We start from the raw sequence: 71,354 nt of genomic DNA, 5'->3' as shown, positions 1-71,354 counted from the left end.
CATCATAACCATTAAACCTTAATGGAGCAAAGATATAATGTATGGTGTGCGTGCGTCCGGGGGAGGGGGGGGGGGGCGTCAAAATGCACCTTCGCCTTAGTTGGCAAAAATCCTTGCACCGGCCCTGGGTGTACAGTATCTCCTCCTCATTTGTTGGGAACATGACATTATATTGAGGAATGGAGATGGTCCTTTCATATGGTGTACAGTATCTCCTCCTCATTTGTTGGGAACATGACGTTATATTGAGGAATGGAGATGGACCTTTCATATGGTGTACAGTATCTCCTCCTCATTTGTTGGGAACATGACGTTATATTGAGGAATGGAGATGGACCTTTCATATGGTGTATAGTATATCCAGGGCATGTTGGGTCAGGTCTTTGGCCATCGTTCATCATGATTGACAATTGATCTACACAGAGGGACAATAGGTTTTTTAAATAAAAAACATGTCAAAAACTGTGTTTTTTTTTTTTTACTTTTGACACTTTTTGGGTGAATGGGTAGGGGTGTACCCCGTACTCATTTACATGGGTTACAAGTCACCCCCCCGCACCTTCACAACCACTGAGCCAGGGTTGTCGGGAAGAGGCCCTTGTCCTCATCAACATCGGGACAAGGTGCTTTGGGGGGGGGCCCCCATGTGGCCTAGTATGGTTAAAGAAGGGGGGGCTCGCTTGTTCCCCCTCCCCCCCCATTTCTGCCAGGTTGCATGCTCGAATTAGGGTCTGTATGAATTATGGGGGGCCCCACACCATTTTTTTTGTTTTAATTTTGGTGTGGAGTACCCCTTAATATCTGTACCAGACCTGGAAGAGCCTGATATGATTTGGGGGGGGAATCACACTGTTTTTTCCCCAAGTTTTTTTTACAATTGTGTTTACAATCAGCTGATGAGTCATCCGTTGTTAACCCCTTCCTTACCGGGCCATATTAATATGACGCCCGCAGGAACCCTCCCTCCGGGTGGGCGTCATATGAAGTCCTTTGTTCCCAGCCGTCTAGGGGGCGTGCGCCGTGGCATCCCTTGCGACCCGGTGTGCATGCCCGGTGGCCGCGATGTCCGCCGGGCACCTGCGATTGCCCCCGATCTAGGCAGGAGTGTGGATCTGTGTGTGTAAACATGCAGATCCACCTCCTGTCAGAAGTGAGGAACTACAGGGAGTTTCCGGGTGGGCCGATGGCTCAGTGGGCCGACTTCAGTGACAGCGGACCGCCGCCCCCCCCCTCCGCTCCTCTGTCTCTCCCTTCCTGCAGCGCTCACCTCCTCTCCCTCCCTGCAGCGCTCACCTGGGGGGGACAAAGAAGCAGGGGGAGGACCAGGGGGGGTGACAGAGGAGCATGGGGGAGGGGACAGACAGCTGACTCAACAGCTATGGCCTGGGAGTACCTCACTTCGGCCTAATCTTGTCCCATAATGGGGGGCACCGAACTGATTCTTTTCCCCGGGTGAAATAATGTCTAGCTTCCCCACTGGTACTGCCTATAAGAGTACCAATACCAGCCGTTCTACTCTAATAAAGTAGAATGGCTAGTGAAGGGGGAGAGGGGGCTTGGGCGGTGGGGGGGGGGGGGTTGCGGGAGTTGTCCGGCCACCATGAGAGAGACCTGTCAAAGTGGGCCAGTCTGGATGAAGTCCAGGGCCAATTTTTTTTCCCAGTCCAGCCCTGACCGATGGTGTGTTCTCAGTACAGAGGTACACACATCGGTCCCCTCCCCTTGTGAGTCCCCCTACAGTTAGAATCACTCACTAGGGAACATATTAACCCCTTCCCGCCAGTCACATTTACACAGTAATCAGGGCAGTTTTATAGCACTAATCGCTGTATTAAAGTGAATGGTCTCAAAAACGTGTCAAAAGTGTCGGATATGTCCGCCGCAATGTCACGGTCACAATAAAAAAAACGCAGATCGCCGCCATTACTAGTAAAAAAAAAAAATCTATCCCCTATTTTGTAGACGCTATAAATTTTGCGCAAACCAATCAATATACGCTTGCTTTTTTTTTACCAAATATATGTAGAAGAATACATATCGGCCTAAACTGAGGACATTTTTTAAAAATAAAATTATTATTTTTCATATTTATTACCGTATTTATCGGCGTATACCGCGCACTTTTTTGCCCTGAAAATCAGGGCAAAATCGTGGGTGCGCGATATACGCCGATACCCGCTTCTCCGCCGAGTTTGAACCACTGCGCCGGCATATACCTTGCGCAGTACACTCGGGTATAGTTGGGCAGGCTCGGCTCCTCTCGCGGTCACGTCCTGGACATACAGGACGTGACCGCGAGAGGAGCCGAGACTGCCCGACTATACCCGAGTGTACTGCGCTCGGTATATGCCAGAGCAGTGGTTCAAACTCAGCGCGGGGATCGAGCGGGGAGGACACTGCAGAAGGACGCCGGACCCGACGAGGAGGACACCACCGAAGCCGCAGACGGACGCCGGACCCGACGAGGCCGCCGATGGACGCCGCGCAAGACACCAAAATTGTAAAGTAGCCGAACTGCGAGTCGGCTCTTTACGACGCCTGCGCACCGACTAGGAGCCGTGTAGAGCCGACTCGCAGTTCAGCTACTTTCGGAAAGTCGTGACGCACCTTATCCGCCAGGGGGAGTTTTTCTCAGGCACGTCAATCTCTCCCGCGGTGACCACCCAGAAGCCTGGAGGAAAATACTGATAATACCGTATGTACACCCCCCCAAAAAAAAAAAACGGCATACTGTACATGTTTGAGGTATACTGAATGTAATGTTATATACTTGTTTTTAGGGTGAACCTACGCTTTAAGGACGTGGCAGTCGGCTTCTCAGCCCGCTCCTTAACAACCATTATACAACATACCAGCTATTAACTGGTTGTTAAGGACGCTGGCAGACTCCCGATCCATAACAAAAACACTACCGCTCCTATACACTGCAAAAATGCTGTAAAAAGACAAAAAAATTTACAATAAAGTCTCCTCTTACCCGGTGATGTGAGGGGCGGCTGATTCTTCATCATGACGTCCTTGTAGAGATCCTTGTGTCCTTCTAAATACTCCCACTCCTCCATGGAGAAATAGACAGTGACATCCTGACACCTTATAGGAACCTGACACACACAATGATACAGTCACCATCCAGACACACCCCTTGTCTGTTACTGGATAATGTCCCAGAATTCCCGGCACCGCTCACCTCTCCTGTCAGCAGCTCCACCATCTTGTTGGTGACTTCTAGAATCTTCTTCTTGCCTTTTCTCTCAAGATTCAGGAAGGTAGGTGGACACACAGTGATGGGCTTTTGTCTTGCTCTCGTTCTTTTCCTCTTTGTAATATTCTCAAGAGATGTCTTCATAACTACAGCACAGTCCTGTGATATACAGCAATAAATATTAGAATCGTCCTCACCTATCTGGACCAGTTTTGGTCTCCTTTACTATATACAGTAGCTCACAAAAGTAAGTACACCACTCCGATTTTTGTAAATATTTTCTTCTATTTTTTCATGTGACAACACTGAAGAAATTACACTTTACATTGTAGCAAAGTAGTGAGTGTACAGCTTGTATATCAGTGTAAATTTGCCGTCCCCTCAAAATAACTCAACACACAGCCAATAATGTATAAACCACTGGCAACAAAAGTGAGTACACCCCTAAGTGAAAATGTCCAAATTGGGCCCAAAGTGTCAATATTTTGTGTGGCCACCATTATTTTCCAGCACTGCCTTAACCCTCTTGGGCATGGAGTTCACCAGAGCTTCACAGGTTGCCACTGGAATCCTCTTCCACTCCTCCATGATGACATCACGGAGCTGGTGGATGTTGGAGACCTTGCGCTCCTCCACCTTCTGTTTGAGGATGCCCCACAGATGCTTAATAGGGTTTAGGTCTGGAGACATGCTTGGCCAGTCCATCACCTTTCCCCTTAGCACCTTAAGCAAGGCAGTGGTCATCTTGGAGGTGTGTTTGGTGTGTCATGTTGGCCCAGTCTCTAAAGGGAGGGGATCATGCTCTGCTTCAGTATGTCACAGTACATGTTGGCATTCATGGTTCCCTCAATGATCTGTAGCTCCCCAGTGTTGGCAGCACTCATACAGCACCAGACCATGACACTCCCACCACCATGCTTCACTGTAGGCAAGACACACTTGTCTTTTTACTCCTCACCTTGTTGATGCCACACATGCTTGACACCATCTGACACCAAATGAGTTTATCTTGGTCTCATCAGACCACAGGACATGGTTCCTTAGTCGGCTTGTCTTCAGCAAACTGCGGCCTTTGTTGTGCATCATCTTTAGAAAAGGCATCCTTCTGGGATGACAGCCATGCAGACCAATTTGATGCAGTGTGCAGCGTATGGTCTGAACACTGACAGGCTGACCCCCACCCCTTCGACCTCTGCAGCAATGCTGGCAGCACTCATACGTCTATTTCCCAAAGACAACCTCTGGATATGATGCTGAGCGCGTGACCTCAACTTCTTTGGTGGACCATGGCGGGGCCTGGTCTGAATGGAATCTGTCCTGTTGAACCGCTGTATGGTCTTGGCCACTGTGCTACGGCTCAGTTTCAGGGTCTTGGCAATCTTTTTATAGCCTAGGCCATCTTTATGTAGAGCAACAATTCTTTTTTTCAGATCCTCAGAGAGTTCTTTGCCAAGAGGTGCCATATTGAACTTCCAGTGACCAGTATGAGAGAGTGAGAGCGATAACACCAAATTTAACACACCTGCTCCCTATTTACACCTAACGAGTCACATGATTGACCTTGTAACACTAACGAGTCACATGATACCAGGGAGGGAAAAATTGCTAATTGGGCCCATATTGGCCATTTTCATTTAGAGGTGTACTCACTTTTGTTGCCAGCGATTCAGACATTAACCGCTTGCTGACCAGCCGTCGCAGTTTTATGGCGGCAGGTCGGCTCGGCTGCGCGAGATCACGTAATATTACGTCATCTCGCGAATCTGCCAATAGGGGCGCGTGCGCCCCTGCTCGCCCCTGGTCCCGATGCGCATGCCCGGCGGGCGCGATCACCGCCGGGCACCCGCGATCACTCGTTACAGAGTGAGAACCGAGAGCTGTGTGTGTAAACACACAGCTCCTGGTCCTGTCAGGGGGAGAAATGCCTGATCGTCTGTTCATACAATGTATGAACAGCGATCAGTCATTTCCCCAAGTCAGTCCCACCCTCCCTTCAGTTAGAACACACCCAGGGAACATACTTAACCCCTTCCTCGCCCCTAGTGTTAACCCCTTCCCTGCCAGTGGCATTTTTATAGTAATCCATGCATTTTTATGGCACTGATCGCTATAAAAATGCCAATGGTCCCAAAAAAGTGTCCGCCATAAGGTTGCAGTACCGATAAAAATCATTAATCGCCGCCATTACTAGTAAAAAAAGAATATTAATAAAAATGACAAACTATCCCCTATTTTGTAGACGCTATAACTTTTGCGCAAAGCAATCAATAAACGCTTATTGCGATATTTCTTTTACGAAAAATAGGTAGAAGAATACGTATCAGCCTAAACTGAGGAAAAAAATAGTTTTTTTATATATTTTTGGGGGAATATTTATTACAGCAAAAAGTAAAAAATATTATTTTTTTTTTTTCAAAACTGTTGCTTTATTTTTGTTTATAGCGCAAAAAATTAAAAACGCAGAGGTGATCAAATACCACCAAAAGAAAGCTCTATTTGTGGGAAAAAAAGGACGCCAATTTTGTTTGGGAGCCACGTCGCACGACCGCGCAATTGTCAGTTAAAGCGACGCCGTGCCGAATTGCAAAAATTGGCCCGGTTATTGACCAGCAATATGGTCCGGGGCTGAAGTGGTTAATGGCTGTGCGTTGAGTTATTTTGAGGGGACAGAAAATTTACACTGTTATAGAAGCTGTACACTCCCTACTTTACATTGTAGCAGAGTGTAATTTCTTCAGTGTTGTCACATGAAAAGATAGAAGAAAATATTTACAAAAATGTGAGGGGTGTACTCACTTTTGCGAGATACTGTAATTAATAGAGATAAGAGTGATGTCATGTGATCCTCCCAGAATCCTCCTTACCTCTCCAGTCAACAGGCTAATGATCTCCAGAGTGAGGTTCAATGTCATCTCATTCAAGGAAAGATTATTTTTTCCTAATTTTCCATCATTCAAGGTCTGCTGATCCTCCATCATGACGTCCTTGTAGAGATCCTTGTGTCCTTCTAAATACTCCCACTCCTCCATGGAGAAATAGACAGTGACATCCTGACACCTTATAGGAACCTGACACACACAATGATACAGTCACCATCCAGACACATCCCTTGTCTGTTACTGGATAATGTCCCAGAATTCCCGGCACCGCTCACCTCTCCTGTCAGCAGATCCATCATCTTCTGGGTGACTTCTAGAATCTTCTTCTTGTCACTCAGAGGAGTCAGAGACATAGGTGAAGGGGCAGTGATGTTTCTCGGGGTCCCTCTCTGTCCAGACTCATGGGGATGTCTACTGGAAGTCACATACTCACCGGATGTCTTCTTCACTACTGTGTAACTCTATTGAGATGCATCATAAAAAATGTGAATGACTAAATGCAAACAATCCCAGAACTTCCCCCACATCAATTCAGGATAAGTGTTGCCATGGAACCCTCCCAGAATCCTCCTCACCGTTCCAACAAGAAGGTAGATAATCTCCCGGGTGAGGTTTAATATCTTCTCATTCATGCGACTTTGATCTCTTGCCATTTTGATTGATGTGGTCATGTAATCGAAACAGGATAATCCTCTCTGTAGACGAATATTAAAATAGAGAATTATCTAAAATGTACTGTGATGATTCATGTCTGCACAGAGTTCCTCCATAGGTGAATGGTAAATGCAGGGGGCGCTACAATACAAATGATGAATAATAATAAATTAAACAAATAATCCCATAATTAAAATAATAATTTGATAATGTAGCCAACAATGTATAAATGTGTACAATCTCCAGAGGTACCACCCGACCTGGTGGATTTATACAGAGTGATATGCAAAAAGTCTGTATATAAATGAATGAATGAATAAATAAATAAATAAATAAATAAATAAAGTGCTTGTGCTCAAATATCTTCAAACTTCGCTGTGCAAGAAAGTTTCCACCTTCACCAATTTTAGGTCACCCAAAGTGTGTTCAAAGGATGGCATCTTACCAGATGATGTTGACCTGTTTAATTAAAAAGAGGTCAATAGTAGCTTTGTGTCACAATTAGGGTTGAGACCGAGTACAAGTACCGATACTTTTTTTCAAGTACTCACCGATACGATTACCGATACTTTTTTTTAATGTCATGTGACAGTGGCAGTATTTATTTATGTTTTTTACAATTTTTTTTTTTTTTTTTTACAGTGATTTTATTTTTTTAGGGGGGGGAATGTTTTATTCACATTTTATTTGTATTTATTTTTTTTTTTAAATATTTATTGCAATTTTTTTTTTTTTTTTAACCAGCCCTGTTGGGGGGGATCTTTGGAGAGATATCAGGGGTCTTAACAGACCTCTGACATCTCCCCTTTAAGACAGAGAAAGGGACTAACGGATGGGGGGAAAGACAACAGCACGGGGGGGAAAGACAACAGCACGGGGGGGGGGGGGAGACAACAGCACGGGGGGAAGACAACAGCACGGGGGGGAAGACAACAGCACGGGGGGGAAGACAGCACTGAGCATGGGGGGAAAGACAGCACTGAGCACGGGGGAGAGAAGACTTGCAACTCCCCTGCCTGCCCAGGTATCGGTTGAGGCATCGGAGCATTTCCACCGAGTACAAGTACTCAGGGAAATGCTCGGTATCGGTACCGATACCGATACTAGTTTCGTTATCGGGACATCCCTAGTCACAATGGACTATATATGCAGCTTGGTTCCTTTTGGTTCAGCCTGACTTCAACATCATATAGCGGGACAAAGGAAAGAAAAGACCGCCATAGTATAATTCCGTTTATTTTAAAAGTTTAAAAGAACACAGTGCCGAGTGGCTCCTTACTTTTGTTAATGCAAGTGACTGAGGCTGTTCGGCTTATAGTTTTAGAGAGATGGCTCTACGGCTCCACGCTGGGGAAGGTGGCGTGTGCGTTCCACCTCTTTGTGCAGAGAACCAGCGGGACCGGAAGCGAATAGCTTCCCAGGTACCGCCTCGACGTACGTTTTGTTTACCACGTCATCAGGAAGCGTACCTGGTGCACGCACTGGACCCGTAATATAGATCCCTCAATCAGCTGAATGGGAGGGATTTGACCTATGACAGCCTCTGTCCCGGTTACCGCAGCCAGAGCGAAAAACTCCTCTATAAAAAGTAATAAGCGGCAGTTACCATACCAAACTACTGGCGGATACGATAATATTTATTTTGTAAAAATGCATGCCATATCTATATATTCACTTCTATTTAAACAATGAATCAACATTAGCCAATATTAATTTTACAATAATCCAAATAGGGATAACAGTTGTGAAAATAACTATGGTCTTATAACATCATATATATAGTCTTATTAAAAAGTGATATTGCACATATTTAAAATTATTCACAGCCCTAAACCGAAAAGACCTATGTGACAAGAAGTGTGTACTTAATGTACACACTATTAATAGAATATTTCAAATGAAAGTTATTTTTAACTAGATGGCATAAAAAAGGAGAGTGTATATTGGGGAGCAGCTTATCACATAGTCATCTATGTATTAATATTCACAATTTTTTTTTATTCTATATACACGTTAAATCAAGTTTATACATTTAGTTGGCGCGAGATCCTTACGTTTCACAAGAGTTCCTCCATAGTTCATCCTGCTTGTTATACCAGATTAGAGGTCTTGTTTATCAATGTAACCGAAGGAAAACCAGAGATTCCATTTCGATCTTAACTCCAACCTATCCATTTAGCTCTGCACGCAGAGTTGGATAAATGGCTCTATATTTAGGATATATCTGGTCTATAAACCAGAGGCTCTGGATGGACAGTTGGATAAATGGCTCTATATTTAGGATCTATCTGGTCGGATCGTTAGATAAATGGTTCTATATTTAGGATGTTACTGGTCTATAAACCAGAGGCTCTGGATGGACAGCTGGATAAATACCAGTTAAGCCCCATACACACGGTGGGACTTTTTGCCAATAAACTTCAAAATGAGCACGTTTTCCAAAAAATCCGACCGTGTGTACACTCCATCGGACAAACTTTTTTTTTTCATCAGACAAAAGTTCGCTCTGTAAACGGACAAACTTTCCGGCAACAAAAGTCCGATGGTGCAAAGTCCGACCGTGTGTACAGGAATTCATTGGACTTTTGTCCGAAGTACAAATACACATGCCCAGAACCAATGTTAAAATCAACCAACAATAGCAGCAGTTGACCAAAAGGTGGCGGTAAAAAGCAGAAAAACCACGTGATGTTGGGAAAGTTCGCAGAAAAGTCAGAGCGTGTGTATGCTATGGGTGTGCCCGGACAAAAATCCACGGAAAAGTTTGTTTGAAGTCCGACCGTGTGTACGAGGCTTTACACTTACCGGTAACGGGTTTTCTAGGAAATCTTCCAGGATGGCACACCTGAGATGACTGGTCCACCTGACTGGAAACACAATCAACAACATAGTTTAAAAGGCCTCACCCTTCCCTCTGTCCCTCAGTTATGACAAAGTATAAGCCCACACTGGTGTCAGAGGGTACATTCTGTGAGAATTAAAACATCACCGACAATTAAGGGTAGGGAAGTAGGCCTGCCGTCCTGGAAGATTTCCTAGAAAACCTGCTACCGATAAGTGTAACTGGTAATTTTCTCCAGTCATCTTCCAGGACGGCACACCAGAGACAATGAGCAAGAAGTTCAGGCCTACTTTAGGGTGGGACCACCACCTGTAGGACCTTCCTGCCGAATGCCAAGTCCTGAGGGGACAACAGCTCCACTCTATAGTGCCTCAGGAAAGTATTATGGCTCGTCCATGTTGCTGCCCTGCAGATTTGGTCGATCGAAGCACCTGTCCTCTCTGCCCAGGAGGTTGCCAGTGAGCTTTAAGGTGGGATAGGTCTACCTGCGTGCTCATAAGCTATTGAGATAGTCTCTTTAATCCACTCCGGATAACACGACCCTTAGGAAGGAATCTTAATGGAAAGAATCGGGAGGGGGAACAGGACCGCGGACCCGCTCTCCTAGCATGCTTGCCGAGCGACCATCTTGCTGGAGCCTATGACCCGGAAGTGTAGCATTGACGTCACTCATCTGTGCCGCGCCACATTCGTACCTGCGCAGTAGCGGTCGGCAGACGCGAACATACACTTGGCAAGCCGGTGATCGCTCGGTCAGCTCCAGGCTATCTCTACCCGAGAGAAGGGCATAGGCTGAGCAGCTGCTCCATCCCATCCACTGCTGTCAGGTAGGAGGAAAGGAGTGGGAATGCGGGCCCTGAAGTTCTGGAACCTCCACTGGGTCCAGGAGCCTCCAGCTCTCAGGGGGATTGTTCAGGCTGTTTCCCCCTGAGTTTCTTGGGAATCAGACCCCCCTTGGAAGGGCAAAGCCCGGTCAGACCCCACGTCCACCACTGGTTGCCCTGGGTTTGAGACCCTGGAAGGAGACCTCCGCCCAAGGCTTTGGTCTGGGAAAGAAAAAAAAACTGTTTCGCTGCCATCCTGTGGGAAACACAATCAATAACTGAGGGACAGAGGGAAGGGTGGGGGCCTTTTAAACTCTGTTGTTGATTGTGTTTCCTGTCAGGTGGACCGGTCATCTCAGGTGTGCCATCCTGGAAGGTGACTGGAGAAAAAAAAGTTCTATATTTAGGATGTATCTGGTCTATAAACCAGAGGCTCTGGATGGACAGTTGAATAAATGGTTCTATATTTAGGATGTATCTGGTCAATAAACCAGAGGCTCTGAATGGACAGTTGATTAAATGGCTCTATATTTAAGAAGTATCTGGTCTATAAATTAAAGGCTCTGGAGTAAAAGTTGGATAAATGGTTCTATATTTGGGATGCATCTGATCTATAAACCAGAGGCTCTGGAATAAAATTTGGATAAATGTCTTTGGTTTATAGACCAGATAGATCCTAAATATAGAGGCTCTGGATGGACAGTTGGATGAATGGTTCTATATTTAGAATGCATCTGGTCTATAAACCAGAGGCTCCGGATGGTAAAAGTGAGTACACCCCTCACATTTTTGTAAATATTTTCTAAAAACCAGAGGCTCTGGACCGACAGTTGGACAAGTGGCTCTATATTTAGGATGTATCTGGTCTACAAACCAGAGGCTCTGGAGTAAAAGTTGTATAAATGGCTCTATATTTAGGATGTTTCTGGTCTATAAACCAGAGGCTCTAGATCAGGGGTGGTCAACCAGTGGCCCGCGGAGCCCTCTGATGTGGCCCGGGACCTCCTGCACTGGGAAAGAATAGAATAGAATGCTGTTATTAAAGTTACGTTTATTACTAAATTCACAGTGTATATATGGGCATATCTGTTATGCAGTGGTTACTGAGCTGCTTTCAAACTGATCCGCAGGTGCAGAGCAGTGCACCTGTGGGTTACCTGCACTGAGCCATAGGCCCCTTTGACACGGGTCAGTCCAACCTAATTGGACCCTTCTTTCACCTGTAAGGAGTAGCAGATGTAAATGGACTTGTGTCCATTTACAAACGCCTACCTCCAATTAGAGCCGCAAAAAAAACAGAGTGGGCTCTATAGAGTAGAGTGGGCTGCCATCCACCCGCTCCACTCATTGTGGCCCGCGATCGGTTACCATGTCGCTTAGATGGCCCTCGCTCTTCAAAAGGTTGGGCACCCCTGCTCTAGATGGACAGTTGGATAAATGGTTCTGTATTAAACATTTGTCAACCAGCAAGGTACCCATATGTCGCTAGATTTCAAGTGGTTATCCTGGGATGATGCCTGCAGCTGCATGCAGCTTCCTGGTACCAGTTTTTAGAGCCGACAGGAGGCTCTCTTGTAAAAGCAATTCTAGCAGCTAACTAGCTTCTAAATTGCTTTTACAAACAGTGGGAGAGGACATCCCCGCCCCGCCACCTTGTGCGGCTTCATCGGGCTGTCCCATCTCACTGGGATATCTGATCGACCAGCCGGTACTTCCACCAGTTAATCACAGAGGTGATAAAGACCGGAACCGCTCTATTCATCTCTATGATATAGGGAACTGGAAGCGATGACCTGACATCACTTCTGGTTTACTTCGATGTAAACTGCGCCTTTTAAAAAAATTAAAAGCATTTGATCAAACCGATCTTGCTGTGATCAAATGCTTTTAAAGGCAGAGGAGGGTTCTGGGGTCATAGGCCTAATATAGAATGCAGCTTCTAAACTCACATTTAGGTGCAAGTTGGGCATTTTTTACAGCAGTCCTTGAACTCTCCTCAATGTTATCTTATGTGTACATGTGCGTTAATAGTAGTTTAGAGGCAATTGAGTTTACTGACGTTTTGAAAGCAGATAAATCACGTTCAGGACTATAGTTTATCGGTATTTCAAAATGCTTGTAAACCTTAAGATACAGCGTTAAGCCCTGTCAAGCATTTCTTTTACATTTCAAAATCAATGGTTCCCTATGAGAGCCATCCTAACTGATCCAACTTTCAGCCCATTGATTTGAATAGAAGTCGCATCATCATGATCCACTAGTGCTCTGAGGATCAGGGTGGGAATTAGAAGAGAAACCCCACGCCAAATTAAAAAAACGTTCTGGGCAGGGCGCGTAGCAGAATCTGGAGGCCCCCTGTGGCTACGCCCCATGGCTATATAATAACGGGCAGAGAGCAGAGCTGGTACAATTGCCGGAGACAGAGTTGGAGGAAGACAGAGTCGGCTGCAGAGAAGACAGCAGAGGCAGCGAAGACAGCACCGGCAGAAGAACACCGGAAGACAAAGACCAGAGGAAGATTTTTAATAAAGGACTCGTCAAAACCATACATTTACACTAAATTGCCCTTTTTTGGGTGAATGCTACATACTACCCTACTCATTACCATGGGGGCGGGCCCTTGTTAAAGGGGGGACTCCAGATTCCGATAAGTCTCCTGTCCGCAGACCCTCATAACCACTGCCCAGAGTTGTCAGGAAGAGGTCCTTGTCCCCGTCAACATAGGGACAAGGTACTTTAGGTAGGGGGGGCACCCCCAAAGCACCCACACTTCCCATGTTGAGGGTGTGCGGCCTGGTATGGTCCAGAAGGAGGAGGGCGCTCGTTCGTTCCTCCCCTTTCCTGACTTGCCAGGATGCATGCTCGGATAAGGGTCTGGTATGGATTTCGGGGGGACCCCACGTCGTCTTTTTTTTGGGGTGTGAGGATTCCCCTCAAAATCCATTCCAGACTGAAGGGTCTGGTATGGTCATGGGAGGGGACCCTACACATTTTTATTTTTTTATTTTGGCGTGGGGTTTCCTTTTCAAGATCTATACCATACTCAAAGGGTCTGGTATGGATGTTGGGGGGAGGGGACCTCACGCTGTTTTTTTACGTTTTGGTGCGGGGTTAACCCCTCAAGATCCTCAGAGCACATGTCACACCACAAGCCGGATCATGGATGCGACTTCTATTCAAATCAATGGGCTGAAAGTCGAAACAGAAGACGGCTCTCCTAGGGAACCACTGATTTTAAATAGAGGCATAGAAACGCTGCTAAAAGCTAACGCGGCTAAATGCGCATTAACAAGAAACTGCACTTCCGACCATCCCAGCTTCTGACACGGAGGACCTTGAGTCCTCCCTGTCCGAAGCAGAATTCCAATTTGCCATAAAGAATCTCAAAAACAGTAAGAGCCCTGGCCCAGATGGATTCTCCTCGCGTTTTTATAAAACGTTTGCGATCTTATTGGCCCCTCTTCTAAGCATTCAACGCCATAGATGGGACCCTCGCCTCCTCATCTGCTTTACTCTAAGCCCAAATAGTAGTTATTCCGAAAACCGTCAAGGACCCCTCTTTATGCTCCAACTATAGACAGATATCCCTCTTGAACATATATTTAAAATTGTTTGCCAAGATCCTGTCGAATCGTCTCTCACCCTTACTGCCCGAGGTCGTACATAGAGATCAGGTGGGTTTTGTTCCTAGTCACGAAGCCAGGGACAACACTACCAAAACTATTCACCTCATAGCCTATGCTCAGCGCAACCATATACCGACCTGCCTTCTCTCCTGCGATGCAGTTGGCCGTTTCTTCAATCAACCGATAACCAGGTAGGACTAGGTCTGATACTAATATGTCCTTATACTTTAAACCCTCCGCTTCCATTTTAGTAAATGGTATCCAGTCAGAAAAATTCACGATCGCAAATGGCACCCGACAGGGTTGCCCTCTTTCCCCTCTTCTATTTGTCCTCGTAATTGAACACCTTGCCCAAGCTCTTAGAGCGAACCCGAACATACACGGTATTTGAACCCCCTCCTCCCAATATGAACTTTCCCTATACGCGGATGATCTGCTCCTCTATGTAACTCAACCCCATATCAGTTCCCCTCCATACTCACAGAGATTGATCGGTTTGGCCGGTTGAGCAATTATAAGTTGAACATTTCCAAAACGGAAGCTCTGAATCTTTCTTTATCACAATCCACCCTCTCCTCCCTTAAAGCCAACTTCTCCTTTTAATGGCAGACAAAATCCGTATCATACCTAGGAACAGCCATCCCAGCACACACATCAGATATATATGCCTTGAATTTTAGTCCACTTCTCACAAAACCTAGACGCCTTACTGAAAGCCGAATGGACCTACCATTGCCATGGTTTGGTCATATGAACACATTAAAAATAGATATACTCCCTAAATTACTGTACTTATTTCAATCCCTCCCGATTGCTCTCCCGCCGCGTTCTTCCACACCCTCCGCTCGATGGCCAATAGTTTTGTATGGAAGGGGAACCATCTAAGGCGGAAACATAAACTCCTTTGCTCCTCCACCTCTAAAGGCGGAATAGGCATACCAGACTTTGAGCTTTATGATGCTTCGGCAATGATCTCCCGACTCCTGGAATGGTTCCCCCGCCCTTTGATCAAATCCTCCAACCTAGTGATACAAGACCTCACTTGACCTTTAGGGCCTCTGCTTTAAAAAAAAATGTTTTTTTGGGGGGGAAATTCTCGAGCTAAAAATACTGATTGTTACATGTAAACCAAAAGTGCTAGAAAAAGCCTGGGGATCAAGTGGTTAAAACAAATCTGTAACATAAACCATAAAAGACATCACAGTGACTATGGAGGAAGAGAACGGACATGACAGGGGGTTACTGGGTGTAAATATAAAATAATATCTTATTACCTCCTCTGTTGCCTGTTCCAGCAATGTCACCTCTATACGTCTCTCGACTCACATGTGTTCCAGCACCTGTTCGTATTCTACATCACTTCCTGTCTGTACCTTACATCACCTCCTGTCTGTACCTTACATCACTTCCTGTCTGTCCCTTACATTACTTCCCAGGGGATAACCACCTTGTGGAGAACATGTAAACTGCAGCTTAGGTTGTTTTTTAGTGTTTCAAATTTTCTGAATTTTAATTACGTGCGTTATTTACACCACTGCAGGAACTGAAACAAAGCCTACACACCACATCTTTGAAAAATAGCTTTGGCGGACACTTCGGACAATTTTGACACATTTTTGGGACCATTGTCATTTTCACAGCAAAAAAAAACATTTTAAAATGCATTGTTTACTGTAAAAATCACAATTACAGTTTGGGAGTTAACCACAAGGGGGCGGTGAAGGGGTTAAGTGTGACCTCATGTGTGTTTACAACTGTAGGGGGTTGTGGCTGTAGGTGTGACGTCATCGATTGTGTATCCCTATATTAGGGAATACACGATCGATGCCGCCGCCACAGTGAAGAACGGTCCCGCAGCTTCGGACCAGGTCGCGCGAGCGCCCGCGACCCACGGCTGGGTACTAGCACAGGACGTACCTGTACGTGCCCAGCCGTGTCATTCTGCCGACGTAAATGTGCAGGAGGCGGTCCTTATGTGGTTAAAAAAAAAAAATGTGGATCACTTTTATTACTATTACAAGGAATGTAAACATCCCTTGTAATATAAAAAAAGCATCACAGGTCCTCTTTAATGTGAGATCTGGGGTCAAAAAGTCCTCAGATCTGTTTTTTTTTCAATAAAAATTCCCTTTAAGACCATTGGGCGGAAGGGACATTTGACGACGCTTCCGCCATCTAATATTATGGAGCCGAGAGGGTGCCATCTTTCCCTTGCTCGACTCCATGCCTCACAGGGGAAAGGATTGGATTGTCTCCGCCGCTACCAATGGCTCCAGAAAGCGGCGGAGACCACCAGGGAGCAGCGGGAAGGGTCGGACCTCTCCCACCCCTGATAAAAGTGATCTTACGGTGAATCCGTCGCAGAGACCACTTTTATCTGAAAGTAGACTGCCCGCTGTTTAAAAAGATACCGAGGTTATGGCAGCTAACTGCTATCATAACAACGGTATCCCACTTCAAACAGCCACGGTATAATGACGGTGGGCCGCCCGGAACTAGTTAACAGACAATTGCGCGTTCGTGCGACGCTGTACCCAAATAAAGTGTATGTCTTTTTTCCCAAAAATAGAGCTTTTTTGGGGTGTTTTTTGATCACCTCTGCGTTGTTTTTTTTTCTTTAGCTAAAAACCAAAATTTTGAAAAAAACATATGGGCCAGATTCACGTAGAATCCCGGCGGCGTAACGTATTGCATTTATGTTACACCGCCGCAAGTTTTATGGGCAAGTGCTTGATTCACAAAGCACTTGCCTGTAAACTTGCGGCGGCGTAGCGTAAATCCGTCCGGCGCAAGCCCGCCTAATTCAAATGGGGCGTGTATCATTTAAATTAGGCGCGTTCCCGCGCCGAACGTACTGCGCATGCGCCGTCCCTAGGACGGCATTGGTTTTCGACCTTAACGTAAATGGCGTCCAGCGCCATTCACGGACGACTTACGCAAACTACGTTAAATTTTAACGCGGGAACGACGGCCATACTTAACATTGGCTAGACCACCTAGGGGCTAGCTTTATCTTTACGCCGCGTATCTCTACGGGAACGGCGTACATTTACAGCGACGGGCAAAACGTATGTTCGTGAATCGGCGTAACGACTCATTTGCATATTCTACGCCGACCGCAATGGAATCGCCACCTATCGGCCGGCCTAGAATTGCAGCCTAAGATCCGACGGTGTAAGTCACTTACACCTGTCGGATCTTAGAGAGATCTATGCGTAACCTGATTCTATGAATCAGGCGCATAAATACGACCCGCCTGGATTCAAAGATACGACGGCGTATCTTCTTCATGAATCTGGCCCTATATTTTTACTTTCTGCTATAAAACATAGCCAATAAAAAAAAATATATAAAAAAAATCGAATTTCTTCATCAATTTTGGCTGCTACATATTTTAGGTATAAAAAAAATCATAATTATATATTGATTTGTTTATACAAACGTTATGGCGTCTACAAACAATGTGATATTTGTATTTATTTGCTAGTAATGGCGGCATTAAGTGACTTACAGCGAGACAGCATCATTGCGGCGGACAGTCGGACAATAACTGCCATTTTTGCGGGAACCAGTAACACTAATACAGTGATCGGTGCTAAAAATATGCACTGTCACTGTACTAATGATACTGAGGGAAGGGGTTAACATCATGGGTTATCAAAGGGTTAACAGTGTGCCTAGCCAATGTTTTTGAGTTTTGTGTTAGGTACTTTTACTAGGGAAAGAGATGGATTTTATTTCCTGTTTTGCAGGGACACAAAAATCCATCCCTTCCCACCTGTCAGAACAGGCAGATCTGTGTCCTGTGTGGCTTACAGACGATCAGCGGGTGCCGGAGGACATCCAGTGCCTGGCACCTGCAGATCGGCTTCTAATCACAGCAGAAGGGGCCCACCAAAGCACTCGCATATCAAAGTGAGTTTCCCCGTAGAAGTCAATGGAAACAAAGATAATTAGTTCCGCATTGACTTCTATGGCATGCAATGCCACATGGGGCCAGAGGCGGGGGACGCCGGAGAGCCTCAAAAATACTTGGAAAGGCCTGGGGACAGCTCGGCTGAAGTCGGGAAAACCTTGGAAAGCTAGCTAGCTGAAAGGGAGAGGGAGGAGTTACATAGTAGGTCAGGTCTTGAGCCACTAGCCAGGCCTCAAGGGTTACTCACCACCAGTTGCCCCACCCAACCCCTACCCTGCTCCGCCCCTAATTCTGCCGCTAATCACGACCTCATAAATTATCTTGTGAAATGAATCTTAAATGTTTTATGCAGAATTAAGTTACAAAAATAAATATTAACATTATCAGCTCCACTCAGCACAGCCTCACCTGTGCCTTTCAATGCAGCCTTACCGTGCCCCCATTGCAGACTCATTGTGCCCCCATTGCAGACTCATTGTGCCCCCATTGCAGACTCATTGTGCCCCCATTGCAGACTCATTGTGCCCCCATTGCAGACTCATTGTGCCCCCATTGCAGACTCATTGTGCCCCCATTGCAGACTCATTGTGCCCCCATTGCAGACTCACTGTGCCCCCCATTGCGGACTCGCTGTGCCCCCATTGCAGACTCGCTGTTCCCCCATTGCAGACTCATTGTGCCCCCATTGCAGTTTCACTGTGCCCCCATTACAGATTCACTGTGCCCCCATTTCAGACTCATTGTGCCCCACATTGAAACCTCACTGTGCCCCCATTGCAGACTCACTGTGCCCTCATTGAAGACTCACTGTGCCCTCATTGAAGACTCACTGTGCCCCCATTGCAGACTCATTGTGCCCCCATTGCAGACTCATTGTGCCCCCATTGCAGTTTCACTGTGCCCCCATTGCAGACTCATTGTGCCCCCATTGCAGACTCCCTGTGCTCCCATTGCAGACTCCCTGTGCCCCCATTGCAGACTCACTGTGCCCCACATTGAAGCCTCACTGTGCCCCACATTGAAGCCTCACTGTGCCCCACATTGAAGCCTCACTGTGTCCCCATTGAAGACTCACTTGTGCCCCATTGCAGCTTCATTGTTCCCCCATTGCAGACTCATTGTGCCCCACATTGAAGCCTCACTGTGCCCCCATTGCAGACTCACTGTGCCCTCATTGCAGACTCCCTGTGCCCCCATTGCGGACTAATTGTGCCCCCATTGCAGCCTCACCGTGCGCCCATTGGCGGCCAGATTGTGACAGGAGGAAGAGGAGAGTCGCAGGATCGCAGAGCGGTATAGCCCGCTGTTACAACTTACATTAAAATCTGCTCGCTCACACAGCCCCGCCTCTTTCTGACCCTGCGCCTGTGATAGACAACACATCGCAGCATTGGACCTGCATTCTGTCTATTACAGGCGCGGGGTCAGGAGGAGGGGTTGTGTGAGAGCGAGCAGAGCGAAGGAAATTTCAATGTAAGCTAAGCTGTTACAGCATGCTATACCGCTCTGCGATCCCGCGGCTCTCTTCTTCCTCCATGCTCTCTGCCATCGGGGCGATCGCTGGGAGAACAGCTCCCGATCATCCCCGCTCGCCGGCGGTGCTCGCCCCCCCCCCCCTCCCAGGCAGACCAGCTCCTCGCCAGACCTCATTTTCCACTCGTCTCACCTAGTTCCTTAGGACTTTCTCAGGAGACATATGGAAACAATTAACTCTTTCATCCAAATCGTGGAGGTTTATTTGGCCCTCTGAGATGTTTATTCACTTTGGCACTTCCGGTAAGAGCGGGAGAGACCAGGAACCATGTTACATAGTAGGTGAGGTTGAAAAAAGACACAAGTCCATCACATCCAACCTATGTGTGTGATTATATGTCAGTATTACCTTGTATATCCCTGTATGTTGTGGTCGTTCAGGTGCTTATCTATTAGTTTCTTGAAACCATCGATGCCCCCCGCTGAGACCACCGCCTGTGGAAGGGAATTCCACATCCTTGCCGCTCTTACAGTAAAGAACCCTCTACGTAGTTTATGGTCAAACCTCTTTTCTTCTCATTTTAATGGATAGTCAGTTTTGATGAATTAAGACTAAACGGCTTCCAAACTTTTCCTTATAGAAACATTTTAAACCTTTGAGAAATTTCTACTAAATGTTTTTTTTTTGTATGAAGTCCAAAAGATGAAGTCCTACAACATTTTTTGGTTTCTAAGGAAGTCCACGTGTCTCCTACAGAACGAACCAACCTGTTTTCGGTTCAGCTCTCACATCTGTACACCTCTTATGGACCCGTCCAATATTTACATTTCTGCCGTGGGCCGGTTTATTCGGCAATAACTTTGCTTTTACTTAAACCAAAATACTGTATTTATTGGGGTATAGCGCGCTCCCGCGTATAGCGCGCACCCCTAAAGTTGCCCGAAATTCCTGTGGAAAAAAGATTTTTTTTACTTAGTTTTGGTGTCTTGCGCGGTGTCCATCGGCGGCCTCGTCGGGTCCGGCGTCCGTCTGCGGCTTCGGGTGTCCTCTTCGTCGGGTCCGGCGTCCTTCTGCGGCGTCCTCCCCGCTCGTTTCCCGCGCCGAGTTTGAATACTGCGCCGACATATACAGAGCGCAGTACACTCGTGTATGGTCAGGCAGGCTCGGCTACTCTCGCGCTGACGTCCTGTACGTCAGCGCGAGAGGAGCCGAGACTGCCCGACCATACACGAGTGTACTGCGCTCGGTATATGTCGGCGCAGTATTCAAACTCGGCGCGGGAAAGCGGGTATCGGCGTATATCGCGCACCCACGATTTTGCCCTGATTTTCAGGGCAAAAAAGTGCGTGGTATACGCCGATAAATACGGTAATACGTGCGGTACTTTTTTTTTTTTTTAGGACACGCAAGGCTTTCTTTTGATGTTAACGGAAAAAAAATGTATTTAATATTTTATACAAACCATAGACAAAAAAAATGTAACAAAATTAAAAAATATATAAATACACATTGCATTCTACGAGGGTTCTTCAAAAAGGTTCTGCATTTTTTTTTTTGAAGTTTAAAAAAAAAAAAAAATGCGGCAACGTTTTGAAGGCCCCTTATATAATTTGTCAAATTTAAAAAAAAAATGAGTTTTTGAGTGTCTCTTTGTAATACAACACTAAAAAAATAACAAGCAAAATTAATAAAAGGAATTACAAAAAATAAATAAAAGCTTTAAAAAAAAAAAAAAAAAAAATTGAATATTAAAAGGCTTATTTCAATTTCGGACTTTTTTTTGTAATACAACACTAAACAAATAACAAGCAAAAAGGAATTACAAAAAAAAATTAAATAAACATGAATATAAGCTTAAAATATATATATTTTTTTGAATATTAAAAGGCTTATTTCTTTCAATTTCGGTCTTTTTTTTGTAATACAACAACACTAAACAAATAACAATCAAAATTAATAAAAGGAATTACAAAAAAATTAAATAAACATGAATATAAGCTTAAAAAAAAAAATTCTTTCAATTTCAATGCCTTTTTTTTGTAATACAACACTAAACAAATACAAAAGAAAATGAATAAAAGCTAAAAAAAAATAACATTTTAATATTAAAAGCATTTTTCCTCAATTACTGTCCTTCGTACAAAGCATTGTACAAAGCATTGCAAAGATCAGTTACACATGAAAACAAAAACTTTCTTTAAAATTATGTTATTAAGACTTATTTTTGTAATACAACACAAAAAATAAATGAATAAAAGCTAAAAAAGAAAATTGAATATTAAAAAGGCTTATTTCTTTCAATTTCGGCCTTTTTCTGTAATACAACACTAAACAAATAACAAGCAAAATTAATAAAAGGAATTACAAAAAAATGTAATAAACATGAATATAAGCTTAAAAAAAATATTTTTTTGAATATTTAAAGGCTTATTTCTTTTTATTTCTGTCTTTTTTTTTGTAATACAACAACACTAAACAAATAACAATCAAAATTAATAAAAGGAATTACAAAAAAATAAACATGAATATAAGCTTAAAAAAATATATATTTCTTTCAATTTCAATGCCTTTTTTTTTGTAAAACAACACTAAACAAATAACAAAGAAAATGAATAAAAGCTAAAAAAAAATAACATTTTAATATTAAAAGCATTTTTCCTCAATTACTGTCCTTTGAACAAAGCATTGCAAAGATCAGTTACACATGAAAACAAAAAACTTTCTTTAAAATTATGTTATTAAGATTTGTTTTTGTAATACAACACAAAAAATAAATGAATAAAAGCTAAAAAAAAAAATTGAATATTAAAAGGCTTATTTCTTTCAATTTTTCCTCAATTACTGTCCTTTGTACAAAGCATTGCAAAGATCAGTTACACATGAAAACAAAAACTTTCTTTAAAATCTTATTTTTGTAATACAACACAAAAAATAAAAGAATACAAGCTAAAAAAAAAATGGACATTAAAAAGGTTTCCGTGCTTATTTTGTAGTACACAGAAAAATAACATGCAAAACAAATAAAAGCTTGACAAAAAAAAAAGGTTTGAATATTAAAAAGGCTTATTTTTTTTCAACGATTAACCTTTTGTACAAAGCAAGTCACTTATATATGAAAACAAATATATATATATTTTTTTCTTTAGCTTTTCTTTGTACATACAACAGTAAAAAAAAAAAAAAAAATAACAAGCAAAATGCATAAAAGCCAAAAAAAAAAAAACTGTTTGAATATTAAAAGGGCTTTTTTTTCAATGTTGTGCTTTTTTTGTAATACAACACTAAGAAAGAACAACCAAAAATAATAAAAGCGTAAAAAAAAACAAAAAAAAAAAACAATGGTTATTACAAACGGATATTATTAAAATACATACATATACACAGTTTATATTTATATATATATATATTATATCTATCGTTTTTTTTTATAGCCAGGCTAATATACCTAACATAATATACAGATCGAAGCTCGCCTATTTGATCCACAGATCCGATCGGCTCCACACCTCAGGCCAAACGCGGTACTGCACACCGCTTTGGCTTGAATCCTGCCTGCATTCCTGGCAATGATAGGTGCTGCATTCCTGGCAATGATGGAGGCTGCATTCCCGGTAATGATGGGGGCTGCATTCCCGGCAATGATGGAGGCTGCATTCCCAGCAATGATGGGGGCTCCATTCCCGGCAATGATGGGGGCTGCATTCCAGGCAATGATGGGGGCTCCATTCCCGGCAATGATGGGGGCTGCATTCCCAGCAATGATGGGGGCTGCATTCCCGGCAATAATAGGTGCTGAATTCCTGGCAATGATAGGTGCTGAATTCCTGGCAATGATGGGTGCTGCATCCCTGGCAATGATGGGTGCTGCATCCCTGGCAATGATGGGTGCTGCATCCTTGGCAATGATGGGTGCTGCATTCCCAGCAATGATGGGTGCTGCATTCCTGGTAAGGATGGGGGCTGCATTCCTGGCAATGATAGGTGCTGCATTCCTGGCAATGATAGGTGCTGCATTCCTGGCAATGATGGGTGCTGCATTCCAGGTAATGATGGGGGCTGCATTCCCGGCAATGATGGGGGCTGCATTCCAGGCAATGATGGGGGCTGCATTCCCGGCAATGATAGGTGCTGAATTCCTGGCAATGATGGGTGCTGCATCCCTGGCAATGATGGGTGCTGCATTCCCAGCAATGATGGGTGCTGCATTCCTTGTAATGATGGGGGCTGCATTCCTGGCAATGATAGGTGCTTCATTCCTGGCAATGATAGGTGCTGAATTCCTGGCAATGATGGGTGCTGCATCCCTGGCAATGATGGGTGCTGCATTCCTTGTAATGATGGGGGCTGCATTCCTGGCAATGATAGGTGCTGCATTCCTGGCAATGATGGGGGCTGCATTCCCAGCAATGGTGGGTGCTGCATTCCCAGCAATGGTGGGTGCTGCATTCCCAGCAATGGTGGGTGCTGCATTCCTGGCAATGATGGGGACTGCATTCCTGGCAATGGTGGGTGCTGCATTCCTGGCAATGATGGGGGCTGCATTCCCGGCAATGATCTCCTACACGCCCCCCAAGGTGTGCGGGAACAGAACCAGGAACTGTGGGAGGCCGAGATCCCAACCGGAGGGTCCAAGAAATAGAAGAAGCCAGGAGATGTCTAAGCAAACCAGACACCGCCATGTCACTTTTACAGAGTTGTACCACCTTTAAAAACATTTTTTTTCCTTATATTTCTTCATTGAACCCTACAAATCATTTTGTGAAAAATCGCCGTACATTCGTCAGTGCATTTAGCGTGTGTGTTTTTACGGCAATTTCTTCATAAACAAAAGGTTTCCTGCACTCTGAACATGGTCAAGGATGCTTCCCTTTGTGAGATTTACTGTGTCTAGCAAGGTCTGATGTCCCAATGAAACCTTTCCCGCACTCTAAACATGAATAAGGACGCTCACCCGTGTGAATCATCTGGTGTGTAGTCAAGTGTCCTTTCTGAGCAAAACTTTTCCCGCACTCTAAACATGAATAAGGACGCTCACCACCCGTGTGAGTTTTCTGGTGTCTAACACAATTTCCTTTGCTGTTATAACATTTCCCGCACTCAGGACATGAATAAGGTCGCTCACCTGTGTGAATGATCTGGTGTAAAAGAAGGGCTGCTTTATGAACATAACCTTTCCCGCACTCTGAACATGAAAATGGATACTCCCCTGTGTGAAGTACCTTGTGCCTGCGAAGATTGCCTTTGTCAGCAAAAGATTTCCCACACTCTGAACATGAATAAGGTTTCTCACCTGTGTGAGTTTTCTGGTGATTACTAAAGTGTCCCTTTTGAGCGAAACTTTTCCCGCACTCCGGACATGAATACGGACGCACTCCTGTGTGATTCATCTGGTGTAGACGAAGGTGTTCTTTCGTAATGAAACCTTTCCCGCACTCTGAACATGAGAATGCATAGTCACGGGTGTGAATCGCATGGTGTCTATGAAGGCTTGATTTTTCAGCAAAAGATTTCCCGCACTCTGAGCACGAATAAGGACGCAGACGTGTGTGAGTTTTCTGGTGAATATGTAAGTGTGCTTTCCCGGTGAAACATTTTCCGCACTCTGAACATGAATACGGACACTCTCTCAGGTGTTTATTAAGTGTTTCTTCATCAGGAAAACATTCCCCACACTTTGAACCTGAAGACGAATGCTTGTCAGTGTGATTTTCCTGGTGTATAAGGAGGTTTGCTTTGCTACTGAAACTTTTCTCGCAATCTGAACACGCATAAGGGCTCACACCTGTGTGAATTCTCTGGTGTTTGACAAGGTATACATTGCTAGAGAAACCTTTCCCGCACTCCGAGCATGAATATGGACGTTCACCTGTGTGAGTTCTCTGGTGTATGAGGAGGGATACATTGCTGGAGAAACCTTTCCCACACTCTGAGCATAAATATGGATGTTCACCTGTGTGACTTATCTGGTGTAAAAGGAGGTTTTCTTTGGTGATGAAACGTTTCTCACACACTGAACATGGGAAAGGACGCTCACCTGTGTGAACTCTCTGGTGTTTAAGAAGATTTGTTTTAAGAATGAAACTTTTCCCGCACTCTAAACACGAATGCAGCTGCTCACCTGTGTGAATTCTCTGGTGTAAAACAAGGTTTGCTTTGCCGGTGAAATGCTTCCCGCACTCTGAACACGCATAGGGGCGCTCACCTGTGTGAATTCTCTGGTGTATGACGAGGTATACCTTGCTACAGAAACCTTTCCCGCACTCTGAGCATGAATATGGACGCTCACCCGTGTGACTTCTCTGGTGTATAAGAAGCTGTGATTTGAAATTGAAGCGTTTCCCGCACTCTGAACATGAAATAGGATTCTTACCCTTGTGACTTTTCTGGTGTGTAAGAAGTTTTCTTTTCTTAGAGAAAACTTTCCCGCACTCTGAACATGAAAAGGTCACACTGGGGTGAGTTTTAAGATGTAGAAGAAGTTTAGATTTCTTCTTAAAATGTTTCCCGCACTCCAAACAAGATAATGAACTCTTTTCTGTGGGAAACCCTTCATGGATCAGAGAAGACTCCTTGGGTATAGATGGGCGTGTTGGTGAATCTGCACTGTGAGGATGGAGATGGAGGTCTGAAGTAACAGAATGTGATTGGTCAGAAGATTCCTCAGGATTAGAGGGATCTTTATCCGAAGTATTCCTGACACAATGTCCATCTATTAGAAAGAAAAACATGACGTTATATTGAGGAATATAGGTGGACCTTTCATATGGTGTACAGTATCTCCTCCTCATTTGTTGGGAACATGACATTATATTGAGGAATGGAGATGGACCTTTCATATGGTGTACAGTATCTCCTCCTCATTTGTTGGGAACATGACGGTATATTGAGGAATAGAGATGGACCTTTCATATGGTGTACAGTATCTCCTCCTCATTTGTTGGGAACATGACATTATATTGAGGAATGGAGATGGACCTTTCATATGGTGTACAGTATCTCCTCCTCATTTGTTGGGAACATGACGTTATATTGAGGAATGGAGATGGACCGTTCATATGGTGTACAGCAGCCCTCAAAATTTCACTCTTTTGCTCGCATATTGCGAGTGGAATTTATTCCAGGGCGAGTGAGGAGATGGGGTGAACCAGGCTGACAGTTTCCTGGCTGAAGCGATCAGCCAGGAAACTGTCAGCCGAAGGACACAGAGAACGGCAGGGCTGGACTGCCCTGGCACTGCTTTGAGCCGAGGCTGCAGCTCTCTCCTTCTCCCCCTCTTGTATCACACACAGCGGGCATCTTGCGCTGTGTGTCATGGAGCAGGGTTTGCAGCGGCGTTGCTATGGGGGTGCGGACCGCACCAGGTGACACCCGCCAGAGGGGTGACACCAGGGGCCGGGACTGCAGGGGCAGGAGAGGGGCTTCAGTCTCGGGTGTGATAGCGAGTGGGCTACTACAGTGTGTGTCGGCATTTGCTGACATCTCCTACAGGGTGTCCCCGGGTCCCCAGTGCAGTGATCGCGACGGCCGACACTTTAGCAGCTCCCATCTGTCCCAGCCGGCTGCCTGCATGTTAGCAGTGGCAGAGCGCCGGGAGATCTCCTTCGAGTGTGTGTCGGCATTTGCCGATATCTCCTGCGGGGTGTCCCCAGGTCTCCAGCACAAGGATGGCTGACACTTTAGCAGCTCCTATCTGTCCCAGCCAGCCGCATGTCAGGGCACCAGGAGATCTCCTTCCCAGGTTCCTCCTCTGCTTTGGCGTGTCTTCTGATGGGACGGGAGGAGGAACCTGGGAAGGAGATTTCCTGGCACTCTGACACGGCTGACATGCGGCTGGCTGGGACAGATAGGAGCTGCTAAAGTGTCAGCCATCACTGCGCTGGAGACCCGGGGACACCCCGCAGGAGATGTCAGCAAATGCCGACACACACTCGAAGGAGATCTCCCGGCGCTCTGACACTGCTAACATGCAGGCAGCCGGCTGGGACAGATGGGAGCTGCTAAAGTGTCAGTCATCAATCGCTGAGGACCCGGTAACTGATAACCGGTAAGTCTTCTGCTGAGGGTGGCTTGGTTGGGGGAATAAGAGAATTTGGGCAAGAAGAGGGGTTTAATACTGAAAGAGGGGAGATGTGGGGATTATTTGTGCTGAGAGGGGGGGTCTGTGCAGGGAGGGGGAGATGGGGGATGATTTATGCTGAGGGGAAATCTGTGCAGGGAGATGGGGGGGATGATTTGGGCTGAGAGGGGGGATCTGTGCAGGGAGATGGGGGATGATTTGTGCTGAGAGGGGGGATTTGGGGGGTAAAATTATTTGTATAAGGAGGGGTTTGGGGGGATTTATACTGGGACGAGGGATATGGGGGGCATTTTGTACTGAGAAGGGGGATTTGTGCTGAAAGGGGGTATATGAGGGTGATGACTTGTGCTGGTAGGGGGAAATGGAGGGGAAGTAATGTGCTGAGAGGGGGGTATTTGTACTGGAAGGGGGCATATGGGGGTGAAGATTTTTAAGAGGGGGAATGTTGGGGGGATTTGTGCTGAGAGGGGGATGAGGGAAGGAGAAAGAGGAATTGTGCTAGGAGGGGGTATATGGGGGTGAGGGGCACTCTGCACATAGTTCTTTAGACGATAGGGGGAGGGGTGGGGTGGCACCATGTTTTACCGCACCAGGTGACACCAACCCTAGTGACGCCACTGGGGGTTTGTGTTTGGCGGCGCGATGTGACAAGGTCTCGCCCCCCAGCTAATGTGATAGTAGATTGAATCGGTGTTCTGCCTATCACATTAGCCGGTCTAGGGGGGCGGGACCTTATCACACAGTGCCGCCAAACACAAACCCCGCTCCATGACACACAGCGTAAGATGCACGCTGTGTGTGTGATACAAGAGGAGGAGGAGAGCGCTGCAGCCTCGGCTCAAAGCGGCGCCAGTGTTTGTGTGAGGTGAGTCTGAAGTGATGATGGGGCACAGAAATGCGGCAATTGATGGGGCAAAGTAATGCGACAATTGATGGGGCAAAGTAATGTTGCAATTGATGGGGCACAGTAATGCGGCAATTGATGGGGCAAAGTAATGCGGCAATTGATGGGGCACAGTAATGCGGCAATTGATGGGGCACAGTAATGCGGCAATTGATGGGGCACAGTAATGCGGCAATTGATGGAGCACAGTAATGTGGCAATTGATGGGGCACAGTAATGCTGCAAGTGATGGGGCACTGTAAGGCTGCAAGTGATGGGGCACAGTAAGGCTGCATTGATGGGGCACTGTAAGGCTGCAAGTGATGGGGTACAGTAAGGCTGCAAGTGATGGGGCACTGTAAGGCTGCATTGATGGGGCACTGTAAGGCTGCAAGTGATGGGGCACTGTAAGGCTGCATTGATGGGCCCCTGTAAGGCTGCATTCACAGACACACTGAGGCTGCACAGATGGGTACTGATATGCTTTATGTTACTATTGTTAAAGTTGTTAATATTTATTTTTGGAACTTAATTCTGCTTAAAATATTTAATAATTTCATGAGATAATTTACAAGGGCGTGTTTAGGGGCGGACTTAGGGGTGGGGCAGGGGAGGTGTTGGGTGGGGCAACTGGTGGCGAGTAACTCTTAAAGTGGATGTGCCACGGGAAAATAATATTAAAAGCCAGCAGCTACAAATACTGCAGCTGCTGACTTTTAATATTAGGACACTTACCTGTCCTGGAGTCCAGCGCCGATCGCAGCAGAGCACGAGTGATCGCTCGTCTCTCTGCTGCTCCCCCCGCCATCCACGCTGAGGGAACCTGGAAGTGAAGCGCTGCGGCTTCACTGCCCGGTTCCCTACGGCGCATGCGCGAGTCGCGCCGCGCCCGCCGATTGGCTCCCGCTGTGTGCCGAGTGTTCCCAGCACACAACGGGGGGGCGACGGGATGTGACGGAATGCCCGTCTTTTGCCCGTGAATGCCGGGCCGGAAGTGGGTGCAAATACCTGTCTTTAGATTGAGGAATGGAAATGGACCTTTCATATGGCCTTCTCCATGTCTGTCTGTCCACCTGCAAGGTGATTAATGTGGCCAGTCTCTGGGTGGAGACCAAACCTGATTTAAGCCAGCCAAGCCTGCAATCTCAGTATCTCCTTCTCATTTGTTGGGAACATGACGTTATATTGAGGAATGGAGATGGACCTTTCATATGGTGTACAGTATCTCCTTCTCATTTGTTGGGAACATGACATTATATTGAGGAATGGAGATGGACCTTTCATATGGTGTACAGTATCTCCTCCTCATTTGTTAGGAACAAAGTCTCCTCTTACCCGGTGATGTGAGGGGCGGCTGATTCTCCATCATGACGTCCTTGTAGAGATCCTTGTGTCCTTCTAAATACTCCCACTCCTCCATGGAGAAATAGACAGTGACATCCTCACACCTTATAGGAACCTGACACACACAATGATACCGTCACCATCCAGACACATCCCTTGTCTGTTACTGGATAATGTCCCAGTATTCCCACCACCGCTCACCTCTCCTGTCAGCAGATCAATGATCTTCTGGATGACTTCTAGAATCTTCTTCTTGCGTTTTCTCTTCAGAGAAAGGAAGGTTGGTGGAGACGTGGCGATGGGGCCTCTTCTTTCTCTTGTTCTTGTCTTCATAGCTACAGCACAGTCCTGTGATACACAGCAATACATATAATATTACAATCTTCCCCACCCCAATTGAGCAGAATTGGTCACCTTTACCAATAGAGATCAGAGTGATTTCATGTGATCCTCCCAGAATCCTCCTCACCTCTCCAGTCAACAAGTTAATGATCTCCAGAGTGAGGTTCAGTGTCATCTCATTCAAGCCACATATCTTTATTCTTAATTGTTCATCATTCAAGGTCTGCTGATTCTCCATCATGATGTCCTTGTAGAGATCCTTGTGTCCTTCTAGATACTCCCACTCCTCCATGGAGAAATAGACAGTGACATCCTGACACCTTATAGGAACCTGACACACACAATGATACAGTCACCATCCAGACACATCCCTTGTCTTATACTGGATAATGTCCCAGAATTCCCGGCACCGCTCACCTCTCCTGTCAGCAGCTCCATCATCTTCTTGGTGACTTCTAGAATCTTCACAGATGAAGGGACAGTGATGTGTCTACTGGAGGTCACATATTTACCAGATGTCTTCTTCACTACTGTGTAACCCTATTGTGGAACATCATGGGAAATGTAAATGATTACTAACTTCAGGCTGAGACATTTTGATAATCAGGTTGGGATAAAAGTGATGTCATGTGACCTCCCAGAATTCTCCTCACCTCTCCAATCAGCAGGTAGACGATCTCCAGGGTGAGGTCTAACATCCTCTCAGTCGGGTGACTTTGATCCTTAGTCATCTTCATTGATGTGGGCATGTGATCTATACAGGACTCAAGACGGGTAATAAACTGAGAATTATCTGCATTGTAACGGGATGAATAATGTCTGCACAGCATTTCTAAATAGTTGTTACGGTTTGTTATACCAGATTAGAGGTCTTCTTTATCAGCGTAACTGAAGAAAAAGAGATTCTAGCTTAATTTCAGCCAGGCTCTATATTTAGGATGTATCTGGTCTATAAACCAGAGGCTCTGGATGGACAGTTGGATAAATGGCTCTATATGTATGATGTATCCGGTCTATAAACCAGAGGCTCTGGATGGACAGTTGGATAAATGGATCTATATTTAGGATGTATCCGGTCTATAAACCAGAGGCTCTGGATGGACAGTTGGATAAATGGTTCTATATTTGAGATGTATCTGGTCGATAAACCAGAGGCTCTGGATGGACAGTTGGATAAATGGATCTATATTTAGGATGTATCCGGTCTATAAACCAGAGGCTCTGGATGGACAGTTGGATAAATGGTACTATATTTGAGATGTATCTGGTCTATAAACCAAAGGCTCTGGATAGACAGTTTGATAAATGGATCTATATTTAGGATGTGTCCGGTCTATAAACCAGAGGCTCTGGATGGACAGTTGGATAAATGGCTCTATATGTATGATGTATCCGGTCTATAAACCAGAGGCTCTGGATGGACAGTTGGATAAATGGTTTTATATTTAGGATGTTTGCGGTCTATAAACCAGAGGCTCTGGGTGGACAGTTGGATAAATGGCTCTATATTTACGATGTATCTGTGTACAGATTATTATACTCCAATCATGTGTGTAGCACCCTCTACCGTAGGTAGGTGCTAGAATAGGCTTTTTCTAGGTAAACTGTCAGCGCAGGTAAATTTAGGCAGGCCTATGCTTCAGGCTAGGCCTGTTTGTTTTGATCTGGGGGGGGGGCAGGGAGTGGTTAGTGTAGCAGTGGGTGTGGCCACCTGTACTCTAGTTCTAAGGCGCCTCCCCTGTTTCTAGGGAGATTGTTCTAGAGAAGGAGGCAGGGCCCGGGGCTGGAGTGGCAGGCAGGTCATGTGGGAGCCCTGACCAATACCCACTTGGTATTGGCAGGGGGCGGGCCTCCTATATAGGCTGAGGTAACATTCCTACTGGGGAGGAGTTGTCGGCCAGGAGAAGTGGAGAATGGAATACTAGACAGTGACAGGGGCCACCACCCCTATCTGGGGAGGGTGTGAGGCCTAGTGGAGTAGGCCAGGAGAGCTATGAGAGAACTTCCCCTTTACGCGGTCATTGGTGAAGTCCTCATCATTACACGGTCACTGATTAGGAATTCCTGGATCAGAGGGGCTGGAAAGAGGCTGTCGAAATGTATGTCCAGATAAAGTTCTCCATCATGGACTCAGGGCAGGAAAAGGTTGGTGAGTGTACCACAGTGGAGGCATGCCAGAAAGTCTGTGAGGGAACATTGTCCATACACAGTCGTGGATGAAGTCCTCATCTTTACACGGTCATTTATGAGGTGTCCCAGAACAGAGGAGAGACTGTGGGGAAGTGTGTCAAATCGATGCCGCCTGAGGGTGCAAGATTTGCAAGTCGGGCTAGCTGGGATCAGTAGCCCATCAACCAGAATAAGCTATTAAAGTGGAGGTTCACCCTAAAACAATTATCTAACATTACATCCAGCATACTAATGACATGTACAGTATGCTTGTATTTTTTTTTTTCTCCGTACATACCGGGACTGGGCCTTCCTATTGAGAGCTTAGATGATTGACGTCTTGTGAAAAACTTCCCATGGCCCATAAGGCGTGTCACCAGTTTTCCATAAATAGCCGACCTGCGAGACGGCGCCTGCGCCCGCCGTGTAGAGCTGACTGCGCATGCGCCGTATAGCGCCGACTCGCAGGTCGGCTATTTACGGAAAACTGGTGACGCGCTTTATGCTCCATGGGAAGTTTTTCACAAGACGTCAATCATCTAAGCTCTCAATGAGAACGCCCAGTCCCGCAGGAATCAGAAGCCGGGGTGAAAATAACAATTAAATGGTACGTACGGCGAAAAAAAGAAAAATACCAGCATACTGTACATGTCGTTAGTATGCTGGATGTAATGTTAGATAATTGTTTTAGGGTGGATTCAGAGAGAGTTAGGCCGGCGTATCAGTAGATACGCCGACCTAACTCGGAATCTGCACCGTCCTAAGTTTAAGTGTATTCTCAAACTGAGATACACTTAAACCTATCTAAGATACGACAGCTTGCGCCGCCCTATCTTAGGGTGCAATATTTAGGCTGGCCGCTAGGTGGCGCTTCCATTGAGTTCGGTGTAGAATATGTAAATCACTAGATACGCCTATTCACGAACGTACGTGCGCCCGTCGCAGTAAAGATACACCGTTTACATAAGGCATTTTCAGGCGTAAAGTTATTCCATCAAATAGCTGGACTAGTAATGTTAAGTATGGCCGTCGTTCCCGCGTCGAAATTTGAAAATTTTACGTCGTTTGCGTAAGTCGTCCGTGAATAGGGCTGGACGTAATTTACGTTCACGTCAAACCAATACGTCCTTGCGGCGTACTTTGCCGCAATGCACACTGGGATATGTACACGGACGGCGCATGTCAGGTCACCCCCCATTAACATAAAACACGCCCCCTCAGCCTAATTTGAATTAGGCGTGCTTACGCCGGCCCCATTTACGCTACGCCGCCGTAACTTAGCAGGCAAAACTTTGTGAATACAGCACTTGCCTAGCTAACTTACGGCGGCGTAGTGTAAATACGATACGCTACGCCGCCGCAAAGATTTTTTTTTTTTTTTTTTGAAAAGCCTATGGCGTGTGAACACACCCAAAAAACTCCACCCGGTGCAGAAAAAATGTGCACACACATAAAGAGTGTTCACAAAAACGTGCAGACGGGTGCAACGTCAAGTGGTCCTCCTGTGAAGAGGGACCCAAACCCTGATCCCCCGGGGCGTTAGGCTCCAGACGGGGACTGAGGTACTGTGGTCCGAGCAACCGAAGCCGACACGGACCCAACTTCCTCGGAGGGACTGCCGAAACAGAACCCTCCCAGTACAAAGATGCAGCAATGTACCTGAATCCAGCTATATCTTACTAGGCCTCCGAGGAGAGGAACTGCAGGCCTCTGACCTAGTAACTATGCAGTCAACTACCACCAAGTACACCCAATTACTACCAGCAAACTGAGATTATTCAGAGTGGTTCCTTTTTTTTTTTTTGTCATAATTGAAGATGATGGGACGGAATCTAATAGTTTTACAGTGGAAGTCTGTGCAGGAGGAGCAAAGTCCTGGGAGCAATAGTCTGCATAGTGTTGATGCAGAGGAGGAGGAGCAATAGTCTGCATGGTGATTATGCAGGGAAAAGACTGTAAATGTTAGGCCCCGTACACACGACAGAGGAACTCGACGTGCTTGGCACGTCGAGTTCCTCGTCGAGTTTTGGGATGAAGCCGCCGAGGAGCTCGGCGGGCCGCCTTCTCCTATAGAACAACGAGGACAACGAGAAAATAGAGAACATGTTCTCTATTTTCTCGTCGAGTTCCTCGGCGGCTCCATCGAGCCAAAACTGTACAGACGACAGAGTTTCTCGTCAGAATCCGGGTTTTGACCGAGTTTCTCGGTGAATTCTGCCGAGAAACTCTGTCGTGTGTACGAGGCCTTAGAAGTACCTCAGTTCTTCAAGGGTAATCCCAATAACCACTGTTCACGAAATATGATGGCAAAGCAATATGTTCTATGGGCATCCCATATCCTCCTTACCCCAACCAAGTTATATGCCCAAATAAACAACGCAAATGACTGTTCATTGTCTCTGAGGTGATAAATGAAGGTCTGGCAGCAGGGTGATATGGTGAATGTTTGTTACTAGTAGCAACCAAGCGCTACATGTGTGTATCTGCTGGAGATAACAGACAACGCAGTGACTATGGAGGGAGAGGACGGACATGACGCAGAAATTACTGGGTGTAGATATAAGAAAATCTTCTTACCTCCTCTGCTGCCAGGTCCAACAATGGCTTGTTTTTCCCTCCAACACTAATGTAAGCCACATCTGGCTCTCTGTATCCAATTTCATTTCCTCTGTACATTCCTCTGGAAAAAGTAGAGATCGCCATCTTGTGGAGAAAATGGCAACTGCACCCTCTGTTGTCCTTGAATTTCCAGAATACGGATGTATTGAATTTCGGTCAAATTCCTGGGTGCCGAACCATAATACTTTATGCACATTGGAACTTCATCAGCAGCCTCATGGCAGAAAACAAAAAAGAAAAAGAAAATATATACAATATATTACCAAAAGTATTGGGACGCCTGCCTTTACACACACATGGGGGCAGATCCACGTACCTGCGCGCAATAATACGACGGGCGCAGCGTATCTAAGATACACTACGCCGCCGTAACTTTTTTTTTTCGAATCCTCTAAGAATTTGCGCCGTAAGTTACGGCGGCCTAGTGTATCTTAGGCGGCGTAATGGCTCGCCATTCAAATCTCTGTGATGGGGGCGTGTTTTATGTAAATACGTCGTGACCCGACATAAACAACGTTTTTTTTTAACTGCGCATGCGCTGTCCGTGGGGGTATCCCAGTGCGCATGCTCGAAATTAACCCAGAACAAGCCAATGCTTCCGAGGGTGACGTCATTCTACGCAAAGCCCTATTCACGAACGACTTGCGCAAACAACGTAAAAATTTCAAATTTCTACGCGGGAACGACGGCCATACTTAACATTGAGTACGCCTCATAACAGTAGCTTTAACTATACGCCGGAAAAAGCCGAACGCAAACGATGTAAAAAAATGCGCCGGCCGGGCGTACGTTCGTGGATCGCCGTAACTAGCTAATTTGCATACTCGACGCGGAATTCGACGGAAACGCCACCTAGCGGCCGCCGAAAAATTGCAGCTTAGATCCAACGGCGTACTAAGACGTACGCCGGTTGGATCTAGCCGAGATGCCGGCGTATCTTGTTTTGAAGATACAAAACTAAGATACGACACGCAAAATTTTCAATTACGCGGCGTATCAAGAGATACGCCGGCGTAATACTTTTGTGGATCTGCCCCATGATCTTTAATGACATCCCAGTCTTAGTCCGAAGGGTTCAATATTGAGTTGGCCCCGTCCTTTGCAGCTATAACAGCTTCAACTCTTCTGGGAAGGCTGTCCACAAGGTTTAGGAGTGTGTCTATGGGAATGTTTGACCATTCTTCCAGAAGCACATTTGTGAGGTCATACACTGATGTTGGACGAGGTCTGGCTTCAGTCTCCTCTCTAATTCATCCCAAAGGTGTTCTATGGCGTTGAGGTCCGGACCAGTCAAGTGCCTCCACCTCAAGCTCGCTTATCCATGTCTTTATGGAACTTTCTTTGTGCCCTGGTGCAAATCATTTGATGGAGGGGGGATTATGGTGTGGGGATTGTTTTTCAGGGGTTGGGCTTGGCCCCTAAGTTCCAGTGAAGGGAACTCTTAAGGCGTCAGCATTCCAAGACATTTTGGACAATTGCATGCTCCCAACTTTGTGGGAACAGTTTGGGGACGGCCCCTTCCTGTTCTAACATGACTGCCCACCAGTGCACAATGCAAAGTCCATAAAGACATGGATGAGTGAGTGGATACTGAGAGCTAGGCCTTCTTGTCCAGCTCAGTGCCTGACCTCACAAATGCGCTTCTGGAAGAATGGTCAAACATTCCCATAGACACACTCCTAAACCTTGTGGACAGCCTTCCCAGAAGAGTTGAAACTGTTATAGCTGCAAAGGGGGGGCCAACTCAATATTGAACCCTACAGACTAAGACTGGCATGCCATTAAAGTTCGTGTAAAGTCAGGCGTCCCAATACTTTTGACAATATAGTGTATGTGAGGTTTAACGCTTATAGGGTTGGGGTTTAGGGTTAAAGATTAGAAGGTTAGAGAGATTTTAAGTTTTATTTTTTAAGGGTGATATATTTTATTCTAATATACATTTGCTAGTCTTTTTTTTATTTTGGGGTCGTCAACCGTGCAATTGTCAATTAAAGTAATGCCTCATACACACGACCAGTTTTCCTGTCGGGAAAACTGCCATGACAGCTTTTGGCTGGGAAAACTGGCTATGTGTAGGCTCCATGGCAGTTTTCCCGACAGGAAAATTAGAACATGTTCTCTATTTTCCTGCGGCGATTCTCTGCGTTTTTTCCCCGGCATTTTTGCTATGGGAAACACAGCGGTGGAGCATACACACGGCCGGTGTCCTGCCGAATAAGTTCCCCCCGGTGGATTAGGACCCCCCCTGTACTGCGCAGGCGCAGCATGGCGCTTGCGTAGTACGAAACTCAACTGAGCCTCCAAAAATAGCCGAACGTGTAGAGCTGAGAGTTAGCTCTACACGGAGCATGCACAATGACTTTGACATATGCCGCATGCTCCCGATGCTAGTGCTACTCTGCAAGGGGTGGGGGTGATTTTACCAATAAAGTACACGTCTTAGAGGGTAACATTGCAAAACCAGCCCTTCATTTGTTTTAACACCCCCCACTAAGACGTGTAATTTATTAGTAAAATCACCCCCACCCCTTGCAGAGTAGCACTAGCATCGGGAGCGTGCAGCATGTGTCATTCTCATTGGGCAGTCGCCGTGTAGAGCTGACTCTCAGCTCTACATGTTCGGCTATTTTTGGAGGCTCAGTTGAGGTTCGTACTGCGCAAGTGCCGCGCCTGCACAGTACAGGGGGGTCCTTATCCGCCGCCGGAACTTATTCATCAGAACACCGGGATTCCCGGCCAAAGCTCTCACCACAGTTTTCCCGATGGGAAAACCTCTGGTGTGTACACGGGGAAAGTTACAGAGCAGGTTCTCGGTTTTCCCCCAGGGATTCCCGGCAGACTTTTTACCGCCGGGAATCCCGGTCGCGTGTACAGGGCATTAGGCAGTGCCGTGTCGCACAAAATGGCCTGGTCATGATGTGGGAGCACGACACTCCACACCAGGGAGAAAGCCTTGCATTACTGTGTGGAGTTAGACAGAAGAACAGGAAGTGAGGATTTCTCAGAAATTAGGACATTTAAAAGCAAAATGGAAGGATGAGGTAAGTGAAGGAGTGTCAGGTCACCTGTGGCCAGGTGACAAGTGCACCTCGTTGGGGTCAGGGATGCACCACAGGGTAGTGAACCCTATAGCCGACTGCTGCTATCAGGGAGGAAGCGCGAACCCAAGATCACCCAGGGCGTGGAGTCTAAGACCCAGCTTTGTGTTCACCAGAGCCTCTGGTGGTGAGGATGGCTTTCGCCGCGGCTGGATCCAGGTCGCGACCCCTGGGGTGCCCAAGGTCATGCTCCGCAGGGAGAGGGGGGAAGCAGCAACCAGGACAAGCGATAGTGATGGGTAAGCCGAGGTCGGGCAACAGGCAGACAAGGGTAAACAAGGAACAGGCCAAGGGTCAGGGAAACAGGCAAACAGGAGAAGTCAGAGACGAGACGAGCCAAGGTCGGTACACAGGAAGGTAAACGTAACACCCTGCAGACAGGAACAAGCTACAAACAAAGGTTGAACAGCACTGCAGACCTGTAGTGCAACAGTTAATATAGACTTCCTGGGATGGCCTGGGTGGGGGCATACAGGGAGGAAGGTGATAAAAGACAGCCAGAAAGAGGGTCAGGCCTCTAATGAAGACACGAGACAGGTAAGCTGCCAGACTTTATTGCATATCTATGACAAGGAGGACTGCACTAAGGTAAAGGAAGCTATTTAGGATTTTTTTTTTTTACCTTTACAACCCCTTTAACTCTTTCATCCAAACCCAAATCGTGGAGGTTTATTCGGCCCTCTGAGATGTTTATTCACTTTGGCATTTCCGGTAAGAGCGGGAGAGACCAGGAACCATGTTACATAGTAGGTGAGGTTGAAAAAAGACACAAGTCCATCACGTCCAACCTATGTGTGTGATTATATGTCAGTATTACTTTGTATATCCCTGTATGTTGTGATCGTTCAGGTGCTTATTTAATCGTTTCTTGAAACCATCGATGCCCCCCGCTGAGACCACCGCCTGTGGAAGGGAATTCCACATCCTTGCCGCTCTTACAGTAAAGAACCCTCTACGTTAGGGTTTGACAAATTTGCTTGGAATCTAGGAGCCAGCTAAAAAAGTTAGGAGCCTGAAAACGCACCCTGCAACTACGTGAACAGCGCCCGCATATGTAAACGGTGTTCAAACCACACATGTGAGGTATGGCCGCGATTGGTAGAGCGAGAGCAATAATTCTAGCCCTAGACCTCCTCTGTAACTCAAAACATGCAACCTGTTGATTTTTTTAAACGTCGCCTATGAAGATTTTAAAGGTTAAAAGTTTGTCGGCATTCCACGAGCGGACGCAATTTTGAAGCGTGACATGTTGGGTATGAATTTACTCGGCGTAACATTATCTTTCATAATATAAAAACAAATGGGGATAACTTTACTGTTGTCTTATTTTTTTATTAAAAAAAGTGTAATTTTTTCCCAAAAAAGTACGCTTGTAAGACCGCTGCGCAAATATGGCGTGACAGAAAGTATTGCAACGATCGCCATTTTATTCTCTAGGGTGTTAGGATAAAAAATATATATAATGTTTGGGGGTTCTAATTAGAGGGAAGAAGATGGCAGTGAAAAATAGTGAAAAATGACATTAGAATTGCTGTTTAACTTGTAATGCTTAACTTGTAATACTAACGGCCCCCACCAGATGGCGCCAGCTCACACATCTGGTGGTAATAACTTGTAATACCAACGGCTCACCACCAGATGGCGCCAGCTTCCAAGCCAAGTCGCCAGGACACCATTTCTAGTCGCCATGACGACCTGGCGCCCAGGATTTGTCAAGCCCTGACATACAGTACTTTTTTGTTTAGGACACGCAAGGCTTTATTTTGATGTTAACGGAATTTTTTTTTTATTTAATATTGTATACAAACCATAGACAATTTTTTTTTAACAAAACAACAAGAAAAAACTCACTACACAGTATAAGATAAAAAAAAAAAGATAACAAATACACATTGCATTCTACGACGTTTCTTCAAAACGTTTCAGCATTTTTTTTTTATTTGTTGAAGTTTAAAAAAAGTGCGGAAATGTTTTGAAGACCCCTTATATCATTTGTCAAGTTTAAAAAGACAAAATTATTATTCTTATACAATGCATCGCAAAGTCATTTACAAATAAAAACTAAGATATTTTTTTAAAAATTTGAGCGTCTCTTTGTAATACAACACTAAACAAATAACAAGCAAAATTACTAAAAGCTAAATAAGGGAATTACAATTTTCTTTTTTTATAAAAGCTAAAAAAATATCAAAATGTTTGAATATTAAAAGGCTTATTTTTTTTCAGTTTTGTCCTATTTTTTGTAATACAACACTAAACAAATAACAAAAAAAATGAATAAAAGCTAAAAAAAATAAAAAAAAATAAAAAAAATCATATTAAAAGTCTTTTTCCTCAATTACTTTTCTTTGTACAAAGCATTGCAAAGTCAGTTACACATGAAAACAAAAACTTTCTTTAAAATTATGTTATTAAGAATTATTTTTGTAATACAACACAAAAAATAAATGAATAAAAAAAAAATGGTTATTAAAAAGGCTTTTGTGCTTGTTTTGTAGTACACACAAAAAAATAAAATGCAAAACGAATAAAAGCTTAAAAAAAAGGTTTGAATATTAAAAGGGCCACTTTTTTAATTATTGACCTTTGTACAAATTATTGCAAGTCATTTACAAATATTTTTTATACATTTTTTTGGGCTTTTCTTTGTAATACAACAGTAACAAAAAAAGTTTGAACATTAAAAGGGCTTATATTTTATTAAAATGTTGTGCTTTTTTTGTAATACAACACTAAAAAAGAACAAAAAATAAAAGCTAAAAAACAAAAAAAATGTTTATTACAAACGGATATTATTAAACGCCTGCCGACCATGTCACGCACTTATACGTGACATGCCGTGAGCTCCGTGACCGTGCCCGCTGTTGTCCTACGATCGTGTCACCGAGCTGCAGAACGGGGAGATGCCTGTGTAAACAAGGCATCTCCATGTTCTGCCTTGTGACAGGACACTGATCTACTGTAGCCCAGCCCCCTCACAGTTAGAATCACTCCCTAGGACACACTTAACCCCTTCCTCACCCCCTAGTGTTAACCCCTTCCCTGTCAGTGTAATTTAAACAGTAATCAGTGCATTTTTATACTGCACTGATCGCTGTATAAATGACAATGGTCCCAAAATAGCGTAAAAAGTGTCCAATGTGTCCGCCATAATGTCGCAGTCAAGATAAAAATACGATCACTGATTGCCGCCATTACTAGTAAAAAATAAATAATAATCAGAAGGGGGGGGGAACCTCCTTCTCAAGTGTATAAAAGTCTGTACCTGTGTTCAAATAAACCTAGGCTGGTTAAATGACTAGTTAATTAGCTCATGTTAATTTATGTTTTTGGTTACAGTTTGTATTGTTAGGGTAATATAATCAGAAGGGGGGGAACCTCCTTCTCAAGTGTATAAAAGTCTGTACCTGTGTTCAAATAAACCTAGGCTGGTTAAATGACTAGTTAAAGGGGTTGTAAAGGTTTGTTTTTTATGTTCTAAAAAGGGTTCCTTTAAGCTAGTGCATTGTTGGCTCACTTACTTTTTTCCTTCCATTTCCCTTCTAAATGTTTTTTTTCTTTGTTTTCTTTGTCTGAATTTCTCACTTCCTGTTTCTCCTCAGTAAGCTGTTCAGTAAGCTGTTCTAAATGACTTTCCACTGCTTGGATGATGGTGTAAAGCTTACTGAGGAAAAACAGGAAGTGAGAAATTCAAACAAAGAAAAAACATTTAGAAGGGAAATGGAAGGAAAAGGTAAGGAACCTATTTAGAAAATAAAAAACAAACCTTTACAACCCCTTTAATTAGGTCATGTTAATTTATCTTTTTGGTTACAGTTTGTATTGTTAGGGTAATATAATCAGAAGGGGGGGGGGGGCTCCTTCTCAAGTGTATAAAAGTCTGTACCTGTGTTCAAATAAACCTAGGCTGGTTAAATGACTAGTTTATTAGCTCATGTTAATTTATCTTTTTGGTTACAGTTTGTATTGTTAGGGTAATATAATCAGAAGAGGGGGGGGGGCTCCTTCTCAAGTGTATAAAAGTCTGTACCTGTGTTCAAATAAACCTAGGCTGGTTAAAGGACTAGTTAATTAGCTCATGTTAATTTATCTTTTTGGTTACAGTTTGTATTGTTAGGGTAATATAATTAGAAGGGGGAAACCTCCTTCTCAAGTTTATAATAAAGTCTGTACCTGTGTTCAAATAAACATAGGCTGGTTAAATGACTAGTTAATTAGCTCATGTTAATTTATGTTTTTGGTTACAGTTTGTATTGTTAGGGTAATATAATTAGAAGGGTGAAACCTCCTCAAGTGTATAAAAGTCTGTACCTGTGTTCACATAAACCTAGGCTGGTTAAATGACTAGTTAATTAGCTCATGTTAATTTATCGTTTTGGTTACAGTTTGACAATGACCCAAAACATACCGCCAAGGCAACAAAGGAGTGGCTCAAGAAGAAGAACATTGAGGTCACAGAGTGGTATGGCAGATTAGAGAAGCCTATGATCTCCTACACGCCCCCAAGGTGTGCGGGAACAGAACCAGGAACTGTGGGGGGCCGAGATCCCAACCGGAGGGTCCAAGAAATAGAAGAAGCCAGGAGATGTCTAAGCAAACCAGACACACACCATGTCACTTTTACAGAGTTGTACCACCTGAAAAACTACATATTTTTCTTCATTGAACCCTACAATACATTCGTCGGTGGATTTAGCGGGTGTGTTTTCTCTGATGGTTACTTAGATTTCCTTTACTAATGAAAATTTTCCCGCATTCTAAACATGGATAAGGATGCTTCTCTTTGTGAGATTTTTGGTGACGAACAAGCCCTTCTTTCTGAGGGAAACATTTCCCGCACTCTAAACATGAATAAGGACGCTCACCCGTGTGAGTCCTCAGGTGTAAAAACAAGTGTCCTTTCTGAGTGAAAGATTTCCCGCACTCTGAACATGAATAAGGACGCTCACCCGTGTGAATTCTCTGGTGTGAAATCAAGAGTCTTTTCTCAACGAAACTTTTCCCGCACTCTAAACATGAATAAGGACGCTCACCCGTGTGAGATTTTTGATGTCTAACAAGGCTTCCTTTGTTGCCATAAAGTTTCCCGCACTCTGGACATGAATAAGGCCGCTCACCTGTGTGAATTAAATGGTGTGAAAGAAGGGCTGCTTTCTCAATATAACCTTTCCCGCACTCTGAACATGAAAATGGATACTCCCCGGTGTGAATTAACTGGTGTCTACGAAGACTGCCTTTGTCAGCCAAAGATTTCCCGCACTCTGAACATGAATAAGGTTTCTTACCTGTGTGAGTTTTCTGGTGATTTTGAAGGTGTGCTTTACTAATGAAACATTTCCCGCACTCCGGACATGAATACGGACGCACTCCTGTGTGAATTTTCTGGTGTACACTAAGTGTTATTTTTCTGATAAAAGATTTCCCGCACTCTGAACAGGAAAAAGGTCGCTCCCCTGTGTGATTTCTCTGGTGTACAAGAAGGTTTTCTTTCGCAATGAAACCTTTCCCGCACTCTGAACATGAGAATGCATAGTCACGGGTGTGAACCGCATGGTGTCTACGAAAGTTTAATTTTTCAGCAAAAGATTTCCCGCACTCTGAGCATGAATAAGGACGCAGACCTGTGTGAGTTTTCTGGTGATTACGTAAGTGTCCTTTCTGGGTGAAACATTTTCCGCACTCTGAACATGAATACGGACGCTCTCTCTGGTGGTTATTTAGTGTTACTTCATCAGAAAAACGTTCCCCACACTCTGAACCTGAATACGAATGCTTGTCAGTGTGAATTTTCTGATGCATAAGGAGGTTTGCTTTGCTACTGAAACTTTTCCCGCACTCTGAACATGCATAAGGGTGCTCACCTGTGTGAATTCTCTGGTGTGTGACAAGGTTTAAATTGCTAGAGAAACCTTTCCCGCACTTTGAGCATAAATATGGGCGTTCACCTGTGTGAGTTCTCTGGTGTAAACGGAGGCTTGATTTGCTGATGAAATCTTTCCCGCACTCTGAACATGGGAAAGGACGCTCACCTGTGTGAATTCTCTGGTGTCTAAGAAGGATTTCTTTGCTGGTGAAATGCTTCCCGCACTCTGAACATGCATAGGGGCGCTCACCTGTGTGAATTCTCTGGTGTATGACGAGGTATTCCTTGCTAGAGAAACCTTTCCCGCACTCTGAGCATGAATATGGACGCTCACCTGTGTGACTTCTCTGGTGTGTAAGAAGCTGTGACTTGCAATTGAAGTGTTTCCCGCACTCTGAACATGAAATAGGATTCTTACACTTGTAACTTTTCTGGTGTGTAAGAAGTTTGCTTTTCTTAGAGAAACCTTTCCCGCACTTTGAGCATAAATATGGGTGTTCACCTGTGTGAGTTCTCTGGTGTGAAAGGACGTTTGATTTGCTGCTGAAAGATTTCCCGCACTCTGAACATGGGAAAGGACGCTCACCTGTGTGAATTCTCTGATGTTTAAGAAGATGTGATTTGAAATTGAAGCGTTTCCCGCACTCTAAACAGGAGTGCAGCTGCTCACCTGTGTGAATTCTCTGGTGTAAAACAAGGTTTTCTTTGCAGGTGAAATGCTTCCCGCACTCTGAACACGCATAGGGGCGCTCACCTGTGTGACTTCTCTGGTGTATAAGAAGCTGTGACTTGAAATTGAAGTGTTTCCCGCACTCTGAACATGAAATAGGATTCTTACCCTTGTGACTTTTCTGGTGTGTAAGAAGTTCGCTTTTCTTAGAGAAACCTTTCCCGCACTCTGAACATGAAAAGGTCACACTGGGGTGAGTTTTAAGATGTAGAAGAAGTTCAGATTTCCTCTTAAAATATTTCCCGCACTCCAAACACGATAATGAACTCTCTCCTGTGGGAAACCCTTCATGGATCAGAGAAGACTCCTTGGGTATAGATGGGCGTGTTGATGAATCTGCACTGTGAGGATGGAGATGGAGGTCTGAAGTAACAGAATGTGATTGGTCAGAAGATTCCTCAGGATTAGAGGGATCTTTATCCAAAGTATTCCTGACACGATGTCCATCTATTAGAAAGAAAAACATGACATTATATTGAGGAATGGAGATGGACCTTTCATATGGCCTTCTCCATGTCTGTCTGTCCACCTGCAAGGTGATTCATGTGGCCAGTCTCTGGGTGGAGACCAAACCTGATTTAAGCCAGCCAAGCCTGCAATCTCAGTATCTCCTCCTCATTGGTTGGGAACATGACGTTATATTGAGGAATGGAGATGGACCTTTCATGTGGTCAGGGCCGCCATCGGGGGGTACAGGCAGTACACCTGTAAGGGGCCCGGAGGTCCCCAGGGGCCCAGATGGCAACCCCCTTTTTTTTATTAATTTTTTATAAAAAAATATATATTTTTTTAATATATTTTTATTAAAAGGGCCAATTTTTTTTTAGGGGTACGGGAGGCCCGGAGATCCCCAGGGCCCCGGATGACAACCCCCCTTTTTTTATAAAATAAATAAATATTTTTTTATATATTTTTTTTATTTATATATACATATATATATATATATATATATATATATATATATATATATATATATATATATATATATTTATTATTATAGGGCCCAGAGCTCCCCAGGGCCCCCGGATGGCAACCCCCCCTTTTTTTTTATAAAAAAATACATTTTTTTATATTATTTTATTTATATATATATATATATATATATATATATATATATATATATATATATTTTAATTAAAGGGCTCAGAGGTCCCCAGGGCCCCATGTGGAAAACCCCCCTTTTTTTTATTTTTTATAAATGTTTATTTTTATTTTTTTTATTATTAAAGGGCCCAGAGGTCCCCAGGGCCCCGGATGGCTACCCCCCTTTTTTGTATATATTTTTCTTTAATGTGATTAATGTGGCCAGTCTCTGGGTGGAGACCAAACCTGATTTAAGTCAGCCAAGCCTGCAATTTCAGTATCTCCTCCTAATTTGTTGGGAACATGGCATTATATTGAGGAATGGAGATGGACCTTTCATTTGATGTACAGTATCTCCTCATTTGTTGGGAACATGATGTTATATTGAGGAATGGAGATGGACCTTTCATACAGTGTACAGTATCTCCTCCTCATGTGTTGGGAACATGACGTTATATTGAGGAACGAAGGTGGACCTTTCATGTGGTCAGGGCCGCCATCAGAGGGGTACAGGCATTTTTTTTTTTTAGGGGTCCGGATGTCCCCAGGGACCCGGAGGGCCCCAGATGGAGACCCCCCCTTTTTTTTTGTTATTTTTTATAAAAAAATATATATATTTTTATTCTTTTTTTATTTTATTTTTTATTAAAGGGCCAATTTTTTTTTTGCCCGGTTGGCAAACGCTCCTTTTTTTTATAAAAAAAAATATATTTTTTTTAATATATTTTTTATTAAAGGGCCAATAATTTTTTTTTTTTTTTAGGGGTCCGGGGGGCCTGGAGATCCCCAGGGCCCCCGGATGACAACCCCTCTTTTTTTTATAAAAAAAAAAAAAAAAATTATATATTTTTTTTGTTTCTTTTTTTTTATTATTTATATATATAACGAGTCACATCGGCTGCTTTAAGGGATTAGTTAATTAGCTCATATTAATTTATGTTTGTGCACAGGTGTATTGTTAGAGTAATATGAGCAGGAGGGGGAAACCTCCTCCTCCTCTGTATATAAGACTTGTATTCTGGTTCTAATAAAGAGTTCATGTTCAGCAATCAAGCAAGTATCGTCTTGTTTATAGTTGTCAGCGGTTGGAATATCTGATATCTAGATTCAGACTGGGAGGAAGTGATATATGACGAAAGCAATCAAGGGGAGTGTGGAATTTTTTTGTTACAGCAAGTATTTTTCTTTGTTTCTTTCCCTGATGTTTGACACACTTCCTTTGTATGTAATTCTCCACCCCTTCTTCCTGTGATTGTACTTCCTGTGTAATGGAGGCAGCTACAGGCCACATGTAGCAGGGCACATGTATTCTGCATAGTAAGCTACAGACAATATCATCTCTTGACCGCATCAGTACCACAACCTATTCATCTGTTGTATCCTGTCATCTGCTGTAACCCGATGTTCGGAATAAAAGCATCTCTGCGAATAGAATCGGTACTTGGTGAGTTCAAGCTATCTGATGAGGATTGTCCTCAGTGATTATATCTGCTTATACAGGCCAGGCATAGAGGTCTCACAATGGATAGATCGCTTCACAACAATCGGAGTCAGAATAGTACTGCTCTCTCCTTTACAATAAAGTCTCCTCTTACCTGGTGATGTGAGGGGCGGCTGATTGTCCATCATGACGTCCTTGTAGAGATCCTTGTGTCCTTCTAAATACTCCCACTCCTCCATGGAGAAATAGACAGTGACATCCTGACACCTTATAGGAACCTGACACACACAATGATACAGTCACCATCCAGACACATCCCTTGTCTGTTACTGGATAATGTCCCAGAATTCCCGTCACCGCTCACCTCTCCTGTCAGTAGCTCAATGATCTTCTGGGTGACTTCTAGAATCTTCTTCTTGCGTTTTCTCTTAAGAACCAGGAAGGTTGGTGGAGACGTGGCGATGGGGCCTCTTCTTTCTCTCATTCTTGTCTTCATAACTACAGCACAGCCCTGTGATATACAGCAATAAATATAATATTACAATTTTCCCCACCCCAATTGAGCAGAATTGGTCACCTTTACCAATAGAGATCAGAGTGATTTCATGTGATCCTCCCAGAATCCTCCTCACCTCTCCAGTCAACAAGTTAATGATCTCCAGAGTGAGGTTCAATGTCATCTCATTCAAGGAAAGTTTATTTTTTCCTAATTTTCCATCATTCGAGGTCTGCTGATTGTCCATCATGACGTCCTTGTAGAGATCCTTGTGTCCTTCTAAATACTCCCACTCCTCCATGGAGAAATAGACAGTGACATCCTGACACCTTATAGGAACCTGACACACACAATGATACAGTCACCATCCAGACACATCCCTTGTCTGTTACTGGATAATGTCCCAGAATTCCCACCACCGCTCACCTCTCCTGTCAGCAGATCCATCATCTTCTTGGTGACTTCTAGAATCTTCACAGATGAAGGGACAGTGATGTGTCTACTGGAGGTCACATATTTACCAGATGTCTTCTTCACTACTGTGTAACACTATTGTGGAACATCATGGAAAATGTAAATGATACTAACTTCAGGCTGAGACATTTCGATAATCAGGTTGGGATAAAAGTGATACCATGTGACCAGGGCCGGACTGGCCTGCCGGGATATTTCCAGGCAGGCCGCCTGCCCTGGGGCTGCTTTGAGCTGCGGCTGCAGCAGCGTTCAGTGCTGATCCAAGTGCCGCCTCTCCTCTCCTCTCCCTCCACTTTTTTAATTACACACATCGGCAGAGGCAGCTCTAGGCTTTGTGAGGCCTTAGGCAAAACTGGACATGGGGCCCCACTCACACCCATAATGGGAAAAATAATTCAAGGACAAAGGCGTCTTCCCCACAACCCTGGCCGGTGGTTGAGGGGGTCTACGGGTGGGCGGCTTATCGGAATCTGGAAGCCCCCTTTAACAAGGCGGCCCCCAGATCCTACTTTTTAATAACTAAGGGGCGGGGTGATGTCACCAGGTGAACTCGCCCCCTTGTGATGTCATTGACTGAGGGCATGCTGGGTCATTGACATCACAAGGGGTGGTGTCACCGATATTCACTGGTTGTTAGGGACGCTGGCGGTCCCTCTCCTGAGTCAGGGCTCTTAACGCTGCCTGAGCACAGCAGCGGAAGCGTTAAGGTCCCTGGTCCCCCAAGTTAGGTGGCCGTGAAGCCCCTGTGAGTGCGAGGCCTTAGGCGACCGCCTAATTTGCCTAATTAAAGAGCCGCCTCTGCACATCGGTATATATCTCGCGCTGTGTCACAGAGCTAGGGTCTGACTCTCAACTGTTCGGCAGCCGTCCACTCTCTGTAACAAATTGAGTTCCGTCTATCACGATCTAGGAGGCAGGGCTTTGTTTACAGAGAGTTGTTCTATTAGGCCTCAAAAACAGATGAACCATGATCTCACAATCAGTGGGCTGTTGCTCTGTTGGAAATCTTTCAGCGAAAAATGTATGAGCTCATGTTTGTACGAGTTGTATTACATCAACTATTGAAGGCTTTTTACAAGCTTATGTTGGGACAGAGATTTGCCTGAACAATAGTGTCTCTTGTCACATGAAACCAGCGGACAAGGAATGAAATTTGTGTGTCCATAGTCATCCATATTTTTGATAAATCATTCAAATTATCTATGATATTCTAGGTCACAGAGATGATTAGAATTTTAGTATCTGCGGACCTAACAACTTTGGTACAAGGTGAAATATAAAAAATAGTGGTTATAAGTAGAAATGTTTTGCAAAGCTAATTAGCATTATGAAATCATGTTTATAAATGTATAAGAATTAACCTATGTTTAAATTAACACATACTCATCGTATATATCAGAATAAATCATTTATCCATATAGATAATCATTTTGTGTGATATTGATTGATATACAGTATATAACCTGTGTCATTCCTAGACAAAACAGTTTGAATACAATAATGTAGGGGGGCACTGATATAAAGGTTTCCCCCTTATATCAGTAACACCACCCCCTTTACTGTAGGGTTTTCTTTCTGCGGAAGGTGGTCTCTGTGCTTTGAAATGTACGGTTTTCCCTTTTATGAACAAGAAAATAATGACGTTTGCTGTTGGGCTGGTATAATAATGCCAGGGCTGAATTTTATTTCCACTCCGGTCCTGCATGTGACCTCCCAGAATTCTCCTCACCTCTCCAATCAGCAGGTAGACGATCTCCAGGGTGAGGTCTAACATCCTCTCAGTCGGGTGTCTTTGATCTTTGGTCATCTTCATTGATGTGGGCATGTGATCTATACAGGACTCAAGACTCCCTGTAGACGGGTAATAAACTGAGAATTATCTGCATTGTAACGGGATGAATAATGTCTGCACAGCATTTCTAAATAGTCAATATGGTTTGTTATACCAGATTAGAGGTCTTCTTTATCAGCGTAACCGAAGGAAAAGAGATTCTATTTCTAGCTTAATTTCAGCATGGCTCTATATTTCAGATGTATCCGGTCTATAAACCAGAGGCTCTGGGTGGACAGTTGGATAAATGGTTCTATATTTAGGAGGTATCCGGTCTATAAACCAGAGGCTCTGGATGGACAGTTGGATAAATGGCTCTATATTTAGGATGTATCTGGTCTATAAACCAGAGGCTCTGGATGGACAGTTGGATAAATGGTTCTATATTTAGGATGTATCTGGTCTATAAACCAGAGGCTCTGCATGGACAGTTGGATAAATGGTTCTATATTTAGGAGGTATCCGGTCTATAAACCAGAGGCTCTGGATGGACAGTTGAATAAATGGCTCCTTATTTAGGATATATCTGATCTATAAACCAGAGGCTCTGGATGGACAGTTGGATAAATGGTTCTATATTTAGGATGTATCCGGTCTATAAACCAGAGGCTCTGGATGGACAGTTGGATAAATGGTTCTATATTTAGGATGTATCCGGTCTATAAACCAGAGGCTCTGGATGGACAGTTGGATAAATGGTTCTATATTTAGGATGTATCCGGTCTATAAACCAGAGGCTCTGGATGGACAGTTGGATAAATGGTTCTATATTTAGGATGTATCCGGTCTATAAACCAGAGGCTCTGGATGGACAGTTGGATAAATGGCTCTATATTTAGGATGTATCTGGTCTATAAACCAGAGGCTCTGGATGGACAGTTGGATAAATGGTTCTATATTTAGGATGTATCTGGTCTATAAACCAGAGGCACTGGATGGACAGTTGGATAAATGGCTCTATATTTAGGATGTATCTGGTCTATAAACCAGAGGCTCTGGATGGACAGTTGGATAAATGGCTCTATATTTAGGATGTATCTGGTACATAACCCAGAGGCTCTGCATGGACAGTTGGATAAATGGTTCTATATTTAGGAGGTATCCGGTCTATAAACCAGAGGCTCTGGATGGACAGTTGAATAAATGGCTCCTTATTTAGGATATATCTGATCTATAAACCAGAGGCTCTGGATGGACAGTTGGATAAATGGTTCTATATTTAGGATGTATCCGGTCTATAAACCAGAGGCTCTGGATGGACAGTTGGATAAATGGTTCTATATTTAGGATGTATCCGGTCTATAAACCAGAGGCTCTGGATGGACAGTTGGATAAATGGTTCTATATTTAGGATGTATCCGGTCTATAAACCAGAGGCTCTGGATGGACAGTTGGATAAATGGTTCTATATTTAGGATGTATCCGGTCTATAAACCAGAGGCTCTGGATGGACAGTTGGATAAATGGCTCTATATTTAGGATGTATCTGGTCTATAAACCAGAGGCTCTGGATGGACAGTTGGATAAATGGTTCTATATTTAGGATGTATCTGGTCTATAAACCAGAGGCACTGGATGGACAGTTGGATAAATGGCTCTATATTTAGGATGTATCTGGTCTATAAACCAGAGGCTCTGGATGGACAGTTGGATAAATGGCTCTATATTTAGGATGTATCTGGTACATAACCCAGAGGCTCTGGATGGACAGTTGGATAAATGGCTCTATATTTAGGATGTATCTGGTCTATAAACCAGAGGCACTGGATGGACAGTTGGATACATGGCTCTATATTTAGGATGTATCTGGTCTATAAACCAGAGGCTCTGGATGGACAGTTGGATAAATGGCTCTATATTTAGGATGTATCTGGTACATAACCCAGAGGCTCTGCATGGACAGTTGGATAAATGGTTCTATATTTAGGAGGTATCCGGTCTATAAACCAGAGGCTCTGGATGGACAGTTGAATAAATGGCTCCTTATTTAGGATATATCTGATCTATAAACCAGAGGCTCTGGATGGACAGTTGGATAAATGGTTCTATATTTAGGATGTATCCGGTCTATAAACCAGAGGCTCTGGATGGACAGTTGGATAAATGGTTCTATATTTAGGATGTATCCGGTCTATAAACCAGAGGCTCTGGATGGACAGTTGGATAAATGGTTCTATATTTAGGATGTATCTGGTCTATAAACCAGAGGCACTGGATGGACAGTTGGATAAATGGCTCTATATTTAGGATGTATCTGGTCTATAAACCAGAGGCTCTGGATGGACAGTTGGATAAATGGCTCTATATTTAGGATGTATCTGGTACATAACCCAGAGGCTCTGGATGGACAGTTGGATAAATGGCTCTATATTTAGGATGTATCTGGTCTATAAACCAGAGGCACTGGATGGACAGTTGGATAAATGGCTCTATATTTAGAATGTATCTGGTACATAACCCAGAGGCTCTGGATGGACAGTTGAATAAATGGCTCTATATTTAGGATGTATCCGGTCTATAAACCAGAGGCTCTGGATGGACAGTTGGATAAATGGTTCTATATTTAGGATGTATCTGTGTACAGATTATTATACTTCAATCATGTGTGTATCTGCTGGAGATAACAGACATCGCAGTGACTATGGAGGGAGAGGACGGACATGACGGAGAAATTACTGGGTGTAGATATAAAAAAAATCTTCTTACCTCCTCTGCTGCCAGGTCCAACAATGACTTGTTTTTCCCTCCAACACTAATGTAAGCCACATCTGGCTCTCTGCATCCTATTTCATTTCCTCTGTACATTCCTCTAGAAAAAGTAGATATCGCCATCTTGTGGAAAAAACGACAACTGCACCCTCTGTTGTCCTTGAATTTCCAGAATACGGATGTATTGAATTTCGGTCAAATTCCTGGGTGCCGAACCATTAATGCTCTACGCACATTGGAACTTCATCAGCAGCCTCATGGCAGAAAACAAAAAAAAAAACTAAATATATACACTTTATTACCAAAAGTATTGGGACACCTGCCTTTACACGCACATGAAATTTAATGGCATCCCAGCTTTAGTCCGTAGGGTTCGATATTGATTTGGCCCCACCCTTTGCAGCTATAACAGCTTCAAGGGGTTGTAAAGGTTTGTATTTTTTCACCTTAAAGCGGGGGTTCACCTGCAAAAAAATTTATTTAAGAGCCAGCAGCTACAAATACAGCAGCTGCTGGCTTTTAAAACATGGACACTTACCTGTCCAGGTCGCCCGCGACGTCAGCAGCCGAAGCCGATCGGTAGCTCTGCTTTCGGCTTCCCCCGCCGCCATCCTCGGTGAGGGAATCGGGAAGTGAAGCTCTGCGTCTTCACTGCCCGGTTCCCTACTGCGCATGTGCGAGTCGCACCAGTTCCTGTCTCTTCTGCGATCCAGCCTGCCAGCCACAGCTCTGGTCTACCCAGCCCTGACGGTCTGCCTGTTGCATCACCAGCCATACCAAATATTGGACTGATCCTAGACACTCCTGCATCACCGTTCTTCTGTGGCTACTGTATCAACCTCAGGGTCCCACAAGCCTGTGCGGCAAGAGAGGCTCTCCTCTACACGTCAGGCTCACGATCCAGGTACGTGACAGGGGCATAGATTGTCAGCTCTGATGGGGCAGGCTCAGAGGTGGTTGACGCCACGCCAGCTTCAGCCAGGAATGGTTGTATGTAACAATGGCACCAACCTTCTCTCTACCCCCCGAAACGGACACTTCACCTATGTTCCATGTTTGGCACATGTGCTGAATTTAGTGGTGCAGCGGTTCTTGAGCAGGTACCTAGTCTTACAGGATCTCCTGAGGCAGGCCAGAAAAGCCTGTGGTCATTTCCACCGGTCATACAATGCCAGTGCTCGGCTGGCTGACATTTAAAGGGAATGCAAACTGCCTACCAACCGTCTCATTTGTGACATGCCCACCAGGTGGAACTCAATGTTGGAAATGCTGCAGCGGCTGCACACACAGCAGAGGTCCATCAATGAGTACCTGTATGAGTATGGCTTCTTTTTGCCACACCAGTGGCTACTGATCAAGGATGCATGCACTGTCCTGTCACCATTTGAGGAGGCTACAAGGATGGTGAGCAGCGACAATGCATGCATCAGTGACACTGTCCCTCTAGTCTTCCTGTTGGAGCACAGGATGGACCACTGGACAGAACTTGCTCAATATGCAATTGAGCTACTGGCCTGTCCTGCATCCAGCATGCTTTCTGAATGCACATTCAGTGCTGCTGGAGGCTTTGTAATTGATCAAAGAGTGCGCCTGTCCACAGACTCCGGTGATAGGCTCACATTCATGAAAATGAATCAGTCTTGGATCAGCAGCTATCAAGCACCCGATGCTGATGTAACTGATTGAATTTGCTATGGAAGTGGGATCCCTTGAAGTCTGCCTATGCTGACTATCCTATTCCTCCTCAATCTTGATGATGCTAGCTTCCAACAATATCTTTAGTTTAGGGCACCACCACCCAAGGCCCAATTTTTCTGCCCCTGTTTAACAGGTGCATGTAATTAAAAATTGTAAACTAATATTTCACAGCAGGGCCCGTTCCTGCACCCAACAAGAGTATCTGTGAGGGGTTACAGTGTTGTGGCACCACCACCCAAGGCCTAATTTTTCTGCCTCTGTTTAACAGGTGCATGTAATTACAATTTGTGATCTAATATTTTACAGCAGGGCCCGTTCCTGCACCCAACAGAGTATCTGGTTGTGGCACCACCACCACCACCCAAGGCCCAATTTTTCTGCCTCTGTTTAACAGGGCCATGTAATTACAATTCTTGAGATAATATTTAAATGCAATGCCCATTCCTGCACCCAACAAGAGTATCTGTGAGGGGGTTACAGTGTTGTGGCACCACCACTACCCAAGGCCCAATTTTACTGCCCCTGTTTAACAGGGGCATGTATTTATAATTTTTGACATATTTCACAGCAGTTCCCGTTCCTGCACCCGACAAGAGTATATGTGAGGAGTTACAGTGTTGTGGCACCATCACCACCGCCCAATAGGGCTGTCGAATATAATCGATGCAGCGATGCATCGCGATTCGACCCCCGGCGGTTCTGCATCGATGCGGTTGCTTTAAATAATCGATGCATGTTGATGACGTCATCGTCGCGTCCTGCCGCGCGGAGCCGAAGTTTTGCCGCCTTCCCCTGTGTCACACTCGGAGTCCTGAGGAGAGGAGACGGACACGTGCAGCGCCAGCACAGCGTAGCCCTCCCCCCGGAGCGCTCAGACACTTAGCTTTCCTCCGAGTCCCCAGCCGAAGTAAGCGCCGTCTTTTTCCGCCTTCCGCCGACGTCATCCACAGCCGCCCTGTGTCACTTGCTTCACTGGCAGACACATGAGAGGAGACAGAGTGACACCTGTTGTGAGTTCCGGTCCCAGTTCCCAGAGCTGTCCTCGGCTTACCATTACTATGCAGCGTGCACTGCAGGCTGCCTGGTACAGGGGGAGAACGTTGCCGACTCACAACTGGCTGCTGTGGGCAGCAGCTGCAGGACTGTGGGAGAGAGACCCCGAGCGAGACAGGCTGCACTTGTCCTCTGTCCTCCTCACAGGCAACAGGAGAGGAGACCTCCAGCAGTGAGTGCAGAACTGACTCGTCATCATCATCATCAGGTACACAACAGAGACACTGACTGTCACAGTAGTACTACTAGTACACTTATAACTGTAATCAAGGTATATAATATAATATATTATCATATCTTTGATGCACCATGTGGAGTGGACTGTAAAATTCAAATATGGCAAATGTATGACTGTAATAATAATTGTAAATAATAAATAGTTTGTGACCATACCATTGCCATTTAATTAATTATGGTTTATGTAGGTCTAGCTCTAATCTATTGTCCAATGTCTTACTGATTGATCAAAACTTCATTACTTACCTTGTTTTGTATGATTTAGCTCATCACTGCCCCACACATGCAATGCAGTGCATGTGTGGGGCAGTGATGAGCAAAACCATAAATCATACAAACAAGGTAAGTAATGAAGTTATGTGAATCAATCACTAAGAGAATGAATACATAAAACCATAATTAATTAAATGGCATATGTTGTTGTAGCTGTTTGTTCAATGCCAGTGTGCCACGAAGATTGGAGAAGGAGAGATAGAGATCACTTTACCAACCGTTTCACTTTCACTGAGTGACCACGGTGGCTAGCAGTAGCACAGATCACAGATAAGATGAGGGTGCATTGTTTTAACACGTAGCAACGGTGCATGGGGTAGAATAATCATCTCCTGAATCATGTCTGCAGTCTCTGACCATCTCCTGTAGCAGGTCTGCAGTCTACGACCATCTCTTGTAGCATGTCTGCAGTCTCTGACCATCTCTTGTAGCATGTCTGCAGTCTCTGACCATCTCTTGTAGCATGTCTGCAGTCTCTGACCATCTCTTGTAGCATGTCTGCAGTCTCTGACCATCTCTTGTAGCATGTCTGCAGTCTCTGACCATCTCCTGTACTATGTCTGCAGTCTCTGACCATCTCTTGTAGCATGTCTGCAGTCTCTGACCATCTCCTGTAGCATGTCTGCAGTCTCTGACCATCTCCTGTACTATGTCTGCCGTCTCTGACCATCTCCTGTATTATGTCTGCAGTCTCTGACCATCTCCTGTACCATGTCTGCCGTCTCTGACCATCTCCTGTATTATGTCTGCAGTCTCTGACCATCTCCTGTAGCATGTCTGCAGTCTCTGACCATCTCCTGTAGCATGTCTGCAGTCTCTGACCATCTCCTGTAGCATGTCTGCTGTGTTTAGACTTTGCTACATGCAGGAAGTGTTATTGTGTGTTTTTTTTTTAAGAACAGATAGAAAAAAACATGGAGTACTTAATTTTTTTTTGATGAAAGCCATGCGCACTTGCGCTGCAATCGTGATGCATCGTGATGCATCGCGGAATCGAATCGAATCGAATCGTGGACTTGATAATCGTAATCGCATCGAATCGTGAGATCGGTGAAGATGCGCAGCCCTACCGCCCAAGGCCCAATTTTTCTGCCCATTTAACAGGGGCATGTAATTACATTTTTTGATAGGGCAGGCCGTATAGTATATATACTGCTGTTCAGAGTATATAGTGCATGGGGGACCCCCACGCCATTTTTCTTCAATTTAGTTCAGGGTTCCCCTTAATATCCATACTGGACCTGAAGAGCCTGGTATGAATTTTGGTATTTTATCTATATTGCCCGGATCTGACAATACATTACAGCCGTGAGTAGTTTTAAATGAATTTTTTTCCTTTAGAAATGTTCACTTTAAGCATTATTAAAATCACTGCTCCAAAAAAGATGACCGTTTAGAAAAAAAAAATGTTTTTGCGTTGATACATGTCACCTGGGGCAGGACCCAGGTCCCCAAACACTTTTTATGGTAATAACTTGCATATAAGCCTTTAAAATTAGCACCTTTGATTTTTCACGTTCGTGTCCCATAGACTTTAATGGTGTTTGAACAAACTTTTTGCCTGTTCTCATGTTCTGCTGCAAACCGAATCGGGGGGTGCTCGGCTCATCCCTAATAGACAGTTTGTATGAAAATTGTACCATATATTTTATAGATGGCCCCGCCAGAGGTAGGCAGGTGAAAAGCTTACTTAATGGAACATCCTGGTTAACCAAACACTAAGGGGCGGTTGTAGGATCTGCCAAACACTAAGGCCCCATACACACGAGAGAATTTATCCGCGGATACGGTCCAGCGGACCGTTTCCACGGATAAATCCTCTCAAAGATTTCCGCAGATTTCTATGCGATGGAGTGTACACACCATCGCATTGAAATCCGCACGGAAATCCTCTGGCGATGACGTGTCGCGCCGTCGCCGCGATTATGACGCGGCGACGGGCGCGACGCTGTCATATAAGGAATTCCACGCATGCGTCAAATCCTTACGACGCGTGCGGGGAATCCCTTTGGACGGATGGATCCGGTGAGTCTGTACAGACGAGCGGATCCATCCGTTGGGATGGATTCCAGCAGATGGATTTGTTGTGCATGTCAGCAAATATCCGATCTGCTGGAATCCATCCCAGAGGAGATTTCTCCGCAGAAACAGATCCGCTGGCGTGTACACACCATAGGATCTATCCGCAGAAACCCATTTGCTGGGATTTATCTGCGGATGGATTCTATCGTGTGTATGGGGCCTTAGACTGGGGGTCCCCAAAATTTCTAAACAAAGGGCCAGACTTTAGGGGGACAGACTGTGGTGAGTGAGTGACTTGTATAGCGATACAAATGCGAAATAAATCGCCTCAAGGCACTTTGTCCAATTTGGTCTAGGTCCTTCAGAAGAGGTGGGTCTTCAGTTTTTTTTCCTGAAGGCCCGATGGTTTTCTTCCATGCAGATGTTCGTGGGTAGAGCGTTCCATAGCCGTGGTCTTGGACTGCGAATCTTCGTTCCCCTTTCGATTTGTGACGGAACTTGAGGATGTGGAGGAGATTTTGATTTGTTGATCGGAGGGCCCGATTAGGGGTGTAGTATTTTATTTTCTTGCATAAATATTGAGACGCGTTTTTCTTGTGTGCATTTGTGGGTGAGGCAGGTAAAGGTATTCCGATCCTTTACGGATAGCCAGTGGAGAGTCTTCGAGGCCGGGGTGATGGATAAGAAACTGTCCTGGTGTCAGTGCCTTCTCTTTGATAGTAGGGGGAATAATAATGCCCCATTTTTGGTGCCAGGGTTCAATATTGAGTTGGCCCACCCTTTGCATCTATAACGAGGAACCAGTCATGGTCGGAGGTAGAGGGGAAGCTGTCGCCACTAAGGGACCATCCACCTTGCTACCGGAGATCACTGTGAGTAAGCTGAGGGCAGTACCAGAGCAGACTTCTCGCCAGCCGGGGACGGTAGAGAGTGGGAAAACTTCAGCGCCAAGGGTGCCAAGCCAGGAACCCAGCGCAACAGTAGAGGTGATGCTTGTGGAGTGCCAAGCCAGGGACCTAACGTGTCAGAAGGGGTGAAGCTTTAGGAGTATCTTTGAGTGCCAAGCCAGGGACCCAGCAGTACAGCAGAGGTGATGCTTGTGGAGTGCCAAGCCAGGGACCTAACATGTCAGCAGGGGGGAAGCTTTAGGGGTATCTGTGAGTGCCAAGCCAGGAGTTGAAGCGGGGTTGACGCTTGAGGAAGATACTGAGTGCTCAGGGGATCCAGTGGCTAGTGGATCTGAAGTCTAGTGAGAGAGACTGGGAGATCGTTGAGTGAAGACCCACAGTGAGTGAGTGTGGGGTAAAGAGAACTGTTTGTGTTGCGGATAGTTAAATACATTTACCGTTAGTAACAGTTACAAGATTGTTGCCATAGGAGACAGCGGTTCTACCTATAAAGAAGTGGTGTCTGGCTGGAGGCCTTCATCTGTATAGCTGTCTACCTATAGAAGTCTCGGAGTCTGCCAATTATCTTTGCATCTACCTAAGGGTGTCTTGGCCCACAGTTCTGTTTAAGAGATGATAAATTTCTTTGCATTCAAAAAGTGTCTGGCACCCACCATTTCATCTTGCATTACACCCATCCATGCCTTGTAACCTACTCTACAAAGAAGGATGTCAGCTGTCCCTAACTCTGGAGGTCACCACTGGGTTTCAGGGGACCCGGGACTTTGTTACATAAATAAAAGAAAATGGACTCGGAACAAAATATTGTAAGACCTTTAATATTTACTTTACGAAAAGAGAATAACTGGTCACCAATACGAAGATGTCATCTAAACCGTGTGCAATTATAGTAAAATATCAAAATAAATCAGTTATCTTCATTTAACTCGGACCAATGACAAGGCAACTTTCCAGTAAAGCAGAACAAAGCGCAACGACGAGCAGCAACCAAAAGGTTCTTCTGTGAAAGATCGATTCTGATTGGGTTGAAGTGTTAAATTGATCCTCTGTGTATTAGTGGGACGTCTTTTTGTCATAACTGACTGTAAAAAGATATACAGTGGAACCTTGGTTTACGAGTAACGCGGTTAACAAGCGTTTTGAATAACGAGCAACTTTTTTTTTATTTTTTTATTATGACTTATAGCTAGATTCACATAGAGTTAGGTCGGCGTATCAGTAGATAAGCCGACCTATCTCGGAATCTGCGCCGTCCTAAGTTTAAGTGTATTCTCAAACAGAGATACACTTAAACCTATCTAAGATACGAGGGCTTGCGCCGTCCTATCTTAGGGTGCAATATTTAGGCTGGCCGCTAGGTGGCGATTCCATTGCGGTCGGCGTAGAATATGTAAATCACTAGATACGCCTATTCACGAACGTACGCCTGGCCGACGCAGTACAGATGCGCCGTTTACGTAACGCATTATCAGGCCTAAAGATATTCCATCAAATAGTTGGAATAGTAATGTTAAAGTATGGCCGTCGTTCCCGCGTCGAAATTCGAAAATTTTATGTAGTTTGCGTAAGTCGTCCGTGAATAGGGATTTACGTCATTTACGTCCACGTCAAAATCAATAGGACCGTGTGGCGTACTTAGCCGCAATGCACACTGGGAAATGTAGGCGGACGGCGCATGCGCCATTCCAAAAAACGTCAATCACATCAGGTCAAAGCAAATTATCATAAAACACGCCCCCTCGGCCTATTTTGAATTAGGCACGCTTGCGTCCGCCGCATTTACGCTACGCCGCCGTAAGTTAGGAGGCAAGTACTTTGTGAATACAGTACTTGCCTCTATGACTTAAGGCAGCGTAGCGTAAATACGATACGCTACGCCGCCTTAAAGTTGCGCGCCCCTACCTGAGTCTAACTATTAGTTTGCGAGTGTTGTCTCACAAAACGAGCAGAATTCAAGCTAATGGGGTGTGCAGTACTGCATTTGGCCTGAGGTGCGGGGGAGCCGGTGACACTTGGAATGGTTCGGAGCCGTGCCCACTCAGAAATACTCCGTTACGAGCTATGATTAATCACTAGCTAATAGTGCGAAACGCGTCAGCTGTTTTACCCCTGTGTCGTGTGCTGTGATTTGTAGTGCATCCTCCCTTTTTTAAATAAAGACAACCATCAAGTTTTTTTGGAGTGCGGCTGTCCATATTTCCTCTTACTTGTTTAATTGCCAGCACCCTTGATTTCCTGAGACCATACTGATCATCCTAACACAATCCACCTGGAGCGGTAACTCTTTCTCTTCCGAGGGTTTTCGAGATCAGCCGGGAGCTGTCCCCGAGTATATCCGAGGCTCTCCGGCGCCCCCCCCTCCCCCACCCACCTCTGGTCACATGCGGTATTGCATGACATAGAAGTCAATGCGGAACAAATTATCTTCGTTTCCATTGACCTCTATGGTGAAACTTGCTTTGATATGCTTTGGATTACAAGCATTCTCCCGCAACGGATTATGCTCGTAATCCAAGGTTCCACTGTACACTCACATGCCACTTTGGGCCCCTTAGTACCAATTGAGCATTCAGATTTCATCAACAAAGGGCAGCTCGAAAAACAAAACACAAATGATGGGCTACATGTTGGGTCTAAAGGGAAGGAGTCCATTTACAAAAAAGGTTATAGGTGTCCCAAGTGCGGGAAAAATGTCACAATTTTCTCGATATTCGGGCGCCATTACTTCCAAAAAACATTCCTAATGTCGATATTTCCAGCTTTTTATAAATATATTGATTGTATAGGACTACACAATTTAATATTTTAGATGCCACCTTCCAGTTGTCACCGACATCAGCAGGTGTGCGTTCTCTGATGCCGAATTAGATTTCCTTTATTTGTAAAACATTTCTCGCACTCTGAACATGAAAAAGGACGCTCACCTGTGTGACTTCTCTGATGTGTGATAAGATTTTCCTTCTGAGTGAAACACTTCCCGCACACTGGGCATAAATAAGGACGGTCCCCCTTGTGCGTTCTCTGGTGTCTAAGCAGGTGCGATCTCTGAGTGAAACATTTCCCGCACTCTGAACATGAATAAGGACGCTCCCCCGTGTGAATTCTCTGGTGTATAACAAGTCCTCTTTCCTCTGTGAAATATTTCCCGCACTCCGAACACGAGAATGGAGGTTCGCTCATGTGACTTCTCTGGTGTATAAGAAGAGCTCTTTTCTCAGTGAAACATTTCCCGCACTCTAAACATGAAAAAGGACGCTCGCCCGTGTGACTCCTCTGGTGTGTAATAAGATGTTCTTTCTGAGTGAAACTTTTTCCACAGTCTGAACATGAAAACGGACGCTCACCCGTGTGGCTTCTCTGGTGTCTAAGAAGGCTTCTTTTCTGCGTGAAACATTTCCCGCACTCGGAACATGAATAAGGAGGTTCGCTCATGTGAATTCTCTGGTGTGTAAGAAGTGCTCTTTTCTCAGTGAAACCTTTTCCGCACTCTGAGCATGAAAAAGGACGCTCCCCCGTGTGAACTCTCTGGTGACTAATAAGTTTCCCTTTCTCTGTGAAACATTTCCCGCACTCGGAACACGAGAAAGGATGTTCGACCGAGTGACTTCTCTGGTGTCTAAGAAGCTTTCCTTTCCCGGCAAAACCTTTTCCGCACTCTGAGCATATGAAAGGTCGCTCACCCGTGTGAATCCTCTGGTGTATAACAAGGGCTCCTTTCTGGGTGAAACCCTTCCCGCAATCAGAACACGAATACGGACGCTCGCCCGTGTGGATCCGCTTGTGTCGAAGAAGGTCTCCTTTCAGAGTGAAACTTTTCCCGCACTCAGAACATGAAAAAGGGCGCTCGCCCGTGTGAATTTTCAGATGGGTGAGAAGGTTTCCTTTCTCCGTGAAACACTTCCCGCACTCCGAACACGAATAAGGGCGCTTGCCCGTGTGGATTCTCTGGTGTACGACAAAGACTTTTTTCTCAGTGAAAGATTTCCCGCACTCTGAACATGAAAAGGTCGCACTGGTATGAGATTTGAGATGTATAAGAAGTTCAGATTTCGTCTTAAAAGTTTTCCTACACCTGAAACAGGACATCAAGCTCTCCCTCGAGGGAAGGGTTTCTTGGCTCAGAGAAGATTCCTTAGGATTAGATGGTCTATCAGTGCTGTGGAATCTCCAATGGTTATCTGAAGTTAAAGCATGCGATTGGTCAGAAGATTCCTCTGGATTAAAGGGATCCATTGAGGTTTCCAAACAGGAAGGTCTGTGAGGAAGATTCTGAGTCATGGGTTTTATTCCTGGAGAATACGGACTTCTCTTAGACTTGTTCCGTACATACCGACCATCTGTTAGAAAGAAATTTTAAATAAAATGGTAAAAGTAGCTTACATTTATTTTTGTATCGTATATATCTAAGCAGAAAAAAATGGTTAAGGCCAGGTTCACACCTATGCGAATTGAGTGCGGCTTAAACCGCATTCCAATACGCAGAACATTTCTAAATACATTGTTTTCAATGAGGCTGGTTCACATATGTGCGATGCATTCGCACTGCGCATTGCAGTAAAACCGTGTGCGTCTTTTAGGCATTGTGGTGCGGCTCAGGTGCGAATTCAAGCCCATTATCTTCTATGGGTACGCAGCTGATTCGCAGATGTGTTCAGTTCTCTTCAGGAATTTCTCTCATTCAGCTCAATACACTTCTCCCCCACTCTCCTCTCACCGTAACTTCTTCCAGGTCTCCAAATTCGCATCTAAAAAGACTTCTCTTATCTCTGCAGAGATAAGAGAGCTGAAATTCGCACTGCACTAGTGTGATTCCGGCCTTAAAGGGAAAATCCTACTATAAATCAACACCGGTAGCCATTTTCAGTGACCTTGGAAACCATAGGGGGGGTCTCAAGACTCATACAATGGCTTTGCTCTTTCCACTGTAACTGATCAACAGCCATACAACTAAGAAACATATTTTATGAACTGTAACCTACATCATTGAGATGAAAACAGGAACTTGCATTGTCAGGATGGAAGCAGATGCTTGCTAAATAGATGACGTATATCTTATCCTGATAAAGAAAGTCACTCCTATGCCACCACTTTATCCTCTTTACAACTGCATAAATATCTGTGTTCAATAAACTAGAGACCTTTTGATAACACCAAGCAACTGTTCATGTGTATGATTGGGTTCTCTCTCAGATCTGATGGATCACTGAAGTGTTTTTTTGCATTACCTAAGAATACACCTGGGTGGTTATATTACATATCCTCATCAATTCTGATGACCTTTCATATGGTGTACAGTATCTCCTCCTCATTTGTTGGGAACATGACATTATATTGAGGAATGGAGATGGACCTTTCATATGGTGTACAGTATCTCCTCCTCATTTGTTGGGAACATGACATTATATTGAGGAATGGAGATGGACCTTTCATATGTTGTACAGTATCTCCTCCTCATTTGTTGGGAACATGACGTTATATTGAGGAATGGAGATGGACCTTTCATATGGTGTACAGTATCTCTTCCTCATTTGTTGGGAACATGACGTTATATTGAGGAATGGAGATGGACCTTTCATATGGTGTACAGTATCTACTCCTCATTTGTTGGGAACATGACGTTATATTGAGGAATAGAGATCGACCTTTCATTTGGCCTTCTCCATGTCTGTCTGTCCACCTGCAAGGTGATTAATGTGGCCAGTCTCTGGGTGGAGACCAAACCTGATTTAAGCCAGCCAAGCCTGCAATCTCAGTATTTCCTCATCATTTGTTGGGAACATGATGTTATATTGAGGAATGGAGATGGACCTTTCATATGGTGTACAGTATCTCCTCCTCATTTGATATGATGTTATCTTTTGAGAATGGAGATGTTGAAATCTGTTAATTCTCCAGAACTTTTTCCCACATCTCTATCAATTTTAGGTAACATGAACATGTAATCAATACATTTACTTACCTGTGCCAATATCTAGAGAAGATTCCTCCTGTTTACTCTTCACAAAAATTTCCCCCTCTTCCATAGACTGCTGATCTCCACTCACCAACGACTCTTCTTCTTCCTCCTTAATCTCAACTTTGATGTCTTTCAGTTCTTCTTCCTAAACCCCAAAATGATAAAACACTTAGAAAAGTTAGCTCTATCACAACAGGAATGTCATCTCATACAGTTTAGAATACATTTTGGATGCTCAGTCACACCTACCTGATCCTGGTGAGGGATGGTGTGATCTTCCTGTGTGGAATCCCGGGAATACAGAGGACGGGGACATCTCTCTGATGGGTTCCCATTACTGGATCCATCTGTAGGAAACACACACACTGACTGAATACATTGTTTCTATGTGTTTATCAGATGATGGGGGATCTAGGTGGAGCCTCCGTACTGCTCTATCCTTTACAATAAAGTCTCCTCTTACCCGGTGATGTGAGGGGCGACTGATTCTCCATCATGACGTCCTTGTAGAGATCCTTGTGTCCTTCTATATACTCCCACTCCTCCATGGAGAAATAGACAGTGACATCCTGACACCTTATAGGAACCTGACACACACAATGATACAGTCACCATCCAGACACATCCCTTGTCTGTTACTGGATAATGTCCCAGAATTCCCGGAACCGCTCACCTCTCCTGTCAGCAGCTCAATGATCTTCTTGGCGACTTCTACAATCTTCTGCTTGTTCTCTCTCTCAAGACTCAAGAACGGAAGTGGAGGTTTGTTGATGGGACTCAGTCCTGAGGACAAGCTGTGACTTCTCACATTTGTATTCTTCTCAATGGATGTCTTCATAACCACTGCACAGTCCTGTATTACACACAAATTAACACAATATTAAAGTCCTCCTCACCTCTCCGGTCAGGTCTGTGTTTTACTAATAGAGATAAGAGGGACGTCACGTGACCTCCCGGAATCCTTCTCACCTCTCCAGTCATCAGGTAGATGATCTCCAGGGTGTTCTTTAGAATCATATCCTTAAAATAAACTTTATTTTTTTCTATCTTTGCAGAATGAAGAGATGATCGATCCTCCCTCATGACGTCCTTGTAGAGATCCTTGTGTCCTTCTAAATACTCCCACTCCTCCATGGAGAAATAGACAGTGACATCCTGACACCTTATAGGAACCTGACACACACAATGATACAGTCACCATCCAGACACATCGCTTGTCTGTTACTGGATAATGTCCCAGAATTCCCGGCATCGCTTACCTCTCCTGTCAGCAGCCCAGTGATCCTCTCGGTGACTTCGAGAATCTTCTGGCCATCATTTATCTCAGAAGTCACAGAATGAGATGGAGGCACCATGGCGGGTGATGTCCCTTGAGAAGAGATGCTGGGTGTTAATGGTTCACCAGATGTTTTCCTAACCAATTTATAATCCTGTGTAAAGACCGATACCAACAATTATTATGACAGACCTCCCAGAAGTCTAGTCAGGTTTGTTTTTTTAAGTACAGCAATAAATGTGACTTCATGTGACCCTCCCAGAATCCTCCTCACCTCTCCGGTCAGCAGGTAGATGATCTCCAGGGTGAGGTCTAATAACCGCTCAGTCGTATGATTTTGGTCTTCATCCATCCTCATTTAATACAAAACAAAAATCACCAGCACTAAAATGTGGAGACCTGTGGAAAAAAGGAGAAATAGGGGAATAATAGTCAATATTGTGGGGTCTGAACCCAGGGCAGCTGGATAAAAACCGCAACTGGAGGTTACGGATAAATACAGTACTAACACAAAGCAACCCAGTGCTCAACGAAGCAAAAAGTCCCACAACAGGTCAGAATAAAAGTCAATTTATTTAGTAAAGTAATAAAATCCAATCCTGTTGACAACAAAGAAGTGGAAAGGGAATAAAAAGAAAGCTTACGTGTCACCATGGGTCAGCTGAGCAGCAAGGAACCAAAAGTGTCCAAAATGAAACTATTCCCTCACAGCAGGGGGGGGGGGGGAGCGATGGAAAGCGCCAATAGCCCTGCTGTACTGCTGTCAAACGTGTAGCCCGTTCGTCGGCGTGTAGATGGTATGTGGGGAGTATGTTTAGATGCGGAGGTCTGCAGAGATGGAGATGCAGTTCTACCCCGTGCATGCCGGTGACGTCCGACCAGCTGAGGAGGTGGGGGCCACGATACTGTGATGAATGGCGGTAGTCTTCTCCCAAAGTACACAAACACTTGCTGAACTGATCACAAATACTAGAGTGTGCAAGGTGGCGGTGATCAGGACTGGGCTGACCCACAGGATGGTGATCAAGCACATGAAACGCGTTGTCAAGGCAACTGTATACAGCCTGCGGGTCACCACATCCCAATACCATCAATCCTGGTCAGCATTCCGGCAACCACCTGTAGCCTTATCCACCATCCCAGTCGGTCCCAGTCCTGATCACAGCCACCTTGCTGAGGCCATACACTCTAGCATTTGTGATCAGTTTGGCAAGTGTTCGTGTACTTTGGGAGAAAACTACTGGCATTCATCACAGTATCACGGCCTCTCCTCCTCCCGCGTCGGTGTCTCAGCTGGTCTGATGTCACCTACACGCGCTGGGGTATAGCTTAAAACCTCTCTCTTATCAGACAGAACTGCATATAAGAATCTCCAAAATGAAGACAGAAAAAAAAAAACAGATTTAAGTTCTAACCCTTCTTTACTTCACTCAAAAAAATACGTAAGCTTATGCTTAAATAGGTCTGTGCTGTGATTGGTGCTCGGGATCAAATGACAGAGACAAAACAACCAGTACGGTTATGGTGAGGGGTTGAAGAGCACCAACAAATCCTCCACTAACATACCGTGAGGTACAGAATTACAGCATCACTTCCACCAAATAACAGAAATCAGGAGATTTATGCCTTATTCTATTTACTGTAGGGATGTTCACTCCTTCTGCTGACTTCATTAGAACTTGTACTGTAGTTCAGTCTCCTTCCTCCCCATATCCTGATCTAGGGAGGACGGGGTTTCCATTATCTCACAGTGATGAGAGCCAACAACCCCGAGACAGCTTTATGGAGGATGCATAAATGGTTCTATATTTAGGATGTATCTGGTCTATAAACCAGAGGCTCTGGATGGACAGTTGGATAAATGGTTCTATATTTAGGATGTATCTGGTCTATAAACCAGAGGATCTGGATGGACAGTTGAATAAATGGTTCTATATTTAGGATGTATCCGGTCTATAAACCAGAGGCTGTGGATGGACAGTTGTATAAATTGTTCTATATTTAGGATGTATCTGGTCTATAAACCAGAGGCTCTGGGTGGACAGTGGGATAAATGGTTCTATATTTAAAGCGGTGGTTCACCCTCCTTCACATCATTAGACCATTACATTCGGCATCGTAGCGCGAGCTACGGTATGCCGGTCTTAAATTTTTAATCCCCGTACTCACTGTGCTATCGATGATTGAAGAATCCGACTCCCGCGGGGAATGGGCGTGCCTATGGAGAGGGAGGATGATTGACGGCCGGCTCTGGCACGTCACGCTCCCCGAAGACAGCCGGAGTAGGTCTCGGCTATTCAAGGCGCCTGCGCACAGGCTATGCGCAGGCGCCGTGAATAGCCAAGCCTATTTCGGCTATTTCCGGAGAAGCGCGACGTGCCAGGGCCGGCCGTCAATCACCTTCTCTCACCATAAGAACGCCCATTCCCCGGATTCTTCAATCATCGATAGCACAGTGAGTACGGGGATAAAAAATGTAAGACCGGCATACCGTAGCTCGCGCTACGATGCCGAATGTAATGGTCTAATAAAAAAAAACATTTTTTTTTTTTTTAACAGGGTGAACCCCCGCTTTAAGATGTATCTGGTCTATAAACCAGAGGCTCTGGATGGACAGTGGGATAAATGGTTCTATATTTAGGATGTATCCGGTCTATAAACCAGAGGCTCGGGATGGACAGTTGGATAAATGGTTCTATATTTAGGATGTATCCAGTCTATAAACCAGAGGCTCTGGATGGACAGTTGGATAGATGGCTCTATATTTAGGATGTATCCGGTCTATAAACCAGAGGCTCTGAATGGACAGTTGGATAAATGGTTCTATAAACTGCTATTCTACATCACAGTGACTATGGAGGAAGAGGACAGACATGACGGGGGGGGGGTTACTGGGTGTAAATATAAAATAATATCTTATTACCTCCTCTGCTGCCAGTTCCAGCAATGTCTGCTCTCTACTTCCTCCCGACTCACCTCTCACCTGGAACTTCCTGTTAGTTTTCCACATCACTTCCTGTGTGTACCTTACATCACTTCCTGTTTGTGGTTTCCACCAATGATATACAAGCTCCCCACCTTGTGAAGAGTATATAAACTGCAGTCTACGTTTTTGATCTCTTTGGCCACGGGCTCTGTCGTACATTGTCATGTTATGTTTCATATTAACCTTATACCTCAGTGAAAAATTACTAAAAAACTAAAGTTGGATCTTGTGTTGAAGTTCAAAAATATGTGAAACAAGTTATAAGTTATTATACTGCAAAGCTAATCTTTTCCTTCGAAAAGATTCAGTCTTATTATATAATATTTTACGATTAATATTATGATAAAAGGAGTACTAGAGTGCTAAGGGTTCATCGGTATCAGAAGGTTCTATGCCTGCTGTACCCCACGACCAGAAAGAGTCACGGAATACCAGAGAAAAAGGAGAGAAAGAAGAAAAATAAAAGTTTCAGATCTAGCGACTACCAAAGGTAGCTGGTCTTTTCACTGGTCACAATCCACGATACCTTATGTTTGAGCAACAGAGACAGAAGGTTTCTTCCATGGTCTTTGTGAACAACGGAGTATATATTTGATAGGTTCATTGAATAAGTCCGTTTTGGTTTGTTGCTGTATTGGAAGTTCTGTAACACAATAGACAATGGGCATAAATCCCGTTTCAAAACCATTCCCACCATACACTTGTTTCCCACTTTATTAGGTACTGGGTTGGACCCCTTTTTGCCTTCAGAACTGCCTTCATTCTTCGTGGTATAGATTCAAGAAGGTGTTGGAAACATCAGCCGTCCAATCATAGCAGAGAACAGGAAGAGAGGACAGGAAAAGTCATTGGGGAGCGTGAAGGACATCGCCGCGACCCGCTGCCCCACCGAGACAAGGTAAGTGCCGGGTGGGGGATGCACACTGGCAGCAATTGATGGGCACACTGGCAGCAATTGATGGGCACAGTAGCGGCAATTGATGGGCACAGTAGCATCAATTGATGGGCACACTGGCGGCAATTGATGGGTACAGTAGCGGCAATTGATGGGCACACTGGCAGCAATTGATGGGCACAGTAGCAGCAATTGATGGGCACACTGGCAATTGATGGGTACAGTAGCAGCAATTGATGGGCACAATAGCTGCATTTGATGGCACAGTGGCGACAATTGATGGCACAGTGGCTGCAATTGATGGCACAGTGGCTTTTTTTCAGTTTGTTTGCGCGCACCCCCCAAAAATTTTTGAGCATGGACAGATTACGAGACCTGCTGAATTATGAATAGGGATGAGCTTCGTGTTCGAGTCGAACGTATGTTGCCACCTTTTCTGCACTGGGGACACTTCCTCCTCTCTCAGGGCAAGTGGCCTCCCTCTAGTGGTGACTCTGGAATAAACAACTCACTGTCACTGGGTATCACTATGACAACCAAGAAGCAGCTGGATGTCCGGTGTTCTGCCGAAAACTCCAACTCGCCAAAATCTTCAACCATGTCACTTACGGTGACTCTCCAGCAGCAATAATTGGAGATTTCGACGAGTTGCCTGTTTTAACACAACAGCGGCAGCACATACACTACAGTACATGACATAAAGAGTAGACATGGTTAGTCCACCCAGTACTAACCAACAACATGGCTGCCTTCGAGGCAGCAACAACCTTTTTCCTCCTTACCTGCTGTTCTGTGAAAACAGCCAACTCGTAGTGTACCATACTGTATACGCTGCCGCTGTTGTGTAAAAACAGCCAACTCGTCAAAATCTCCAAATATTGCTACTAGGGAGCCACCGGATGTGCTGTGGTTGGAGATTTTGGCGAGTTTGAGTTTTTGGCAGAACCCCCAGAAGTGGGGAAGCACAGAACGGAAGTGTTCCTGTGTCACCATTATGGAGAATCACCCTCTTTATCTGTCCTGTTTACCGTTATCACCAAAAGTGGAAGTAAAACCCACATTTTGTGTGGTAACCAGAACAGGGATAGAGGGGAAATCATCCAATGGGAACACAGATGGCAAAAGAAAAAAAAAACCTGACAGAAGTTATAACCCTCCCTTACTCATCCAAAATGCAAAAATAGTTTTGCCTTTCCTTGAATTTCATGTTTCAAAAAATGTGTAGGTAAAATAACAGAAGATGTACAACAAGGACGACGTTAACGTACTGAATGACTGCAGTTATAATGTTCGCCACAAGGTGGTGATGTCCCATATAAAGGCTGGAACGCAAACAAAGGAAGTGATTTAAGGGATGAACAGGAAGTGAGGTCAAGCATAAAAAGGAAGTTACGAGACAAGACGAGAATTGGGGGGAAGTGGATAGAAGACATTGCTGGAACTGGCAGCAGAGGAGGTAATGAGATATTCTTTT

General features: G+C 44.7%; 5 protein-coding genes and 2 long non-coding RNA genes across 7 annotated transcripts in view; 1 reads left to right on the top strand and 6 right to left on the bottom strand.

Moving 5' to 3' along the window:
- Positions 1–3,009, bottom strand: part of LOC120910737 (oocyte zinc finger protein XlCOF6-like) — a 7,137-nt gene extending 4,128 nt beyond the window's left edge. Inside the window, exon 1 of the mRNA XM_040322475.1 lies at positions 2,978–3,009. Coding sequence (XP_040178409.1) covers positions 2,978–3,008 — 31 coding nt within the window. The 5' untranslated portion in view covers position 3,009. The remainder of the gene's footprint in view (positions 1–2,977) is intronic.
- A 20,902-nt stretch (positions 3,010–23,911) lies between these two features.
- LOC120909466 (gastrula zinc finger protein XlCGF57.1-like) lies at positions 23,912–29,744 on the bottom strand. Its single transcript, XM_040321241.1, has 2 exons — positions 29,713–29,744; positions 23,912–26,126 (listed from the first exon to the last, which is right to left on the bottom strand). Exons 1-2 carry the CDS (start codon positions 29,741–29,743, stop codon positions 24,271–24,273), a joined length of 1,887 nt encoding a protein of 628 aa, XP_040177175.1. The 5' UTR covers position 29,744; the 3' UTR covers positions 23,912–24,270.
- Positions 29,745–41,732: 11,988 nt separating this feature from the next.
- LOC120909465 (zinc finger protein 260-like) lies at positions 41,733–45,060 on the bottom strand. Its single transcript, XM_040321240.1, has one exon. It carries the CDS (start codon positions 45,006–45,008, stop codon positions 42,642–42,644), a length of 2,367 nt encoding a protein of 788 aa, XP_040177174.1. The 5' UTR covers positions 45,009–45,060; the 3' UTR covers positions 41,733–42,641.
- A 1,915-nt stretch (positions 45,061–46,975) lies between these two features.
- LOC120910508 (oocyte zinc finger protein XlCOF29-like) lies at positions 46,976–47,829 on the bottom strand. The gene is made up of 3 exons (XM_040322265.1): positions 47,699–47,829; positions 47,431–47,577; positions 46,976–47,047 (listed from the first exon to the last, which is right to left on the bottom strand). The coding sequence occupies exons 1-3, from the start codon at positions 47,810–47,812 to the stop codon at positions 46,976–46,978; spliced, it is 333 nt and encodes a 110-aa protein (XP_040178199.1). The 5' UTR covers positions 47,813–47,829.
- A 163-nt stretch (positions 47,830–47,992) lies between these two features.
- Positions 47,993–52,625, bottom strand: LOC120909468. The gene is made up of 3 exons (XR_005741271.1): positions 52,574–52,625; positions 49,766–49,887; positions 47,993–48,111 (listed from the first exon to the last, which is right to left on the bottom strand). It is a non-coding gene; the product is annotated as an uncharacterized LOC120909468 (long non-coding RNA).
- An 8,635-nt stretch (positions 52,626–61,260) lies between these two features.
- On the bottom strand, positions 61,261–64,954 carry LOC120909467 (gastrula zinc finger protein XlCGF26.1-like). Its single transcript, XM_040321243.1, has 2 exons — positions 64,727–64,954; positions 61,261–63,104 (listed from the first exon to the last, which is right to left on the bottom strand). Exons 1-2 carry the CDS (start codon positions 64,788–64,790, stop codon positions 61,603–61,605), a joined length of 1,566 nt encoding a protein of 521 aa, XP_040177177.1. The 5' UTR covers positions 64,791–64,954; the 3' UTR covers positions 61,261–61,602.
- Positions 64,955–71,219: 6,265 nt separating this feature from the next.
- LOC120910736 overlaps positions 71,220–71,354 on the top strand; it is a 3,403-nt gene continuing 3,268 nt past the window's right edge. Inside the window, exon 1 of the long non-coding RNA XR_005741555.1 lies at positions 71,220–71,336. This is a non-coding gene — a long non-coding RNA (uncharacterized LOC120910736). The remainder of the gene's footprint in view (positions 71,337–71,354) is intronic.

Source organism: Rana temporaria, chromosome 8 (genome assembly GCF_905171775.1).
Source record: "Rana temporaria chromosome 8, aRanTem1.1, whole genome shotgun sequence".
Classification (NCBI taxonomy): Eukaryota; Metazoa; Chordata; class Amphibia; order Anura; family Ranidae; genus Rana; species Rana temporaria.
This window is presented reverse-complemented; position numbering and strand designations above follow the sequence as displayed.

What these genes read in the sequence shown, in the direction of transcription:
- LOC120909467 (XM_040321243.1), bottom strand. Translation starts at nt 64,790, where the DNA reads ATGGAAGAGGGGGAAATTTTTGTGAAGAGTAAACAGGAGGAATCTTCT. An exon ending in TTCTCTAGATATTGGCACAG is followed by an intron (nt 63,105 to 64,726) that starts GTAAGTAAATGT and finishes TCTTTCTAACAG; the next exon opens with ATGGTCGGTATGTACGGAAC.
- LOC120909466 (XM_040321241.1), bottom strand. Translation starts at nt 29,743, where the DNA reads ATGGAGAATCAGCCGCCCCTCACATCACCGG. An exon ending in GCCGCCCCTCACATCACCGG is followed by an intron (nt 26,127 to 29,712) that starts GTAAGAGGAGAC and finishes TCTTTCTAATAG; the next exon opens with ATGGACATTGTGTCAGGAAT.
- LOC120910508 (XM_040322265.1), bottom strand. Translation starts at nt 47,812, where the DNA reads ATGATGGACAATCAGCAGACCTCGAATGATGGAAAATTAGGAAAAAAT. An exon ending in TTAACTTGTTGACTGGAGAG is followed by an intron (nt 47,578 to 47,698) that starts GTGAGGAGGATT and finishes TGTATATCACAG; the next exon opens with GGCTGTGCTGTAGTTATGAA. An exon ending in TTGAGCTACTGACAGGAGAG is followed by an intron (nt 47,048 to 47,430) that starts GTGAGCGGTGAC and finishes TTCTATTCGCAG; the next exon opens with AGATGCTTTTATTCCGAACA.
- LOC120909465 (XM_040321240.1), bottom strand. Translation starts at nt 45,008, where the DNA reads ATGTTTTTCTTTCTAATAGATGGACATCGTGTCAGGAATACTTTGGAT.